At 38.9% G+C, this 72,089-nt stretch overlaps 1 protein-coding gene across 1 annotated transcript; it reads left to right on the forward strand.

The window, feature by feature from the left end:
* Positions 1–15,657: 15,657 nt before the first annotated feature.
* Positions 15,658–42,131, forward strand: ntsr1 (neurotensin receptor 1 (high affinity)). Its single transcript, XM_036532417.1, has 4 exons — positions 15,658–16,326; positions 33,939–34,140; positions 39,717–39,801; positions 41,882–42,131. The coding sequence occupies exons 1-4, from the start codon at positions 15,658–15,660 to the stop codon at positions 42,129–42,131; spliced, it is 1,206 nt and encodes a 401-aa protein (XP_036388310.1).
* Positions 42,132–72,089: the final 29,958 nt, after the last annotated feature.

Below are 72,089 nucleotides of genomic sequence, written 5' to 3' on the forward strand. Positions count from 1 at the left end.
CTATTTGAAAGCCATTACAAAGCTTTGAGCCCTTTGTTTAACAGAAGAAACATACCTACCAAAATGGATATGCTATGCTGTGTTGTACTTAGAAAGGAGAGATTGAAGGAGATGATCTGGTGATAGCCCAAGGGGCTGTAAGCCAAAGCCTTGGTTCAGGTTTGATTGATGGCAGTGACTTAGGTGGTGGATTAACTCCAGATGAATGCAGGCAGACCTCAGGGAAGCCATCAGGTTTGGACACAAATCCTCCTATATCCAAAGTCCTTTTGGTCCAATGGGTTATCCCACTAGGTGTCATTAAAACACACATGCGACCACACATAAGTACACAATTAGAAACTTTGTGGGTAAGTAAAGATATAGGTTTAAGACACAATAGAGGTAAGAAGTTTTGGCCACACAAGATACTTATACAGTACTGTGAAGGAGAGCCTTGACCACCTCCCCCTAGTGACTAATTGTTAGTTGTGTCAATCATTTGTTAATTGTGTGCACCTGAGAATTTGTTTGGAGAACCAGCCTATTGGCTAACAAGTCACACCTGAAGGAGTGTCAGCCAGCTTCTCTACAAGTACACTCATCAAGTACACTCATCTCCAGTTTCTTTGCCTGTTCAAACATGGATTGCCGTCACGTGCAAATTTAATCTCACATGGAGCTGTATTTTATCTACTCATCCAGTAGTTGTGTTTTATCTACTGTAATCGGACCTCTCAAAAGGACTCCCACATAGGCATAGTTGCAACTGACTTGAAACAAATTGCTTTTTAATTGATCTCTTTTTCATCTTCGTTCTTTTTTGTGTAAACCAGAATCCTTTTCTTCCAGGATAAGGAATGGCCAAATAGGCATGAGCACACGCACTATTGACAACTAAGAACAGAAGGGCCAATCAACTTTTTTTCTGGGAGAATGATCCAAATTAACAGACTGGAAGTGAGGCTCTGCAATAGAAGGAGCCTGGATGAAACAGGGAAGAGCCAAGGACACTTTCGAGACACCCACGTCTCTGCAGACTTTCAGCACTGAGTTAGGTGTACTGTGCTGGATGGAGGCTTGCACACAACAATGTGAAGGAGCTATCTCCTCTTGTCTGTTTGAGTAGCTAGATTACACCTGCAATGCAAGTTTAAGATAGCAGCTTATAATAAGAATCTGGGCTGTAAGGAGACCCAGTTGAAAGCGTACAGCAATGAGAGCAACAAAGGTAAACAAAAGATGTGCAATCTGCAATCTGCTGTACAAACCACATAATTCCCATAACCCTTTTGACCATATGCTCAATCTTTTAATTAATAAAAAAATAAACAATATGGCAATATGGGTAGATTCAGACCAGGAGGTGAAGAAGCTAAAGATGTCATGGTATCTGTGCTGCTGTCCAGACTGATTGGAAATTAATGTAAAATCCTGTATTAGCAAGTGGCTGTGTAAATAGACAGGTGCTGGATTTCCATTTGACTCCTTCACAGATACACACAACTGCACACAATTAGGCACAAGCTCACACAGCCTTGTCTCCACAGCCTTCACATTACTGTTATAGGTTGGAGTGCACTTTCATGCCCTTTCTAACAGGCAAGCTGACCATAACCTTTAGACTTGCCAGTGTTCAATACATTTCAATGTCAGCCCCTGATGGAGTGGGTCTTGCAAGGCCAATAAAAGAAACCTCCTGGTGTTCCAACAGGATGCGGATTTGAAAAATAAAATCCATAATGCATAAACCACAGTCTGGGTTAAAGCAATCGGTTTCAGGGTTAAAAAAGAGAAAAGTTCTGCTGGGGTCTACTGTTCAACGAATATGATCACTGGAAAATGTGCAGGTGCACCGATCATTTACATTTGAAAAAAAGAGCGCCACAATCAAAGTGTCTCTGGTTAAATGGTTCTATACCCTTTGAGAATGTTAAATGCCATGTGGGGACTTTGCAGCATTCACACAGAGGCTGGAAAAAAAATTATTTCCTGCTGAGACTGGGCAATATTAAGGCATTTGAAAGAGATGATCTGTTCTCCATAAGACACGTTTTCTAGGAGGACTGATTTATATTTTGTCTTTTATCCATGCTGTTCATAAAAGAATATGAACACACGTATACATAAACCAGGTGCACATATTAAATGACAGCTAAGAATTTGGTTTTAGCATGCCACATGAAAGCATTTACATGTCCCTCCTTACAGCAAACCACTCAAAAGAATTCAGCTTGGCAAAAACAAGGTTCAAAGAAAAACACAAAATTGCTCAAATTTCACATCCCTGTACAGTGAAAACCCTCTCTAACTGACTGTTCTCTAAAAATAATGCATATGGGTAATGCACACAGCCCTGATGAGTAATAAAGCTGAAATGGGGTTTGGAATTTATTGCAAACAAATACTAAGTACTATGAGAACTTTCTTCATTTATTTAATAATTTGCTTGAATATGTGGACAGCTCAGACACCACTCATTGATATTCCTTTCCGGAAATAACAAACAGCAGCAAAAGATGACTTCAGTGACAGCTTTTATTCAGCTTTGACAGACCAGACCCCCAGGTCCACCATGCAAAATGAGGCATTCAATAGTTAATCACCCAGTGAGAATGAATACAATGATTGACACTCTGATTGGTTCAGGAATTCTGTTCCCTTATTGTTTCCGTTGGATAACCATTATGCAACATGATCATCTGAGACCAGCCCATTGTTTACTTTTACATAACTTATTGACATAGAGGGCCCAGTCAGTCAGTCACTTGCCAGTCAGTGAGGTCTACATACCCACTGAGTGTTTGACAAGCAGACAAGTGTTGAATGAAAAATGAAGTCCAGAATGTTGTGTCTGTGTCCTTTCCTGTCTATTAGGTGGAAGTCTCACTGAGGTGCTGCACAACATGATTTTATACATTATGTTTTTAAATGAGAGGATAAATTATGTCTGCTCAATCTGGCAGCAAGGACAATGATGCCATCTCTACCTCTCCTATGACTGGATCAGCCCAGAAAATTGACATCAGACAGGGTGAAATGGCCAGTTGATCCTAGGTCAGCACATACAAGTAATGCTGGACAGCAGTGGTATTGCAAATGCAGATGTATGGAGACTGATTCAGACCAATAAGAGTAAATAGGGAAACTGAAAAAAATTAAATATGCAAGGGTGGCAATGTAACATAGTGGTAAAGAACAGGTCTTTAAACTGAAAGGTTGCTGGTTCATAAGCAAGTATTATGGCTAGATGGTATAGTATTTCATTTTACATTCACATTCAAATTTAAAATTCTTCTTCGGTCTTTTTCTCTTTTTATGTGCTATTGTATTTGCTTATCACATTACATATCAGTTAGCTCAACAGTATTCTTAAAAAGGTTGGAACAGACTACATCATACTTTAACTTACCACATTTATCACACCTCTGAAGCAGTTATAATTAGGATGCTCACTGCACTTCTGGAAAATAGGGAAATCACATTTGCATCTGAGCATCTGGTGTTTGTTGGATGTTGATTGTATTAAATTGATATACTTTCATATCATTTTTCTTGATATCTGTTGCAAAATTATAATGAGGGCAAAAAATTCTGCATACCTTTAATTAGGATAAAAACCTTTTGCGTAACTAATTACAATATGTATTTAAAAAAAGAGCAGGAGCTCAAAGCTCATTCATCCGTTAAAACATCTGTGTTTGGCAGAATAAATGTTAAATTTCAACATTTTCAAATCATAGGTCAGGGAGTTCCCTGTAAAATATATAATAACTATTAATATTAACAATTACATGTGAAAAGGTCACAATAAATAAAATGTAATTTCCAAATGGCACACAGCAATAAAGTGTGAGAAATTTAAACATGGATTAAATAAATGAATTCTAGGCATAATACAGTCAGAATCCATTAGTTTCCCACTAATAATAAGTATTCATGAGCACCTGCCTTCACCAGATCTCTCTCAGATGAGCAGGACAAGGAAGGAGCTGCCATTGTTAAGCATGCAGTCAGATTATCTGCCCCTTTGAATCAAATGCCTTTGGTAACTTTATAATTGAGAATTGAGCACGTCGCTTCCACCTAACCCGTCAAGTCCCAGACTCTACTTCCTGTAACCTCTGAGACTCACCTCTAATTCTATCAGACCATCATGAACACAAATAAGGCCACATTCTCTACCTGTGAAGATATCCACAAAACTGAAGGGGAACATGTTGGTTTCTGTTCCTCTGTTATTTGTGTTCAGTTTCTGGTTGGGAAGGCTACTTGCCAGTCAGCTTTCAGCTCCAGCTACTGAGGGAATAGCAACAATGTTGTTTTGGTTTTTCAGTGAAAAACATTAGTTTTGATATTATTGTGAACAGCTATAGTAGATGATAAATTGTATGAAAGTAGCTACTTAGCCAGAGAATGCAAATCTTACATGCTATTTATACAAAAATATGAAGTACTGGTGTCAAAGACAAAAAGTGATTGAAAGTAATGTAAACGGGAGAGGAAATAGGTTTCTGTGACATTTGACATGACAAACATGGAAGGTAGTGATTCTATACATGCACATTACATTTCCAGGAACATAATGAAAATTATCATTCAAAATTACTTTCCCTTATAGGATTGCCGTGCCCCTCCCTTTCTTCCTTTCATCAATTTTAAGTCATTCAACAAAATATACAGTTTTTCATCTAAAATATTACATTAAATCACTTCTGGACACTTCTTCATATCAGTCTCCAAATCTGTTATATTTTATTGATGAGGGACAACCTCCTCTTATTTTCTTCTCAGATGTCCAGGATGTGTCCCCAGGGATTATAGTGCACAAGTAATTTTATTGCTAGTTTATTGCAGTCAAACACTGAATGCATGCAAAAGGCATGCACAACAGTCAAAGTCTAAACCTCCACTGTACATGTGCAATACATCACATATACTGAACAAGGTGATGTTATGAATGGACAATGTATCAGTTAAAGCAGATCACAGATACACTGTCTATACTAAAGAAAGCAATTCCCTGTACTCGACCAGACAAATTACACACAGTTTGTTCTTTTGATCAATGCTGCACAGCTTCTACAAAGATCTCTGTTATCTAGATGGCTACCTGTAGTTGGCTAGTCCACTACATAAGCAAATATCCATAGGATAAAGATCAATTAATTCTATGCAGAATCTGAAATTCTGAACTGCTCCTTCTCAAAAAAGACAGATGCCAAACAAGGCTAACCCTTCTGCCTGTGTAGGTATATTATCCATGCCAAACTAGGCCACACCCTCTTGCAGAATTTTCCATAGCTGTTTGTTTGTTCAGAAAAATACAGAATGAATACCAGATACTCCCAATCTTCTAGCTCAAGTGTGTGTTTCTTTACTATGGGATAACCATGAGAGCACATTTATATGCCCACAGAAACACAAACATGCAAGTGCACGCACACACACACACATATACACACACACACACACACACACATACAAATACCAATCATCCAAGGAGAAGGCAGAATATTTGAGGACAACCGAGAATGATGCCTCACTTTCCCAAAAGCCTCTTCGTTTGGCAAATGTGCGATGTTGCGATTGCACACTAAAGCATACTTCACTATGATAAAAATGAAAATGTTCATCCACTGAATTTGTTTTGTCATATATTTTGAAAGAAAATATAATACAAGTGATGGATATCAAAGATTAAGCTTATTAAAAACATTAATTCTGGATCATCCACCCACTGGAATCCCAGTCCAAAGCTTTCAATCACCGTGGAACATCAGTGCTATCAAAAAGACTTGCAACATTGGGTACTGCAGCAACTAAATCATTAAAGTTGCATTGCTTTTTGTGCTTCTCCTCTTTTTTACAGCTTAATTATGGGTCATTAAAGTAGGCCAATGCTCCCTGCAGAACCTCTAATGGTATCAGCCCATAATGGGTGCCTGCTGCTGAAGGTGTTATATCTTTGACTAGTCATGAATTGGAAACAGACTATGCAGAACCTGAGTTGCATATTTTCCATCAAAGGCCTTGTGCACACATATATATATACACTGTATGTATGTGTGTATCCTACTCTCACAGGGCTGGTATCACCAATCTGTGTGTGTGTGTGTGTGTGTGTGTGTGTGCGCCTGAGAGAGAGAAACAGAGAGAGAAAGAGAGAGAGAGAGAGAGAGAGAGAGAGCTTGCATGTTGAGCTATACCGAGATAAGGGGCCATGTTTGATTGAATCTCTTCACTTTTAATTAGAAAAAATATTGACATTGCATCTACACTAAGATGTGCACAAGTATTAAGTTTTACATTATGATAAGAAATTTCTCTCAATAACCAGCATGTTTGAATACAAAATACAAACTGTACCTGAGGCCTAAAGAAAAATAGTCATTTTCCTCTCCAAATTTAATTTCATTCTGTTAGCTTTGGATTTATTTCAAATAAAATAAAAAATGACAAATATTAAACATATGTTCTTAAATTCCATCAGAATGATTCTCCCACACAAACTTTTGAAACATCAAAACATAGAATGTTTTGGATGTGATATACAGTGAATCAAGTCTTCCTTATCTGATACAGCATATATTACATATATACATATATATACTGTATATATATATATATATACACTATAGTTTATTACCATGGAAGGTTTATTAAATGAAAGATATTCACTAAAACTTTCCTCACCAACATCCCTATTACTATAACACTGTTGGTATGTCATAAAACGTGGACATATAACACACACGTTTCATATGTTTCCACTCACATGTCCTACCCCTACAAAAAGTCTTTATTTCTATAGAGCATAACAAATATGAATAACCCCACAACCCCACAACAGAAAAAGGCCAACACTTATTCATTAACTTAATCCATAGAACAAAAGCCAAACTGCTTATTCAGGTCAAAATAAAGTCTTCCAAACGGCAAGGCATCCACCTCACCCTGTGAGGCCTGCCAGGTTTCTCAGACAGGGATGAACAGGTAAAACATAATGACTGCTGATGTGCACTGGTTAGTGTGTAGGTAGTGAGCAATGGGAACATGGCAATGGTAGGGCACAGAAGAAGCCTACTAGGGCTGTTAGAGAGAGGCCTGCATGATGGAAGCTGAGATCCAGATGCAGGACCAGGTGAGGATGGTGTAATGTAAAATGCTTTGGTGAGTTGAAATGTATTTTTTGGGGTTTAGCCTTGGGACTCAACAGATTCTGGATTTTAAAGCTCACTGGGGAATAGGCCTATCTAGCAGGTGAATGTATCACCTGCTAGATAGTGACAGAAGTGTTTTGCTGACCTGATAATTGCAAAACATCAATGGTCAAAAGCGGACCACTTCATCTGAATGTATGAATGTATGAATGTATCACCTGCTAGATAGTGATGGAAGTGTCTCACTGACCTGGCAAAAACGGTCAAAAGTGGACCACTTCCTCCTTGCAGTCATGAGGACATGACTAGCATAATACATTAATTGTTCTATGGAACTGAAGCCTTGTGCCAAGACAGGCGGTTTTAGGCATCAGTGGACAGCACAGCAAAAAGGGTTCCCCAACATACGGAAAAGGTATAACAGATGGGTTAGACAGGATATTTTTCTATATCTGAGAGGCGGTGTGGCAGTCATCAGTCCATACAAAAGAAATTGGAGAAGATTCTTGTGTGTGAGGCAATAAAGTAGCTCTGCTATGTGGGCCAAACCATTGATAAAATGTCTGTAGTATAAGCAGGATCCAAGGAATGCTCTGATCTCAGTAGGGGACTTTGGTAGAGTGTCCCAAGAAAATAACAGAGGGTTCAGCTAAATGACATGTGGAAGGTTTGAGCATCAGTCTTGGTACTTCAAATCTGTCAAATATGTCTGAGATGATGGAGGTGTTGTTCAAAAGTTTCACTGTAAACAATAATATAGTCTAAATATATCAGACAAATATTCCAATGTAATCCTCTTAGAAATAACTCAAGCATTGTAAAGTGGAGTGGGGGGAGGCATTGCAGATGCCTAGGAACATAGTCCAGAAATGGCCAGATCCAGTTAAAATAGTGTTTTTTTTTTTTTGGCAGCTCGATGAAGAGGTATCTGTCAGTACCCAGAGGTAAAGTTAATAGTACTGAAGACCTGAGTGCCAGACAGCCTGTCCAAGGTGTGACAGGATGGGAAACAGGATGGGAGTCTGTGATTGTGACAGACGTAAGATACCCGTAGTCCATGCAGAAACAGGATGTTCCGTCTTATTTCTTAATCAGAATGACTCATGATGACCATGGAATATGGGATTCTTCAATGACCCCTTATTGGAGGAGTTTGTTAATGCCCACTTGCATAATTGCCTGCTATGCTGGTGAAGTATGATATGTCCATAATTTTACTGGCTTCCTTTCACCAGTATTGATGCAGTGTTCCACTTAAATGTCTGGTGACAATCATGAGAGTGGGTATTAAATATATTATCAAACTCAGGAGAAGGTCTTGTAATTGAAACTTTTGTTAGGCGGTTGGACATGTGTTGTCAATGTTAACATCAGGCTTACATCATTACATCATGAAGAGGTATTGGAGAGAACAGCCCTGACAATGACATAGTCCTGTTGGCAGCCAGTGATGGAGTGTAGCTGATCCAGGAAATGGAGTTTAGGAAGCTGCAATTGCTGTGTGGATGGATTAACAATCCATACAGCCACCAGACCATTCTAAACTATAGTGAGAGTCCTGGCGATTGCCAATCCAGAGGTATCAATCCACTGTGGCTCAAGAATACCCACATAGTCAGTACAATGGGATAATGACATCAATGCCTACCAGAGAGGAGGTCACTGTTATGTTCAGCATAGGTACACTGTCACTTGGGAGAGCTATATACTGCATTGTAGAGGAATGAGTCTGTGTATATAGCAGCGCACTGACCTTGGTGTAATCTATTTTCAGGTGAATTAAAAGAAGTCATGGTGAAGTCAAGCAGGGGAGGGTGAACCAGTTGGCAGCTGACATTTGGTCTACAAAGTGAGCTAATGGCTCTTTCCCTGCTATCGTGAATCATCACGTCCCTGACACTACCCAGGTGAATCAAAGCGCACCCTCCCTGAAGGTGAGACACACTGTTGCTCACGAGACTCATTTCTGCTATCTGTTTGATGCTTCACTGCCAAAGGCACAGCAGCGGTGGTGTCGGTCACCAGATGTAGTTTTTTGGTGGTGATCAAGGTGTCTGTCACGGCCACAGGTGGGAGAATACCTTGATTAGGGTGAGTAGTCTCCTTGATTATGGAATGATTTGTAACCTCAGTTTTAGTTGTAGCCATCCTCTTGTTGTGATAGAGGTGAGTATTGTGCCACTGCCTTGACTTCATGCTGAAAGTGGCAGAACTGTTCTGCTCAACGATCCATACTGTCTTCAGTTTGCCTGGATTGATTCGTCTCAGCCCCAGTCAGCAACGTCAGAGGGAACTAGAGAAACATGCTGTGCTGTAGCAGCAGTAACAATCAGAGACATAAGCAAGCTGGGAGCTGTGATGCTGAGGGCAGGAGGAGCATGTTCACGCTGCACTGCAATTTTCAGTGCCTCTTTCACAGTAGCAGCCACATGTTTATGCACTTTCAGTTGGAGCATAGAGTCTAATCCAACCACAAGGTAAATCTCCTGAAAAGTTCACTTTGCTTTGCTTCCCTACCATAAGTTTGGAAAGCCTCATCAACTAAACAGGAAAGCTAGGTAAGATTGGAAATTAGATCAAATTGGAATGTGGCTAAAAACTGTATGCATCTGAAAACAGCTCTGAGACTGCCCTTTGTTCATATTCCCCTTTGATTTCAGCAAGAAGGCTCTGTGAATACGCAAATGCAGGACCAGCAAGTCTAGCAGGTACCAGTTTAGCTTTACCACAGTCAGAAGTGTACACCAAGAGTTAGCTCGTACTGTTGAATACATGAGGGGAAGGACAACGACATCGAACCCTCCACTCAAAATGGAAGCTCATTCCTCTGTGCAGGCAGCGCATCTGTGGCTCCACTTTGTGCTGACTGATCACAGGACATTTTGAGATTAAATTTCCGCTATCATTTGTGTTAGATGGTCCAATATCCAAAGAGATTGTACACACAAGTACAAGTAAGAGACAAATATCCACAAGTGTGAGCTACTGACAAAGACAATGAAATGACAGTCGTTGACCAAAAAAGCAAACACTGCTGCTATGAGTATAACACTGTTGGTGTAAAATGTGGAAGGATGAGTTGTAGTCTTTGTTTGAATTCAAGAACTGTATTCTGAATCCATTACGTTATAGAACTTGTTAGTTGCTGGCAGCAGTTCATGTTACAACAACTAAACTGAACTTAACCTTTCACAAAAGGAATTAATTCTGTTTCAGCATATGTATATTAGTTTACATATGTCTCCACTCTCACATTACCCCTATTTTAATAACTTTAGTTTTGTTTTTTTTTTTTCTGGACATTGTCAACAATGTTTGTGTGCTTAATACTCAGCTTTGCAATACTGGAGAGTTTAAAACCCCTGGCCTCTCTTGGCACACAGCCTGCAATTATTTGACTGTGAGATAATGACACTGAGATGCATATCCTGTCCAAGAAACATAATCATTAAACTGGCGCAGTAGCGTATTGGCAAGCAGCAGGGCTCATAACCCAAAGTTTACTGGTGCATTTCACAGGTGAATTATCCTACCAAATATCCAGCTAAATAATTGGAAGGCATGTAAAAAATCATAAGCTATCTAAATTAGGGTAAGAGGATCTGATGAGCAAATGTAACGTAACAGTTTTATGACACAGAACTGGAGATAATCTCCAACTTCAAACCAGGCATGAGCAGGACAACCACTCCATCCCACTGCTTTATTCACTTGTATTTTAAATCAAAAGCATAGGATGTCCCAGCTAAATGGGCAGACTAGATGTAATCTCCCACTACCAGAGGGTGAGACCCTTTTCTCTTCACAAAGTTCACCATCATTCCATTACGGCTGATCTTGGCACAGTCAATTACTTTGAGCCACAGCTACTATTCCCCAAGTGTCTCCCTCAAGTGTCTCAAGTGTTGGCATAAGCACAGAACAGCTACTGGATGTGTTTTCAACTCAATGATGAATAGACTTCTTCCCCTCATGGAATTGGATAATACGAATTGTAGCTTCCCCCAGGGAGAAATCTAATTGTCCTAGTCAAATGGAATTGGAAAAGCTTGCACCAGAACCTGCCCTGTTGACAGAGATTCCCTTATTCCAGCAATAGGTGAGGGAAGCAGAACACATCATGACATGGTAAAGCTGACCAGATACTGATGAGACACGCACAGCATTACTGCTAGAGAACCCTGTTGGATGGATTTTTGAGCAGATGGCAGATATAGTGTGGGAGCGAATGTGGGCCCATGTGTAAATTGCCTGGTGTCAGCATTTCAGTGTATTCAGGTGCCTATATTACATTGCCTTTGTGATCATTCATGAACTGAGAATGCTTTCATGCACAAGTCACATGGTCCAGACACTGTTATTGGTCTCAATCTCTGAATCACCTCTGGTCTCCAGTTATGCAGTAGATTCATCCACTGGACAACTGATTAATTGATGATGTGAAAACAATTAGGTAGTGCTGCAGCTGAGAGTCCACTGCAACAACACTATGTAACATGGGCATAGGCAATATGGAAGAGTACTTCAGCTTTTCTATGTATTTACATTTACATTTATTTATTTAGCAGACGCTTTTATCCAAAGCGACTTACAAAAGTGCATACAGCAAGTATAGCGACAGTACGGGGACAGGATGTGCACAGTTCCACAATGAGACAGTTCTCAGCTGAGAGCAAGGTCTGTTTGAGGACACAGTACTATCAGATTTGTACAATTACAGCCTATAGGGCAACTAATACGATACACATATTTGACATTACTTCTCAATTACAGTAGCAGTCACACTTCTTTTCCAGCCTCACTTTGGTGTAGAAATAAATTTACATTCTTTTTCACGTTACCCAGGATACAGCCTTTTTGTAATGCAAATTAATAGCCTCAATGAAGACTGATGATGAATGAAATCCAGGTGAATGAATCTCTGTAGTTTTCCTCCGGACAATCAGACCATAGATATAGAATTACCAAATCAGAAATCTGATTCAAAGCAGTGATACAATGTATGCAAGTGGGGTAGCTGTATGAGACAGATTCATTTTTGAAATATAGTGCCCTCAGTATTCATTCATACAATTGATTAAACAGGAATAAAACATGTATGTAGAGTGCTTTTTTTTCTTAATTGTTTTTAAATTTATCCTTAACCTTAATAGCATTGGATAAAGCTAAATGCCATATTGTTTGTATTCCAGAAGACAAAGGGGTCACATTTATTCATACCTCTGTAGTTAATATTTTGTAAATCCCCCTCTGGTGTGGATTATACAGACAGTGTGCTTCATGTAGTGTTGAGCTTCTAATCTAGACCATTTGAGGGGGGATTTTTGATGATTCCTCTAAGCAGAATCGGTCTTGGTCCATCTTGGTCCATCACATATGACAGTGAGCATGAGTCTTCAGCCTCCACCTCCACCACATATAAGTGTATATAACCATATATACCTGCATATAACAATTCCATATAAGATAAAATACTGTCTGGGATCTATATAACTATGGTTCAGATGAAAAACCAATTGGTGAGAAAAAAAGGGACTCAGCAAGGATTATCATTTGCAATGCTTCTAATACCCATCATTTTCAGAGTTTCAGAGTTTAAGGAACAAAGATGTTATCCAGAGGCAGTTCAGAAAATCCTTTGTGGGAGCAAAAATATTGCTGCCATTTTCTCCCTCTCCTTTACTCCTTCATTTTACACTTAGAGTTCTACATTCCACAGGCGTTTTTCAGACCAGATAAATGGCAGTGCACTAAAAGTCGTCTTCTAGCTCTATCTGCAGACTGTATGAACCTGAAGCCAGAGCAGAGCTGGACCAATAAAACTAAGAATCAGAGTCAAATAATTGGAGAGGGTAATGCAAGGGATGGAAGGGATACAACCTTTAAGACTGCAGGGGGAAAGCAATTATATTGGTTATATGTCAAGTCAATTTTCAGTGAACAATTAAATGTGCCTGATGTTAGATGGAAGGCTTGCTTAGCTGCAGATAAGGGGGTTCCATTATCTTGGAAGTTACTGCATAAAAATCCTTTCCCAAAACAAACTGATTACCTCCACTGGAGGATCTTACATGATATGTTGTAAACAACACAATGGTGATGTTTTAATCCAGCTGTCCATTGAAAGATCAAACTTCCCGTCTGTGAATTGCTGTTTTTCAGGGATTGGCCTGGGTTACTGTCACTGCTTAATGTTTAGATAGTGGGAAAGCAAGGTTGTGTGCATGTTTTTGCAAAAATGTTCTTGGTTTGGGGATTAATTATATAAAAGAAAATAAAGCCTCTTAATTTAACATCTGCTAATTAATTACTTTTTTAGAGGAGCTAAACTTGTCATTCTGAAGACCCAGAAAGCTGAGCTAGGAAAGTGGGTAACTGGTGTACAGTATGAAGTACATGAGGGAGATTAAGTTGTGGTTAGGTGTTAATAAACAGTATGTTCATTTTTATTATTAGTTTATTATGGAGGGATTCTTCTCTATTTTAATACGTAGACTATGTAGATAGTACTCCCATGCTCTTTATATTAATTAAAGTTTCAAACAAGATATGAAACTTTCTTTCTCTCATTCTCTCTCTCTCTCTCTTTCTCTTATATTCAAGATGTTCCTACACCTTATGACAGAAATTATTTGACACCAGGGCTGGGTGACTGTGCAAATAAAATGTCCCAGTTTACAGAGATGTGTGATCCCTCTGTCTGTCTCTCAGCTCCTTCACACCACTGTCCGAGTGTTTTAGGGATGAGACGGCCATCTGCAGCATCGGTTGTGTGTGCGCTTATCCCCATAAGGATTTATAGCAATCCCGGGAATGGGGTACAGGTGTATTGGAGTTTTGATTATTCTGGTCTGAAACCTGGAAAGAAAGGCGAGGGAAAAATTCTTGCTGTATGCAGAGGGTGAGATGGATCTGTGGTGAGATGGGTCTGTGGACGTGTACATCAAATAAATGTGAAAACCATGACTCCATTCTACTCTAGCAACTAAAATACAGCTTGTCTTAGTCACATAGCTACAGGCATCCCATTGTTACCAAAGGCCACTGAAATGCATTGGTTTTCTTATTTGTTCGATATGAAGATGCTGCTTAAACTTGAGAGGGTCTATCATACAGGGATCTATTTTTGAAACATTTCTATGCTTGGTAACATTACAGGACAATGGGAGCTTTTCTTTGTTACATATATTTTTATATGTCTATTTCCTCAACTACATGGCACATTCAGTCTATGCAAGGTCTTAACTCGCCAAGTCGTACGTTCCCCTGTTCCGGTTGCTTCTGCCCATGAAGCAGATGCACGGTAGGAATCCTGTCTCACGTCCAACAGTAAAAGCAATTCTTTCCTCTGTCTCAGCGCGCACTTCTGACACCCCACCTTCCCTCTCTGCAGCGATCAGTTTTAAAATCACGTTTATAAAAGTTGACAGTAAATAGTTGGGAAATTGTTTTGCAATATTCCCGTTTAGTACCTTTAGCTTTTAGCCTTGGGCAACGATATAAAGGCTTTAGCCGTTCCTCAACCAATATGAATATATTAAAACTGTTTAATAAAGTGCGATCTCAAATGGAGTAAATAATACAGAAAAATCTATCGTATGTAAATAAACCATTCTGCTTTGTTTTAAACTATTAGATCTATAATCGATAATAGATAGTAGATCTATAATCTATTGGTCTTTAATTTTATTTACATATTTTCGCTGACTAGGGAGGATGGGAGCAGTCACTACGCACAGAAAGGAAAAGAAAAGCATACACATTTACACAAACACCACCGGCTATTAACTATACCAATAAAGCACAGATATTACCTGTCTTCTCTCTGTCTAATGCTGTCTCAGACACACAAACATACTCACATACACTCAAACACATCTTCATATTCATACATATTCTCTGGTTTTTCGTCTTCTCCCTTTTTGTCTTCCTCTCACCCTGACAAATACGCTCAAATAATGGCATTCACTCAAACGGCACGGAAATATTGTCATATCCTAATTCACAAGAAAACTGAACTCAGATTCAAACATGCAACAGCGGTCATGGCTGCTGAGTTGCTGTTTTTGTTTCAATATAATGTAAAGATACCGAAATTGTCAACGGCGGTCGATTTAAAAATACATGTACCGTTGTTATAAAAATATTGTTTATACACCAAAATGAGAAATCGCACCTGCGTGAACTATTCTGCCTGTCCACACAGGAAAATACCAATTGCTTGTAATAAAAAAAAAATGGAGCGGCGACATAGCTCAAGGATAGGAGTCCAACACGCCTCCTATGTGTCGGATACAAAAGCCGTGCAACTATTCTGCCCAAAACATAATGCGAGAGCTGATGGACGGGAAAGCCTCCTCTACCTCTCCGCATTGCTCTTGACCACATTTTTACACACAGCCACACTTCTCCCCAAAGATTTGCTGAGCTTCTGCGACACATTTACGCGAATGTTTCTTTTTCCTCTAATTTCAATTCACGTGTTTCATTTATTGTACGGTTGACTTGTAATAACATGGATGATAATTCCACGCTCACTAGGCGCAACTTTTTTGACTTTCGCGCTTTAACGCAAACACTCCAGGTGCCTGGAAACCGTTCTCAGCAGTTTTATAAAAATGCTACGGAGCCCGAGCTGGAGGATACCTTGGACGTGAATACAGATATCTACTCCAAAGTCCTGGTCACCGTGATATATATTGCGCTATTTGTGATCGGCTGTTTGGGGAACTCTATTACACTCTACACTTTACTGATGAAGAAATCCCTCCAAAATTTGCAGAGCACCGTTCACTATCACCTCGCCAGTCTCGCCGTGTCCGACCTCCTAATCCTTGTTCTCTGCATGCCCATCGAGTTGTACAACTTTATCTGGGTCCACCACCCGTGGGCATTCGGAGAAGCAGTATGTAAAGGGTACTACTTCCTAAGGGACGGTTGCTCCTATGCCACAGTGCTCAACATCGCAAGCCTCAGCGTGGAGCGCTACATGGCTATCTGCCACCCGTTTAAGGCAAAGAGCATCATGTCCCGCAGCCGCACCAAGAAGCTCATCTCTGGTATGTGGGTGGCGTCGTTCCTCCTGGCCACGCCGATGCTCTTTACCATGGGTCAGCTCTACGTCGGAAGTGAGAAGATTTGTACCACTGTTGTGTCCCTCGTCACGTCCAAGACCGTGTTGCAGGTGGGTGCAGGAGTGGCCAATTTTGGAGTTATCCTGAATATTATTATTATTTTATTATTTTATTATTATTATTATTATTGGAACTGGCGTTTCTTAATTCGTTTTTAAAAGGCAGCGATTTTTGCATAATATTATACGTATTTCATACACTCAAGCAGGTAGAATCTGAGCGTAGTTTTGTGTGGACGCTAAGAAGGTTAAGAGGTCTTTTAAAGCAATGACTGCCAATTGTGCTTTCGTCGAAAAACCCCAATTCAGCAAATCCATGGCATAACGAGGTCAGATACTGCAATTATCACGTATTCATGCACTGGTGTATTCACAGTCATTTCTTGTTGATTAATTTTAGCACCTGCACAGTTCCATTTCCGTCAAGCGTGACGTTTAGAGGTGAACATTACTCCGCAGGCAGTCCTGGAAGGCACTGACTTAATGTAGTGCTTAATGATACCCCAAACGCCGGTACAAACGCATGGTGTTCCTTAAGTGCTTGTATGAGAGGAACTGATTGCAGCTCTCGGAATCCATTGTATGTGCAGTCCTTACTGCAAGTAAATAGACATGCTCTGAGATCAATTGCACTGCACATAGAAAAGAAAAAAACCTAATGTGTATGTATGTACTTTGTGTGTGTGTGTATGGGGGGGGGGGGGGGGGGGGGGGGGGGGGGGGTAATGTGGGTATCGATTTAAACAGTAAACACAAAGCAGTGAATGGACGCATTTATTGTTACAGTTTGAGAATGACATTAAATTGCTGTTATTTTAGAAATGACCAGCAAGATCTGCAGAGGTAAGGTTTTTTAACCCGTTACACTCACAGGTTACAAGCCTGTTCTACAATCATGTAAACACTTGGACCTAGATTTAATCTAAGTATAGTCTGCTTTGACTTCAGTCCCTTTTATAAGATATAGCTTGCACAGAGTTCTGTAGAAGTAAGTCACAACCCCCCCCCCCCCGGCACCACCACCATCACCTTTAACAAATACGAGTCTTTTCAATTGAAAAAGCCAGGTTGTCAAGGTGATGTAAACCTGTGTGTCCCTATATAATGATGGAAGCCTTTATTTTCTCTCTTCCTTCAAAATAAGAATCTTTAAATGCTCTCCAAATTTATTTTCTTTATTTTATCACTTTTCTTTATCTTCTTTTTCCTCCATCCTCACTCATCTGTGCTCTCTGATTTTTGTCAGATAGATCTTTTTTTTTTTTAGTTCAAAATGTGTATGGATGCATATATGCACAAACAGAAACACATAAGCACATGCATGTGCATGCACACCCTTACATATTCTGATACATGTAAAAATGCATACGTACAGGTACTCACAAAAACCATGGATAACGTCTTTGTAACGAAAGAGTCAGAAGACCCAAGTGCAGAGCTCCAGTACTTTTAATAGTGTCCACAAATCCAAAACAGAAATCTTCAAGAATGGTCCAAACACAAGCCAGGGTCAAAGAACTTGGAGGGCAAACCGTAATACCAAACAACCAATCCAAACCACCAGACAATAAGCAGGGTCAAAACACAGGCAAACAGGTCAAAACAGGAAAAGAGCAAAGCACAACCACCAAGACACTGGTTCAGTATACAAGTGCAATACCACACAAAGAGGTGCCTGAATTGCAGTCCTTAAATCCCCGTGGTGATTGACTGAATTTGCTGCAGGTATGGTCAAAACTCAGGCGACTCAGAGCGTGGGCGTGGCTGAACAGGGAGTTGGCTGGAGGCGGGTCTGACAGTCTTATTAAATCCCCCATTTCAGGTCTACCCTATGCAGAGAATCAGTTATAGATTACACAGCTGTAGCTATTACTTTTTGTTCTGTTATTTTTATTCAGTTATATACAGTACCAGTAAAAGTTTTGGACACACATGATTAAGATAATGGGAAACATGCATTCAAAGACATTTTGATCTGAAGACTTATGCTTAAATGCTTGAAATTTGTTCCTTAGACAAATATAAATTGTGAAGTTGATGCTTATGTATGAATTTCTTTCCAAAAAATGTTTAATTAAAAAAATATTTTGGCTAATTTGAAGAATCTAAAATAGAACGTCGTTTTAGTTTGTTTATCATGTTTTGCTCCCTGCATAATTCCACTTGAGTTATTTCCTAGTTTTGATGTGTTCACTGTTATTCTAAAATATGGAAAACAGTAAAAATAAAGAAAAGTTTCTCGAAAATTTTGACTGGTACTGTATAAACGTGATTTTCACTTTGACACTGTTAATTTCAAGGCTGAGAAGTCTCAGAAGGTTTTCTTCCTCCCACACAGCGCTCCTCTAACTGAGCAAGTACAAGTGCTCAAAGAGTGAGGAGAAACAGAAAACAGCTTCATTAGGAGTGGAAGGGCCATGAGAAACAAAGCCGACTAACTCATATTGCCTTAAAAAAAGAAGAAAGGGAGGACGTTGACCCACCATTGAATCACTATAATCCCTTGGCTATACTCCTGATGGTTGCAAAGGAATGAAAACCTACTGCAGCCCATATAACTGAGGAAAGAGCGAAAGCAAGCCCTGTCCAATATAAGACCTGACTCACTCGTGGTGTGATTCTGAGTCTTGTAATGGGTAGGCTGAATCAAATCCTGTGTCGGGCACTGATGTTGTACCCTAACATGACATTCAAAACTGTTCAGAATATACATATACACATATAATGGGTATATAAATGGGTAATATGCAATATCTATGAGATGCAAAGCTCTACAATGTTCCCACTTTAAAGTAATTCACAAGTTGTGTCATAAGAAGCAGGTGGAGCGCACCAAGTTAGCATCAGATACACCCTCTTAATTGGTTGTGATATTGTTACTAATTTATGGCTGAAAAGAGGAGTAAAGCCCGTTCTGAATGCATCAAAGTCACCTTGATGGAGTGATGCCCAAGTTTCTACTGAGGCAGAGGCATGCTTTCATGTTATACACCACATATTGCTGCATGGTCTGTGAATTTTGGCCAGTGATTCACTAAATTAATCTTTCAATCAAACAGTCAATCATTTAAGCATTCAATCAATAAATCTGTAAAATTAGATTTAGTTTAGCATCATCCCATTGGGACTGTTCTGTGGGTGCTGTGCAACACGAAGAAGTTTTCTTACATTGCTATATATAGAAAATATACAATCACACTTTCAATTGATCTGTTTGAAAAGAAGGAAACTGTTCTAGTCAAGAGGTAGACATATTGACATGCCTTTAAAAAGAAGAAGCATTTTAACATGACCTTTAGGTTTCTCCTACATACTATGGGCTGGAGGGTATACAGATACTACCCTTTTCTGATCCAAATGAGGCTTACATTTGCTTGATGCACCTCTCATCAAATGGACTACCATCATTAACAATGTCCTTATCTGGACATTGACTGCGTTTCAGGATTATGCCTAGGGATTAGGGCACTCACCCATCTATCTTCACCAGTCATGGTACAGCACAAATTTTGAATTACTGAGGTTCATTTTAAAATTATTTCAGGAGTGGTAAGACTTCAAGGAGTAACCCTGCACAGCTGTTTGGCATCTTGCCATCTCACCAGCATAATGGGCACACTCTGTATTCAGAGCAACCATTTTCACAGACTGATGTTAGCATCTGCCTTGAATTACAAAGGCCACAGGCAGCTTTACTCCTTACCTCTGCAGCTCTCCATTAGGAAGTCCCACGTGTTGAGTTTGTGTGCAAGCATAGTGTCCCTAGAGCCCGGAAAAACAGACACTATCCGATAACAAGAACATCTGCTAGTGCAACACAGCCCAGTATGGGGCTCCACCCTTCGACCTGGTAGCGTCTCATCATGTGTTGCTTTGCATTTGTGTGGTTTCATCAGATTTCACCATTTTGGAAAGAGGGAACATCACCTCAGATGACAGATACTGCTACCTGCACTTAATCTATACTGTCTTCAGGTTAATACAGAGCCTCTGTAATCTTAGAGAAGAAGTATGCTGCACAATAGTGTGCCTGCAGCACAATACACAGCTCAGTGTGGACACACTGACTTATATGTATGCACATGATCATGCACAAACTCATGGTGCAGAATGGACTCCACACTGGTTCACTGTGGATCAGTGACAGTTCTGCACTGTTTGAGCAATGGTTCTGCACTGATCCAGTGATGGCTATGCACTGACTCAACAATGAGCTCAGATCTTACAAACTTCCAAGCAGTGTGTTTGGCTACTTTCCTCTGACTCAGCTTCAGACCAGACATTACATTTCTGGTTTTACTTTGAAACACAGTAAATAAGTGCCTTCTTGTTCACATCTCACATTTCTCTACAGCAGATGGTCTTGTTGAATCTTAATGTAAGAGTAGTAGCACTTCAGAGATGTGAATGGAACAAGTGTGGATTGATCATTAAGTTGGAGGACCAGGAAGGACAGACTGATTTATTTTGCATGTGATTCTTAAAGTTAACCCAAAGTTTTTTTTTCTCTTTTAATGTTTTTCCCATTTTTTGCAACCCTGTTTTGAAATGGGCAATTGTACCCTAGGCTTATATCACAACAACCTCCATACTCACATAGGACTGCTGCAGCAAGACAAATGAAATCCTCCAATACACTCTCACTCAACCAATAACTTATTTTGCACTACCAGTCACACAGCACACCACAGTGAAGTGATCACTCATTGCCATTCTACTAACATGCAAACGCCTGTTAAATAGCAGGGTGCCTGAGAGCAGTGAGATGAGGAAACCCTGGTAGATCGATCCACCCCTATACCAGGCAGAATGAATCTGTCACTGCATGATCCTGCTCATTGTCAGCAAATGACTCAGGCAGCTTTGAAGCCAGGTCATCAGGCTCAGCCTGCACTCAAAGTCAACCGTTTGCTGACTGAATCACTTGGGACCCCCACAAGAATATTTCATTAAACGTATAGTTGTTGTTAACAAAATGAGAATAGTAAAAAAAAAAAAAAAAGTAATCCAAGCAAAGCAACCTGAGTTGTTTTCCGTTTGTTTCTTGTATTCTTGTAAATAAATCCTTTGAGACAGCTGGAGTGTGATCTATTTCTGGTGATTCTTACTGTGGTAGAAGTAAAAACGATGATTTGCAAGATCAAGAACTTGCATTTTTTTCCTGTTTCAGGAAGCAGTAAAAGCCTACCAAGTTACCAGTTGACTGTTGATATTCACAATGATCCTAAGACACACAAAATTCAGAATTCAATATCAACTTCAGTAATATACCACACAATTATTGGCCAAATTTGGGCCATGCTGAGTGTTGTTATTTCTTCTTTGTAATGTTCCTATTGCATTACATAACAAATCCCCCAGTACCCCAAATAACACTTCTTACAGTCTGCCTCTACTTACATTCAGCCAATAGCAATAACTGTTCATTGTTTATCTGATTCAGGATCAGTTGCTAAAGGCAGAATGTGTCTCTCCACCATCAAACGATTCCTGCCAATTATCTTGATCTGAGGTCTTTCCTTAATGTTCTGCTAGCAGAGGCACATACTGACCTCCCTAGACATCCAAAGTACAAACCACCAAACCGACTGGCAATTAATTACAAAAACAAAGATAAATACTTGCAGCAGTTTGTACAGGGAAGCAAAAGCTAGTATAAGAAATTAAGACAGAAGACTGTGGAGCTCACATTTATGTATAATTCTTGAAAAGTGGACCCCTATAATTTTTTTCTTTTTTTTTTAATGAATTCCTAATATTTACATCTGTCTGCATTATGGTATCCTCCCTTCATTTGGAATTCAGAACTTTGTCTGGCATCACTGTGAAGATCCGGTGTATTTATGTAAGTGTATTCATGCACTCAGGAGAAACCCCATAATTTGGGCCTTTCAGGGGTTGAGCTGGGCATTTGGCTTTGGAGAGCAGATGCCCATTATCATGTGTTAAAACATGCTAATCACAGGGCTCTAGCAGAATGCCACCACTGGGTCACAAGGTCAGGCCAGGACGGCCTCATGCCTAAACACCCGGGAGAGCATAGGAGGGCCCTCTTTTGGTTTGCAGGTGGTGACGGCTGTTCATCTCCTCTGTTGCTCTCATCTCAGCCTCCTGCCTTGCCTGCTCCTGATGGCAAGGCAAGTGGCTCATTATCTAGTCTGTGCTATGGCCCCAGGGTGAGGCAGCTGCAGGCTTAATGTGGTCAATCACAGGCATCCTGCAGGGATTCTCCTGAGCGGAATGAGACAATTGCATCTCGGTCTTTCTCTTCTTGTCTTCTTCCTCTCATGTTTCATCTCTCTCACGTCGGGTCATGTGTTCACGGTCTTATGGCCTGATTATAATAGCTCTAAAAGATGTAGGGCTTGTAGTTACAAGGGGGCTCTATTAACTGCAACCGTCAAATTATGGCACGCAGGAGTTCACAGCAGCTGCTCTTTTTCTGAATTCCCTTGTCAACACAGTCATGTAGCATTTCCCCCTTACTAGTCTTTATCTCTGTATAAGGCTGCCATTCATTCCATCATACAGTATATGTACATTACCTCTGTACACATGTATAATTCTGTAAACAACCACTACCGTACAGATACCTATGTATGTACGCTAGTGTGGGATGTTAATACACCTATTGTTTTAGCTATTCAATAATTCATTTTTGTATTTTGTGTACCACTGTCTTCCCCTGAATCTGGTTGATGTTTTTACTGTACACTGTTGCCACAATTGCACTGCCTCAAGGTGCTAAGGCAAGCATACCCTCAAAGGTAATGTGAATGACTCCTTATATTCCAGTTCATGGTCACACCATTGTCACACCTTCAACTCATCAAGCACCGTTTCCCAGCTCAGGTCCCGAACATCAGGTTTTTTTTTCCATTGATAAAATACCACATTGCTGTGGCCATACCTCTTTGTATGTGCACCTGATCATTGTGCACTATTTTAGACTCTCGCATTTATATCATTAAAATCTTTTAGAATTTCCTGACTTTTGTACATTTGTAACAATTTTTTAAACATTTTTTAAGTATTTAAAGCTGGATTGGAATAACAGTCCTGCAGTGGAATCCCCTCTTCCCCCCTGTATGAAATGCTTGGGTTTCAAGCTGGTTGCTTTCATATCAAAGATTTTGAGATGAGCTTCAGTTGGCAAGGTGTCAGCCATCAAATTGAGCCATCCACGTTTAACGCAGCCCAGAAATATTTGAGTGTCGCTGGACCTGCCACAGCTCAGCAGGCCTTAGCATGCAATAAGTGGGTATTTGCTCTATAAGTGGGTTGCTTTTAGGATGACAGGGAAGTCTGGGAAGTAAGTAAGTCTGTTCACTTTCAATGCTAGCATCACTTTAGTAAACACTGTAAATTTAAACAACAAAGAGACAGAGCTAAGGAGATCAAAGCAGTAATTCATACCTTCATGGAGTCTTTGGGGGAAGTATTGATCTGCTCCTGTCTAAATTTGATGAAGATACAAAGAAATAGCTCTCTGAAGACTTTCTTTTTTTGCTTAGACTTCTGTTGCCTGGGTAAAAACAGGACCAAATTTGTTTCATATCAAACTTGTCCTTTGACCTCTTCTGCTGTAGTGTTTGGGGAATAGTTTTTTCATCTTTAATTAAGTTTTGTCTGTATGTGGTAGTACAGGTATTGAGATGTGCAAAATTCAGACTACATCTTGGTGCCCTGAACTCTGACCCATCCCCCCTCTAAATCTGTAGTAAAAGCTTAGTGGGGAAACCTGATGGAAGTTTACAGATTGAAGGCAGCAGCAAAAGGTCAGTGTTGAACACTTCGGCAATACAAGCTTGTGGCGAGATTTAGCTGGAAATTTGTGGTATTAGTATATGGTTCTGTCTGATGACAGTACTTTGTGACAATGCTTTTCACAGTGGCACTACATTCTGAGGATGGAGCTAATAATTCAGTATCAATACTTGCCTAACTGTGTGGAATGCATGTATTGTAAGTTGCTCTGTAAAAGAGTGTCTGCCAAATGAATAAATGTAAATGAAAAAAGATGTTGAAGAATGTGCCAAAGGTTAATGGTGTGTGCAAACAATGCCCCGTTAGCATTTTTATCTGTATGTGGATATGTCTGTATTTCAGCCAGTCAGCCAGTGCCCTCTACTGTTCAGCTAGTTAAGCCTCATTCCTACTGAAGTATGAATGGAGGGAGAAGCAAACACCATAGAAATAAAATTCCTGCAAGATGAAAGACCATATTTTCCCAACAACATTCTAAAGTAAAGCTCTGGATGAGCGTATGGGCAGAAGGCAGTCTTGAAAAGGTGAAATGTCTACTTCCTGGAATGACAGGGAGAAGATGGAGAGGTCTGGTTTTGAAGCTCTCTAAAAGCATTTCCCTTCCACATCACAGGTATTTTCAAAGACGAACAGTGAGAGAGAATGGGATGGCAGTGTGAAAGGAGAGGAAAAAAGCAACCATAAATTTCCCCTGCAAAACATTGAAGATTTACAAGAATATTTAAAGTTAACATCTTTACAGTGCATTTTCAGTAATAAGGTTTCAGATGCTAACTGTTCAGTGTTGTAATATACCCTTTGGGTAATATTTATTGTAATGTATCTTTGGTCTTCTCTCTGTTTTACATTCCATTTCCAGTGTTCAGTTATTTTTCTTTTGCTAAAACAAATGAATATCTTGTCCACCCAAATTAAGGCAAAGTGGTTGACTCAAAATCTCCCAAATACAACCCATTAAAATATTAATTTTTCAAAATCTTTAATTATTTCAAAACTTTTTTGGTCTTGCAAAGTAAATTTCCACAAGCAAGTGTACAGCAAGGAGGAAGGATATAAAGGGAGGATGTCAAGGAGAGAGGAGAACCAAGAGAGACAGGGAAAAAATTGGCTTACAGTAACCATAGCAACCGCATCCAGACCTGTTGCCCAGACTTGTATGTGCAGAAGGGCTGAAGTGCGTTCATACAGACTAAGTGTCTGAAGAGGGCAAAAAGGAATGGCTGGGCTCAGGTTTTCATTGCACAGCCCAAAAGCAGTGAATTATGGATGACACTGTGTGAAGAGTAAAGACTATCAGCCAGGTTCCCTAAAGGATTGTGCAGTTAAAAAATGACATTAAGGGCTTTCAAAAACATGAGTGGAATTTGTTAACCTGTTGGCATGGCCAAACTTGCTATTACAGTAAGAACTGATATATTACTTCATCTGACACCTTTGCCATAAATGTGTATTGTATCTTTATTATTTACTATCGAGCTACCCTTAGAATACCCTGCAATGGTGTATAAGCCTATCATGTCAAGATTCATTAAGTGCATGTCACAGGAGCAACAAGAACACTGGTACAGAACAGTAAGGTACATAGCAAATGAAATCAGGTTTGTGAACCGTGAACATTGCAACAGTGACTGATCTAGCATACACAAAATTCCTTACACATTTCTTTAAGAATAGCATACATATATCTACATCATGCCAACATTCACATATAGTCCAGTAACGACTTGCAACAGTAATGTGAGAAACATGGCTGTATAATAGTGTTCACATGGTTCCAAATGGTTTGTAAGAACAATGGTAGCTTGCAAGATACTACCATACAGCAACAGACCTTGCTCTCAGCTGAGAACTGTCTCATTGTGGAACTGTACACATCCTGTCCCCGTACTGTCGCTGTACCTACTGTATGCACTTTTGTAAGTCGCTTTGGATAAAAGCGTCTGCTAAATAAATAAATGTAAATGTAATACTCATGCCTGCCATTGACCTGTAAGAGCTACATTAAACTATGTCTAATTTCATTGTAAGGTTCTGACAATTGTATGTGGCTCATTCCACCACTGGAGAGGCCAGTGATGAATTGAGGTGAGTGTAGGGTACAGATATAGCCACAGCGGTTAGGGACCGCCAGATGATCAAAGGTTTCAAGGCAGAGAGCTCTTGTAGAGGGTGTACAGTCTGCTTGAAGGTACAAAGGAGCCATGTCCTTAACTGCCCAGAAGGCTAGCTCCCAGCGAAGTTAGGCAAGAAGAGGCAAGATGTGGCTATGTTTAGGGAAAATGAACAGTAGTCCAGCAGCAGCATTCTGAATGAGCTGAAGTGGTTTAATGTTACAGGGATGTAAACAAAAAGAGTTGGAAAAGGTCATTGCAGGAGTATACAATAGGTAGGATTATAAACTGGGAGGAGAAGGTGGTGAGTAATAATATATTCTTCCTCTTCAAGGAAGAAGCTACAGGTGAGCCACTTACCACCACCTCCAAAGTGAAAAAAAAGACCTGTCCTCAAGAGTAACTTCATTTTTTACTGGCTTCAGACAAGAATTGCATTGAAAATATCTATAAATATTGCAAGGTCTCAGAGGGGTGAGGGTTTGAGTTTAATTGGCCGGTCCTGAGAAGAATCAGTTTAAGAAGATAATTTTTCATCTAGGAAGACATCACTGTTCAGTGTGTATTTGTGGGAATTAGCAAGATGTGCTAAAAACACCAATGCACATAAATAATGCATCATAGTGATTTAGTGTGAAAAGAGACTGGAAGCTGTTCAAGCACTATTTCCTGTTCCTCCTTCCTATTGTATGAGTCAAGATCGAGCCTGTCAAGGTGACTTCACAGTGACTATTAGTGACTATCACTGTTTCAGGCGAAAGTAAGCAAACCAGCTCAAGGCAATAGTATATATTCAGTCCACAGCAGGGGAAAGAGGAAGTTTCTGCAATGTGCTGTTTTGAACATGGATGGTGACAGGGGTGGGTGCTTTTCTTGTAGAGACTGAATAAACAAGAATATAAAAATGACACATTATAGTGAGCATTGTCCATGGTAGATGACAGATATTTCTTTGACATTAATGTCAGTTATTTCACCTGTATTTATGTCACTGTGCTGATCTTCCTCAAATTTGCCTTGGATAACCAATTAACCATGTAATGCTACAAAAACTAATAATCGTACAATCGTCTGGTGTTAGATAGTTTTGACCAAAAATTGTGTGAAATAATATACTTCGGTCCAATTGTGCACATCTTATTATCTGATTATCTTTTATTGATTCCCTTAGCTTCTATTTCCATGTATTATATGGGGCTTTAATGGGGTAAAATGTGTTTGTTCTATGAATTTTACCTTATGAAGTTAACATATGATTTTTTTTTTCTAGGAGTGTGTGTGTGAAAATTGCTGCAACACTAGGGTGTTTCATTAGATTTATTGTTAAATGAATTGTTTTGTGCATAGCATGTCTCAGAGAACGAGCCATTAAGTTTGCATTCACTATGTCCAGGTATTGAGGTATGAGATATTTTTAGTGTTGCACAATTTAATTTAGTAAATTTGGCTCCTTTTGTCCTGTCGTTCTGTTAATATCAGAAATGGTTGTTATTATACCCTGAGCAGCAGATTTAAAATGAAGAAATGCCAGGTGCTGAGTGCAAAAATTATTTGAGGTGGTCTCCACCTGTGACAAATGTAAGACCAACTCAATAAACTTGTTATGCAAATCACATAATTACACAACCAATCAAAATGATTACTGCTGGTTACAAAGATAAAACCAACCTGAAGGAACATGTCTATGTAGGTCTTGCAGTTCTCCTTGTTTTGAAATCATGAATGAAATATTTAGATTTTTTGTTACCAGTCTTTCTTTTGTTTACAGAATAATAGTATCAGTAATTCTAGATTTGAACTGTGATTTTCTTAAACATAAAATATTTGAATGGTGCTGGTGAACTAGTAAATTATTACCATAACATTTAGGAAAAGAGCAACTTATTTACAGAATAGACTAAAGAATCGGCTCATCCAGCAACCCATGGTTACCAGGCAGCCAGGATTCTTCACAGTCCATGATTCCATCCTCAGCTGTCTCTAAATATAAAGATGTGGTGAACTGATTAGAGGTACTTAGCCACAGCATTGTGATTAACTGTTGTGCAACATGTACAACCTGCACATGATTGAATGTTTCTGGTTTATGACAACAAAGTTCAGTGAGAAAGTAATGGAATGCGTGAAGTAGATCAGCATCAACAGTATGATGGAAAGGATAGCAGTGTAAAAAAAAAAAAAAACTTCACTCCATTGAATATCTTGGCTTCCATCACATATGACTGTAATGTTGCATGTTGGACAGCACTATACTGACAAAGACCTGAGAAACGTCAGACATCAAAGCAGCTGTGATATAGCAGGGGTTTTTTTCCATTTCCAGAAGCAATGTGATTGTCGAATAACTTAATTGCTTATTATGCACCTCTCATTCAACATTAATAGGAAATAATTCTTGTGTGAAAAATTCTCATGCATCGTCTCCGATACAGCATTTTTGCGCACAATGTCTCCTTCTGTTGGCAATTACAGCTTGCTGTGATTAAGGAGAGAATTCACCATTTAACACAGATTTTGAATACGCCACCGTATCTTCACCAAATTAAGCTTTCTAAAAATGTTCATGCTATGTATTGCTTGTGATTGGAACAGGCTTTTGTGATTAAGATGGTGGTATACTTAATGATGTGTCTCCTACAAAATCTAATTTCCTTAGACATGCATACGTATGTTAAATGTGGCATATGCATAAACGCCAAAAGCACATATTGTTGCTATCCTCACTAAAACGTTCCTCATTTTGAATTTACAGTTGGTTAGTAATTCTGATGTAATGTTTTAGTTCTCCAGCCCTTTTATGGTCACAACTGACAGTTTTTTTGTGGTCTACCTGAGTGTTATGCCCTTAGATGTAAGATAATTGTATAACTAGAGTGGAAAATATGTCTAAATTATAAACAAACTGTTATGAAACAAAATGTACATTCTCTCAGGTAAGTTTACAATATGGCAAAGAATGTAAAAATTCCGATTTGATCAAAGTTGTCAAAGTCTCTCTCTGCAATTTTACTTCAATACTTCAACACACTCTGAAAATGTTTTTTTTTTTTTTTTTTTTTTTTTTTAAAAAAACACTTTGAAATACCAGTCATTACAATAGCTGTGTTCTCAGACACATCAGAATATCAGCTTTGGATATTTTATGCCAGAAACCGAAAGGCAGTGAAGTGTATATGCGTGAAGTAAGTCAGTACGTAAGTAAGTGACAATTTCCTGTGAATTAAATGATAAACACAGCTGTGTACCACATTTTAAAAAGTCATTTTAGTCATTTCCAAGTGGACAGACTAATAAGAAGTAATGGCCTGCCAGCCCCCATGCATTGCAGAGTAATGATCAAACTCATTTTTTAGGACTTCATAACAATAAATATTTCATCAGTGGCCATGCCTTGTCATGCAATACACTGGTAAAGTTTTGTATTTTACAGGCGAATTATGCAACATCATCTTTTTCATCAAAATTAGCAAATGTCATACACACAATAGGGACAACAGAGGTACAAATATACTTGTCTATAAGAGGAGCCCTTCAGAGAATGTGCTTGATTAAGATTTAATCAGAGCCTGTCATCAGACATATTATTTAACTGTTAAGCCTTTGTATCTCTGACTTATATATGGCTCAGGCCTGGCGCCAGGAGAAAATACAGAGGGGTGCAATAGCAATCCATGGGAGCGTACAAAACATCAAAACGTAATAGACATCAGGATATAAGGAGACAACTGGGGCTGCACTGAGGTCTGTTTGGGAGTGCGGTGCACCCCTAAGCACCCCATAGGACCAGCCCTGATCTGGCTGGTGATTTATACATGCTGTTGAGCTATCAACTATTCCTTTTCTGTAAGCTTTTCCATAGATAATACGAATGGTAAAATTGCGATTGCGGTGACCTGTTTATCCCTGAAAAACATTCAAGATTTAAGTTCATTCACGACTCCCCATTCAGCGACACAATGCATGTGGTATGTAGTGATAAATAATGAAATGAGTGTGAAACAGAGTGAAAATCTCGTCATTAATACTGATGTGAGCTGTACTCTGGGGTTTTAGTGGATTGTCCATTCCATATTCAGTGGGTCTAACAGTAATTGCAGTTACACAAAGATCATTCTTAAATGTTACCTTGCCTGGTTGTGAGACAGAAAGAGAACCTAATAGACCTCATTAAGAGTTGTTCATAATTGAAGGCCACGAAAAAATTACCAGCTCATTTAGCACAATTGCTAAGTGAATGAAGGCAGGAAAAAAGGAGAAAAGACTGTGATATTAGTAGATGAACTGGCTGGATGAAGGGTTATAAAGAATTTTGAGTTAATTAGCTAAAAAATGAAATTACATTTAAAGAGACACTGGGGACTGAGTTTAGGTGTTTAAAAATGAATAGGCTTTTACAGAGACTGAGAGCAGCGGAACTGCTTGCTACAACTTATTTCCGAACAAAGCCTTTATAGTACCACAACATATTAATTTAGGTTCATATTTTTTCTCCCTTTTGGCATTGTTAAGCTGGGGTGCCACATGAGTAAGGTGCTGTAAATTAACATTGATAGGAACATTCCTTCATGACCTATAATTCACAGGAAGGGGGCCTTGATACATAGAGCAGGTGCAAGCAATCAAACCTAGGCATCAGATCATAGCTGGCCTGTACTCAAAAGAGATTTATGAAGGGAGAGATAGAGAGAGAGATTGAGACAAGAGACACAGTAAAAGAAATGGAGAGTACAAAAGGTTGACATAAGACAGAATGCATATCATGTTAAAGAAATATTGGAGTGTACTAGTGAAAAATCTGAAAGGACCCAGTAAATATCCAGCAGTATTAATGGGTTACATGATAGTTAGGTGTGAAATAAAAGCTTTCAGTCTTCCAGTCAGGAATGTGCACAGGCACTGCAAATAAGAGCAATTAATCATTAACGGAATGCATCAACTGTCTGCCAAATGTGGGGTGTAGATGAAACCCAGAAACTGAAAGCAACTGTCAAGGAGTGTATTGGTCTAGGTGACATAGTCACGTACCGTACCCGTTATCATCCACTGGATGTAATTTCAGTATAATTGAAATGCTTCGAGTAGGTACTACACTAATGATATCTACCGCTGTCTAACTGCTCAGATGTTGTCTGCTGTAATTAAATAATGGCTTGGAGTTGGAGTTAGGTGTATGAAGCAATTGCCATTGAGACAGCCTGTATATAAATAACAAAATTTTACATGTGGCACAGCTTTTTCTTAGGTTGAACTGGGGCTCTCAAAGTCCAGGACTAAACACCATTGATTTTAGTTGTTCTTTAAAGTTGAAACACTTGCTGGCAAATGCTACCCATCATTAGCATGGTGGCTTCAAATACAGTGCATCTCTCTACCAAATGTCTGTTTATTTCTCTTTTCCCTGGCATCTGCAGGACAAGAAATCAAGATAATGTTAGTAACACCATTGTCACAGGTCCCTGGGTGCTTTTCTGTTAATATTCTAGTCAGCCATATCGTAGTGCTGGAACAATGAATGTGAGATGGAAATTGTGTTTTCAGATTAAAACAAGCAGGGGTGAAATGATTCAATACTCAGAAGAAGGAAATTAATTGGAATCCCTGAATGTCACTTTCATTTCTTAAATGCTGTGCATAATAGTATTTAGTGGCCACAGCAGCTCCCAAGGAAAAATACTTTTTGTTTGTACTTAGTGATGACTTTGAACGTGTCGTCCTTGTTTTAATTAAATGATGCTCATTTTCCCAGATTGTACCTTCCATTTCCAGTTTTTTTAAGATTTCATAACCTTATCAAATGGGGAGCTGTGCAGGGTTTTTTAATAACTGGTCAGGGTGCACCTATACCTGAGCTAATGTGTCAATTTTGGAAAAGTACAAAGAGATGCTGGCCCTAAATTCTAGTTCTAGATCAGCTTTAGATTTCTCTTCCTAAAGTGGCATGGCTTAAGGTTAGATTTGGGTGAACTGATCCTGGATCAGCTGTTGAGGGTGGAAGGTACAGAGATGCAGTTGCTAGCAATGGCTGTGTTGCTGTCGTCCAGATGGTGGCCATTTGATGGTGTGGTGGCTGCTCGCTGCAGCATTTTGAAATTCATTCAATTAAGTTTAAGTGCAAATATAAGGAGCACATTTTTTAAGCTTATTTAATTGTCAGTCTTGTCATTTTAAAAGCTTTCCCAAAATACATTAGCAAAGTACTTGCAGGGTTGCTTTAATATTGAAGAATCTGCACAGCAAGACATTTAGTGTTACGAAACAATCAGTGCAAGCTTTTAGATGTTTTTTTTTTTTCTTTTTTGTCATTGCAATCATAATGTCAACCAAAAATGCAGTTAATTAATCTGTTAATGAAGTTCATTGCTGTTTTCAGTTAGAATGATGGCTGCTAGAAATGGCCACGGCAATGATATAATACTTTGGGGGTGTAATGCAAAATGACTGTTGCAAGTGAGACAGACTGATCCAAATGAATAACCATTCATTCAGTCACCAGAATAAAAGTGAAAGGACTGAAACTGATTAAGATGGAGACTGCAAAACGTTCAGTCTCTGGCATGCATGCCGATATGATCCATCACAAATTCAATCAGTCTCAGAGGCTGCTACAGTCTGGGCTAATCATCAGTCTCCCACTGCTGCTCGCTGTTGTCAAGCTTTGTGTGCCATAAAGCGAGTGGATATGGAATTTGTTTTAAAGAAAAACAAAATGAAACTGGGCTCAAGTGAAAGAATATTTTTTCATAAAATAGATGAAAAAGTGAACTGTCTGACTAACTTTGAGTTTACTTTATATAAGCTCTGTGTGTGCGTGTGTGTGTGTGTATGTTTGTGTGTGGCATAGGAACTCAGATGTACATCATGGTTGAGTCTGCCTAGAGTACACTTTGGTCACAGATAGATAGGTGTTCTCTTATTTAGCGCAACATGTCTAGTGAAAACGGTGCACTGAACTGAGATAACGTCTGCACAAAGGGACGGTAATGAGAAGTATTAGGTGATACACCCCTGAGTAATTACGATTCAAAGTTTGTTTGATTGACAGACCAATTGCCCTAAAGGCATAGCTCCACACATTTTGAGCTGCCTGTGTTTATTTGCCTATTAATTGGCTGCCTTGACTGTCCTCCAAACAACACGTGTGACAGTTCTGAAGATCCAGAAACTTTTTAAGCTGTTGTCTGGGAATATAAAGCCTATATTTGATTTTGTCTATGCATGCATCAGCAGGCTCTTATAACTGTGTTTTCTAAATTAGATGTATTAGCAGTATTAACTACATGCACCTGCAAATATAGCCATCATCACTCACTCACTGTGCAATTAGCTACAGGGAAAATATTTCAGTTTGGGCAAAATGTTTTCATTTGGGGATTCCAAAATGAAATTAACTAAGAATCTTCATTTTGTGATTAGTGATTAGTTGGGAAATTAAGCCTCAAGTGTATAACTAGCAAAGCTCTGGCATGAGGCCTACAGTGTGTTAGGCTTAGAGATCTGAGACATGGCTGATAAGTGAGGCTACTACTTACCAGTCCATACACAGTTAATTCATTTCATTTACTCAAGGTAGAAATGAATACTTCTTGTTGTTTTCAAACTAAAACGGTAGAAATGTACCAAAAGTTCTCTTCTTTCTAGTAAAATCTAGGTCTGACAATCTGTCTCACAGTAGATGGTCAGGTGATTTCTGTGACAACACAACCTGCTATCTTTTCTCTCTCCTCTCCGGACCTTTCCCCTTGACCTATGCCCTCCACCCACAATGTCCTCCCTACTCAACCCCAGGTGAATGCGTTCCTGTCCTTCGTGGTTCCCATGGCAGCCATCTCAGCGCTGAACGGCGTCATCGCCAGCCAGCTGCTGCGCATGTTCCAGCAGGCTGCGCAGGACAGCCGTGTCTGCATCGTCGCGGGAAACCCCACCATGCTGAGCGTTGCCGTGGAGCCTAACCGGACGCAGTCACTGCGGCATGGAGTCATGGTCCTGCGTGAGTACAGCGTAGCTCTGAGACACATGCAAGTGCAGGCAGACACACGCAAACACACACACATAGTGATAAGTGACAGACGTACACATGCACATAAGCATACAAAACATACACAACTAAAATTTTTCCTTCATTCTTGGTAAAAAGTCTTTCATCTTACGAAAGTGTGGTGTATATGTGGGCATATTGCTCTGAAATTGTTGTACAAAGTTTATTATCACCGTGGGATTTAATATGAGCAGAATTTAATATGTAGCTAGCTAGTTAGCTAGCTAACTGAATGCTCTGTAAATTTTAGATTTCAGTTAATTGTGTACATTGGATACCTAGCTATACATTTAGCCAAGGTTTTTTTATCATGTCACCCACTGAATGTTAGGCAATTATAGTTACAGATATAACTATATATATGCTTTGGAAACTGTCGGTATTATAAAGGCCTTGATTGCTGGATAGGGACTGTACCACCCATAACCCTGCTAAATCCGAATCATATTATCATATTATTCACCTCAACTTAGATGCAACAGTGATCAAAGCATCAGTGTGTTAAAGGTCAGGTCTGTGAGTCTTGAGATGGACCTTATGCTTAGGTGGCCTGCTGCTGTGATGAGACACAACATAACAATTGTAAGGAAGAAAACACAGCTACAGATTACTATCCCTCAAAGACTGTTTAGCTGCAATATATTCGTGGCTGTGGTGCCATGTGACCTAGACAAAGACAAGGCAAAATGTTCCTCATTCTCAATATTTTTGTTGTTTTTCTAGATAACAAGAATGTCAATTATCTGAATAATCCTTTCGTGCTGACATATAATTCTTATCTGCAGGTGCATGGAATGAAAGAAAATATAAAATACAAAATAGGTTAGAATTTTAACTTCTCCAGGATGTACTTTCTGAAAGAAATCCATTACAGTACCAGATTTCCTTATTATCTCAACACATGTCAAAAAACTTATGAGCTTGAAAATGTCCTGTATATTTGCTACCAGTCCAGAGATCTACAGTCTCACCTGTGGTCACAAAATTGGGGTTAGTATTCTTTGCCTGTAGGAGAGACAGAAGAGATATGAGACTTGAGTGGGTCTTCTAGGACTACATCAATATGCTAGATGCATATGTGTGCTTTCTGAAATGAGCCCATGGAAAACTAGTCTTAACTTCTTGGGTAGTGCTTTTGCAAACTTTGCCATTAACTTTCCCCATCAAGAAATATCTCTGCCTGAAAGGTCTGTAGCTGAAATGTGATGATAATGCAAAGAGGTATGGGTAAACCATTTCTGTGAAGACAGTATCTAGGCTGGAAGACAGCATCAATGGCACCAGCTCTGCATTTTAACTCTTGGTAACTATGCATTGGGAAACACTTTACCTCAACCCTCCAGTTGCAGATGTTTTCCAACCAAGTCAGCAAGAGAAAACGTGCTATTTAGGATGCAGTCTGACTACGCTATCGTCCCTATAACAGAATCTGGAGAGAGCTGATAAAACAGCCCATGCTTTTGCCAATATGCAGGTGGGGCAGTGGTCAGCTGCATCTTCAATTGCCTTTATCTCTTTGATGCATACACAGCTAGGATGGTTAAGTTAAACTATAATGCACCTTTAGCAGGAGAGTGTTTCAGCTAAGAGGACTCTGAGTCTTATTGTGTTGAACCGTGACCAACATGCTTTGTACACAGGAGACCTTAAAGAGGTTGTAATGCTGCTTCTCTATTCACAGGAATTATCTTTAACCCTAACGCGCAGCACTGTGGTTTCTTTATCACCATATGGGATGCAAAACCAAGTGTGTGTCATTAAATGGGAATTAAGGATAATAATACAACCTTAAGGCATGGTAAATTTCATACATAAGCTGCTGTTGGTAATGGGCTTAATTTTAAGCAATGATAATTGGTGACTGTTTAAACTGTGTCATAACCCATGGCTATTTATGAAAGAAAGCACGTGGGATACTCAGACAATTAAAAACATAAATGATGTAATGACCTGGAGTGAATTCTACAACTATCTACAATTCCAGTCGATGGCACAAACATTCACAAACAGTGAATGTTATTAATTCACTTCCACAACTATATTAGGAGCTCTGATCAAGTGACATACCCTGTGCATGTGTGGGAGTGTGACAGGAAATAGCCATTGAACTGAACATTTCTTCCTGGCCCTGATATTTCCCATCATAAATGGACACACTGCTGCAGTCCAGATGGGGAAGGATATCAGCTCCATTTCTATTCTGATTTCGTTTCACCATGGCAATGAAAGCCATGATGTGCCATGCGGGTGGCAGTGAGAACGGAGACCCACTGTCATGAATGGAATCCTTTCCCTCCAGGCTTTCTGAATCTCCAGTCTTTCCCACAGAACCAGAACACACACGGGAGTTAGGCTGATAAGCCCTATCCTTTCCAAGTGCGATAAGCAATAGAACAGGAGCCAATTGTGGGCTCTCTCCTCTGTCAGCCAGTTTCAATCCAAAGGGTTCTGACTGAGGGACAAGAGGGAAAAGGCATTTCTGCCGCAGAGACTCCAGGGAAGCTTGTAAGCATCCACATCATATCACACCTCTGTCAGAGATAATGCATGCCTGTGGCTCGGACAAAAAAAAGAACCCTGACGTTAATTGTGATTTGTAGAGATAATATTTGTGAACGCAATGAATTTGTTATTAAATGTTCTTATTTTAACTTTGAAGCATACAAAAAGCCACCAGAAACAAGGCCAGTGTGAGGATGGAAGTCAATCTGAAAGATGTCATAGTTTTCTGGGCAAACACGTACAGAATAATGCAGGGAACACCATATTATCTCATGAGGATACACATTTTTTCAATCTCACACAAATTACAGGCTGCATCATATGTCATACATAATGTAGTAGGGATGCACCGATCCGACTTTTTCAGTCCCAATACCAATACCAATACCGACACCTGGGTTTTTGGTATTGGTCGATACTGAGTACCCTGTAGTGTAACATAATTGCAATTGGCCCCAATGCAAATATTTTTTTTAAAAATATTTTCACAACATGTAAAAAAATACACACACATCTTCGAAGAAAAATCTTATTGCACAGAAAAATATGGGATATGATAGGAAAATTGTTCAGCCTATAAAATCATTAAAATCCATTAAAATCAGATGAATATGCATTACATCATTAAAATTAGATGAATATGCATGGACTGAACCCAAACTTTCAGAATGTTAAGAACATTCAGTCTGACTTAGAGTGCAGTCCAGTGCTTTTCACAGGGTAAACATTCTGGAAGTACTGTTTTGTTATATATGCAAGCACATAACTATGAAATATGAGTTTTTTTTTTCCTTTAGGGACAAGAAGTGTTGCTTTTGATTTTATTAATAAAAGATTCTGGAACCTTCTTCTGGCTGAAGCTATAGAAGTAAGGAAGTAAAGAATTCAAGCCATCCTTTCACATAAATAGCTTCAGGGAAAATCATTCCTCATGAAAAACAGGAAACATGTCCTCCGAAAGTGTGTTTCTAAATATAGAAGGCTTCTAATGGGAGGGAGCATGGAGGAGACTGAGGCCGAAAAAATTAAATACTTGACTCCAAAACACAGGCAGGTGATCTAGTGGCATGTTCTCTCATCTGTCTGAGGCTGACCAGGTTGCATTGTTGCCATGGATCTCAGGTGTAGGCATCATCCATCAGCTAGGATGATATTTGATTTCCTGCCCTTTGCAACAGACTGTCAATGAGAAGGAGAAAAAGAGCAGCTCATACTCTCGCCCACAGCCCCTTCTAAGCATCTCAAGCCAAAGAAGTTTCCCCTTCCCTGCTATTACTCTTCAGCCTCAAGGAAAAAAGTGCTGCATAGGACTTGAACTGAACCAACACTACAAATTGCTTTCAGAAGAATCTTCTGGAGAAGCATGTGTTGCTCTCAGGCAACAGCAGTCAAGTGATTCTGTCTCGACTTCCACCAGCACTGTGTGAGTGCTGTTGCTGCATGCATCTGCTACATACAGTGCTACACTTCCAAGTAACTCATCTGTGTAAGGCAAGTCCTGCAGTAGTCAGAACACTCACAGACTGTTATCATTTGTTGATCACAACAGTTATTATCAGTTATTGGAGTGTCCAGCCCAAAACTGATCAGTTCAGAAGTAGATGCCAGTGGAGAGGAGGAGGGAGATTTTTTTCCTTAAATATCTCCTTAAAAACCATGTCAAACTAATGCTATTTTAGGATATGATTCCATGCTACTGTAGTTTTTTTTTTTTTAGCTCTAGCCAGGATATAATCTAGTCTGGGGTATATCTTGGCTGATATGATCTGATTTAAAATTTATAATACTGGGATCCTCTGATTTAGATTGTTGGAGTGAATGTACATTTTTATTGTCTGCTTATTAGCCATCAAGATTTCTTTTTGGGTTGAGAGTGGAGAGTGTGCATGAGTGCTGCTAGTCCACATACTTTACAAATGCAGTGCATTTTTCAACAGTAATCAAGCATCAATAAGAGGACTTTGAACAGAAGTAATTTCATTTTCTGTATCACATACATTACAGTGATTAATAAGGAACACTCAATCAAATCCATCTAGGAAGGAAAAACAACAAGCTACTTACAGACATCTTGACTTGGTGTGATCAACTCTTCGGAGATGGGGGAAGGGGTCCTAAGGACACCTCACATTAACGCATCATTAACATTGCCTTTGGCAACGCATTTCAGGCCGACAGTTGCAACACCAAAATTCCCATGTCACTAACAAGAGGTGACCATGCCCTGAAGGGTGCTTTGAAAGAGCACTGTCTAAAAGACACTGATTAACAACATGCAACATCAAGATTTAGAAGACATGCTTTCCGTAAAGCCTTTGTGAAAGCATTCAATCAATATATGCTGTACCCTATGTAGAAAAATCTGTGTTTAATGACAGACAATAAAATTATTTCCGGAATTATTTATGTTGATATTTAATGGAATAGAGGCACTCATAAAATGAGTAAATATGCCTACAATTCCCAGTCAGGGATTTCTAATACACGGTTCAGTTGCCTGCTTTCCCTCTCCTTAGATTGTCATTTATAAATTATTTATATCATTACCAGGGGCGTTTCTAGCTATTGAAAACATCAGGGGTTAAGACAAGTTTGGGGCTTTTTTTTTTGAAGGGAGATCGGCATTGGTAGGCTGGGGAGGTTATATCTACCTTTATAATAAATAAATATCACACTGCAAGTCAAGTTCCACTCTGTTACACAGTCTGTCTGTGGTTTTGCTATAAACACCTCCTTTTTCAGGGCGAAAATATTCTGGTCTAGGCTTAAAATATGATGAGACCTAACGACGCCACTGGTCACTACTCTGAAGCAGACTGAGCATGCATTTACTTCTTTTAGTTCTGCGTCTGGTCTTATAACACTATTTGTCTTATCCCCCCCACCCCCTTACACACCTTCCCATCTGCCCTCCAATGCTCCTGTCCACTTTCCCCTTCCTTGTTTTCCTCTCTCTTTTCTCTCCCTACCTCTATCCCTCTCACTTTTCCTCTCCCTCCATCTTGATTATCCCTTTTGCCTGGCAGGTGCTGTGGTCTTTGCCTTTGTGGTGTGCTGGTTACCTTATCACGCCAGGCGACTCATGTACTGCTACGTCACCACGTGGACAGAGTAAGTAATGGAACTTAAGCAACCTTTTTTATGCTTATGCTGCCTTGTTTTGTATGAAACTTGATGTGCTGCTTTTCCTGGCCAGGTCTCTCTTGTAAAAGAGATTTTAATCTCAATGGGATGAACCTGGTGAAATAAAGGTTAAACAAATAAAAATAAAAAACCTATCAGGTCACATGGAACTTGTAAAGTAATGTCATGAAAATTGTGTTGTATTCAAAAATACAAAATCACAGCAGGAGCTTCCTGTGTTAATCTCATAGTATAGACAATGTATAGACAATGTATAACCATTCTTAAGCTCCCTGATAACTTTGTAAATGGCTGGCTTTGAGGTCCAAGGCCAGGGTAGGTCTGGTGAAATTTTCTGCTTAGCTTCATTGTCTGTCTTATGGTAAACCTCTTTGTCCAGGCAGACCACACACTAGACACAAACGTTGCTTATGTACCGCAAGGAAGTGATGAAGATGTCAGCCCTCAGAGTGAGTCGATATGGGTTTGATGAAGGGCAGTCCTCTACTGGGCCCTCCCCACATGCCTTAGTCAGGGCCATCAGTCAGAGGCATGTGTCATGGCGAGGCATGCATTTAAACAGACACATACATAATTCAATTAAGATTTGCAACCATCTATCAGTGTCAGCACAGTGCAGATATGCAGATCTGTCTAAATGTCTTGCAAAATGATTGAATGCAGTCTTATTGCTTCTTTTATCATGTGCTTTAATGAAGTAGCCTAGTTGAAGCCATTAGTTTTGTGGTATAATGTGTGTTAAATACACAATTCAACGAACTGTGTCTAAAACACTGGGATTTTGATGCATTTATAATATCTCCATGTTAAAAAATGAATGCATTTTGCCACAATAGTGTTTTTGTCATGAGGAAATTATTGATTTCAAAGACAAACCACACATTTGCATGCTCACATGACTAAAAATGTCTACAATATAGGACCTGCAACAGACACACACAACCGAATATATGTTTTTAAATGGGTCTTTCAGTTGTGGATGACAGTTATTCCATATATATGTATATATATATATATATATATATATATGGTGGTAAGTTTAAATTATCAATAAAATGACTGGCTTTGATGGGCTGATAGGACTCTTCTCATCATTAAATATTCTGCTTTTTGTATATTCTAAACTTGGCTCTGATGCCCCTGAGTAGTCAGACCTGCAGTTGCACACATTCCCCTCTCTCAGCCAGGTACAGATGGTACTTAACAGGGTCCATTTTAGCCCAGGAAGAGGTGATGCCCCCTCATGCCATCTCCACTATTGGGCCAGTTATGGGAGATCCTATTTGCCAGGATCTTCAACCATCCATCACAGACATATTTCCAGGATATAGAGCCACTTTGAATCTGGCTCGATCCAATTGAGGATGGTGAATGTTTTCTGTATGGTGTGATGAACAGGTTTTGTGCCATGATGCAGCAGTTGGGTTGCCTCTGATGGCATACCTGATTGTCTCCAGGCTTGTGAGAAGTGTGCTGCACCTGTGCCTAGCAAAAACTGCCAAAGTGCTGGTGTGGGACTCAAACGTGGTGCTCACAGTGATCTCAGGGCCTGGGTCCTGAGTGCACAAGTGTCTGCTATGGATTCAGCTATGGTTCTATTAGATAAAGGCTTCTCCTCGTCATCCATGTTGCATCAGAATTGCAAGAGACAGAGTGGGGATTGATCTGCCCTAATTAGGGAAGGGACCGTACCAGATCATTACCGTGACTTCTTCAACATTATGCCACATTTATATCAATAGGGAAGAGAGGAAAAGTGTTCTGAGGTTTACTGGAGCAGCCCTCAGCAAATAGAGCCATGATTACATCTGTAACCTTCATTTTAATTTTCCACATCAGTACTTCTGGATTGTTGTTGATTCAGTTAAGGTAAAGTACTTGTTGTACAGATGTGTCGGAATAAAAAAAAAAACTTCACTGGTAAACCCATGACTGTACCAATCAAGTCTTAACCACACTGCTGCTAGGACAGTGAGAAAAAAAAACAAACAGACATCTGTGCCAGTATGAGGGGAAGTGACCTCTGCCCCTATCTCCCTCCCTGCAGTAGCCTGTACGACTTCTACCACTACTTCTACATGGTGACCAACGTGCTGTTCTACGTCAGCTCTGCCATCAACCCTGTCCTCTACAACCTGGTCTCAGCCAACTACCGGCAGGTATTTTTCTCAACGCTCCGCTACTTCTTCCTGCCCTGCCGCCGCAAAAAGCCAAAGCGCGTCCTGACCAGGCACTGCAACAGCATCTCCAGTAACCACACTTTCTCCACCAACATCATCAAGGAGACAGTTTACTAACCCGCTGATTGTTGGCTGGCTCATCCGCCCTCAGCAGAAAGAAAGGGCAGCTACAAAGAAAAAACGGCAGCCACGCCCAAAACATTCCACGTCAGAATGCAAGATGAAGTTTTTATTGGTGTAGTGGGAGTGTGTGTGTGTGTGTGTGTGTGTGTGTGTCTGAGTGTTTGGGTGTGCGGTGCATAGACTGAGTACTAACACACGTCACTTTACTTTTACAGACAAAAGTACCGTTCCACTTTCATGATGAAAGCACAGATTGTCATGAAATGATATATAAACTTTTATAAATGTGTAAAGTACAGTGAGATACATACACATGTTCTACATAATGTGTAGTTATTTACACTTAGTTCACATTTTTCCACAGCTCATTAAAGACAGCAAGCATGTACACAGACATGCAATTAACTAATTGTAACAACAAGAATGTAATGCATAAAACCCCATAAGAGTCAGAGCATCAGGACAAAAGTTGATATCACATAGAAGAGATAAACAATGCTGGCTAAATGAGCTGCAGGTACAATGCAAAAGTAAATCTGGAGTCTTTCTGAGTGTGAGTCACCTTTGAATTAACTTAATATGGTGTATAGTAGGATAAAATCACCACAGGTTTCTCAATAGAATTGATTTTTTTCCCCTGAAATTCTGCAATGTCTTCTTCAACAGGCTCCCATTTTATCATAGGGAGAAAAAATGGGGAAAGGTCAGTCAAGAGAAAAAGAATGTAGTGCAAGGAGGCTGTTATTACCCATGATGCTGTTTACATAGCCATCTTGACCAGGACAAAACCAGGAAACCAGTCCTTTCTTATTGAGGCAACAGGGTCTTTCTCAAGTGGATGCAAAATAAACAGAGCCTGCTTCATAAAACCCACTGTGACCAAAGTGATGCTCAAAAAAAGGATGACAATAAAGCCTACAAAATTCCAGAAACTGTACATCGACTGGAACACAAAAAGAAGTGACGGGCGAAAATGGGCATAAGAACGCAGATGTTCTCAGGCCATAAATAACCAACGCTCGAAAGACAGTAAATAATGAACTCTGTTAAAAAGAGTGCCCACTCATGGCATCCTCTCCCTATCAGAAGGACAGGAAGAAGCAGAGCGATGAGAGCTCTCAGCTTCAATGTACGCCTGTTCTCATCTCCCCCATAGAAGGAAGCTATGCGTGTGCCGCATTAATCATTAGGGGACAAACTGAGCTCAGAAGGAGGGGTTTGTGTGTGTGTGTGTGTGTGTGTGTGTGTGTGTGTGTGTGTGTGTGTGTGTGTGAAAGTGTGCATGTATGAATGATGGCCACCTCTTGGATTTTAAATGTGCCATTTGGTAAGAGTCTGGGTCATGTATCTTGTCAGCTGTCAAGTTTTGATAGGGTTTTGAGTTTAACTGTCGGTGAAATGTATTTACATTTGGTTAAGCGCTGATGTTAATCTAAAAATAAGATAGTTGTCTGTGGAAATACAGAAAAATCTGGAATAACATTAATGGCTCAGGCTAAATAATGTGAAAACCATAAAAATTTCACTTTTACTATTGTGCCATTGTCTTAAGTCAATCTGCCAAACTACTAAACTCTTCTCTAAAAAATGGAGAAAAAGTATTGAAAGTGTTGTTTTTTTTTCAGTTTTGGTTTTAAGTTATTGTGTGCCACAAAATAAATGGTACAGATGATTGCTGCTGGAATTCAAACTTTAGACTGAACATAAAGTCCTGTTATTTTAAATGAATGCATTCAGTTATTGAAAATACAAAATAAGATACATACTGTGCACTCCACCAAGAATCACAAAGGCTGACAAAGGCTTGATTCTAAAAAGCAGAATTATAAATGAATAGGTACAATGGACTTTGTTTTAAACTTCTCTTAGATTTTTCCCTTATATAACTGAAAAATACACTTCACAAAATTTGGAACAAAATTGTTGGAATGTACAAATGTTCACACCATGTGAACTGTGGCACTGTGTGGGCTGCAAAGCCATGGTGCAATCAAGGTCCTCAGCTAAAATATTTCCGATATAATATCATAACATTAACTATTGATTAGTGTCTCTGTGGTAGCTGCTGCTGTGTAGGCCTGCCATGGTTCAGTCATTAAGTGATCACCAATGTGTCTGGTGTGGTGGGCACCAGCTTAGTCAATTATAGGTGCCTTGTCAGTTCGTATTAGTTTTGTCCTTATTGGTTTCTCATCATGCTTACTGTCTTTTAAAATCTTACACAGTGTACACTGTGGCAAATGCGCTTTCTCAGATGCATCTCTTTAATTGGTCTTTAGGAGAATATCATAAAAAAGACTGTCAGTGTTAGTTTTTTTCTTTCATGTCAGCTGTCATAAAGCTGCTTAGTTAAATTCCAAAACTCTTTCTCAAAATATTGGATTTGCTAGGTGCCATGGTAATTAAAGTTGATATACAAGATTCACTGTAGTCAAATGCCAAACTGCTTTTTACCTTATTCTGTTCCATTGCACTCAGTGGAATATCTGTACGATGTGAATAAGACCCAGATTATTCTTACAAGATACTACCTAATTCTTTCAGGAAAGGTATTTTAAACAATTGTTGTTGATTATTATGTGTGGATAATTCCTTTATCAATCATCTTTATGCATGGAGTCCACTCTGTGAAAATGTATTTCTATATGAATCACTTATTTTCTGCACTTTGCCTTGAACCAAATACACAGGTAAACTGTGTGAGACTCCACCTAAATATATAGACTTGCCAGGGTTAACTTTTATCAGTTGATATAAATAAATGCACACAAAAGTAAATATAAATTTAACTTCAACAGACCAACAACAACAGTGAATCAATAAAAATGTAAATATAACTAGAATAACTATTGTGAAGTTATGCTTAGATGTGTTCTTTTGGTGTTTATTAAGAAGTGGTATCAGAAAATTTAGGCCAGCCCATATACAGGTAGTTATTAGAGTCCTGGTTAACATGAGACACCAGGAAGAAACATAGTTGCAAAGACAGGATGAAGAGTTAATTTTACATAAACCAAAAATGACCATAAATGCATAAGTGTCTTCTCAGAGAATGTGTTCAGGAGGTATGTAATGTACAGATGTAGTATACATTAATATAGTTATAATTTTCCTGAACAGCACTGATAAATGTGACAGCCACCATAGTGATGTTTCCATTGTTACTGGCCTATCAAAGTGAAGATACCCTGGGTTAGTTATGTGGAAGACAGTGTCTGCTGTCATAAATGAATGCCTATTAACATTAGCTTGTTTAATGAAAGTCTGTAATTTTTGTACCAGTTCCCATCAATTAGGCCCTAAAATATCACAATGTTTGAAAATCACTGTCAACAAATGGACAATAGGCAGTAGTAATGGATAATAGTGAGATAGAGGTTTCGACAAGTATGATTAAAATGACTGTGTGCTCACATTAAGTGAGTGCTCTGTATTTACATAGAACAAGAACTCTGTAAAATATGATTAGCTCATTACATACAACTTTTTTCATTAAAATTGTTCCATACGTGATTAGGATATGAAACAATTTCCTTACCAATTTCAAATTTTAATTATTTATTCTGGCTTGCTTGTATCAATTTTCCTGAGAATAAAGGCTATAAAGATTTATCTGCATCAACAACATATGCTGAAAAATATATAGTCCCATGTTCCAGTCAAAAAATTAAACTGAATGTATCATTGTTGTACAGATATAGCTAACATACTTCAGTAAAATGTCAGGTGACTCTGCTGTACTGCATTTAGGGTCTGCCAACATACATACATCCAGGGGCTGCAGCAGTTGATATACATTATCTAGAGTTGTCTGTAGCACACATTGTACATTTTACACTTTTAGGCAATGTCATTACTTTAGAAGGATTTCTCTTAAAGCTTATACTGTTACATTTAATCCAAGGCTTTATTTCCACTGACCCACATTAATTTTAGCCAGAAACCCATTTCCACAGAAAATTGATATTGGTCAGCTAACCCCAGATATGATACTAGTTTTGCCCACAGCCCTGCTAACCAAGCAGGACAAGACATAGTTATCCTGTGTGCAAAAAAAATCAATAAAGTATTTTTCAATTCTTTCTCATTATCTTGTTCACAACTGATCAGTTGTTTGCTCCCTAAATAGTTTTTTTCCTCTGATGTTTCACAGTAGATATGCATGTAATTAATCTGCATAAATAATTAAAATAATCACTGGTTATAGTATCTTTTTATTGCTTTTTCACTCAATTAGTGTACTTCCATATAGGGGAGTATAGGCAGTCATAGAAAAAACACTCACAGTTAACACCATCAGTTAAAATGCAAAGCAGCTTAGTGAGTTGCATAGACACAGCAAGCATACAGCTAAGGTAGATCAGAGGAAACCAGGCTTAAAGCCAGCATAGGTTAAACTTTATATTAAGTACGTTTAGTGACTGTAATTACGCTGTTGTCATTGATACAACTGCACTCACATCCCAGGGATTTCCTATTGTTGTTTTTGTTGGTTTTATTTCTGTTGTAGAATGTAATGTAATAATTTTGGAACATTATCTCAACTACTGTGATTGTACAAGTAGCTTTTGTTGCCTGTGTTGTCCTACAGTGCACATAGTACACTCGTAAATATAGTGCAATTGCTCAGATAGTAGGGCTGCTTCATGGAAACATTTTTTCCTCCAGTAATCTGTTTTCCTGTTGCTTGCCTGTAACACTGGTGATGTGTTTGTATCATTTAAGGTGGTCCTGTCATGATGCTCTGTTTATGTAACTTGCTGCTAAAAACTGAGCTAAACGGTTTTTGTAAACATATGACAATGAATAAATCATAATATTAATCTCTAATATTAATGTTTTTTCTTCAGACTGGTGATTCTGACAATGTGATGTACAGTGTTGTTGAACTCTCATAACCAGTACATGCTCTAACAAACGTGCATACACAAAAACACACATACAGCCGCATTGTGGCGTGTGACCTTTAACAAACAGCCCATGGCAAGATTAGCACCTGGCTCTTTAGTAATTGGCTGTCAACCACATGGGTCATGTGACTTTTACCAGTGCCTAACGAGTATGCTGGGGTTGTTGGCTGTCAGAGGTGACACCTGCATCAGTCGCACCAGCATGTTACGCTAAACTCAAAGAGCTTGTAGTCCTGCCAGGATGAGTACAAAAGGTTTTGACAGTAGTGCTAATGGAAGGAGAAGCCCAGAGAAAAAGATTGATGAGTATAGGTCTGTGATGGACTTAAGCATCCTTTTTGCACCATTGCAAAAGCATTTCCATACAAGTTTTGCGCTTACTGTCAGCCCCCTCACTTTCCTTGAACTTTTGATCAAGTGAAACCTACATGTGCCCAGTCTCATTCAGAATGATAAATTTCATTCCTGACAGCTTACATAAAGTAACATTTATCATAAACTGACCGCTTTACCGCATCGGGGCATCCAGTTCCTGAAGGCATAACACTGTTTAACTCTTGTGCAGGGCTTGCTAGCTATGCAGACAAACAATAACAAGGTCTATTATAGTGTTTATCAATCAAACCACTTATCTGTCCTCTGCCTTTACAGCTCTAATGCTATTATTCATGACTCGAGAAAAAAATTGCATACACTGCTGAACCTGTCATCATCTTCCTGCATGGCAGGTCATATACTGTACCTGCAACCATCATTTATGCTAAGCTTATCTTGTGTTACTTACTGAAGCAACTAACACTTAAAATAATTCAGGAATAAAAGTTGTGCCTCTAACTGCCTTGATTTGTTTAGCTATGAGCTTGTTTTGTTTGGCTAAGTGCCTGGATGCCTCTCCACGTGGCACTAAAAATGAAGGCACTTTCTACAGATCAAAAATGCTTCTTTCTTTAGTCTTACAATAGATGTGAGTCTTACCAAAGAGATGCAGCTGTGAAATTAGGCATTCTATAGTCTATAGTGTCTTAGATTCTTAAAAAACATCATGAACATTTTTAAGAATGAAGGAAAATACATGTGGGACAGAAATACACCCGTATAGTCTACAAAGTGGCAAGCATCATAGAGACACTCAATAATGAGCATGAGTCACATTATTTTTCAGCTTAGTCAGAGACATTGACTGAACTATGGCACTGCAGACTTCACAGTGCTAACAATTTGCATGAAGCTTTCAAATAATGAATGCAAACCCAATGTTCTTTTTATTTCATGTAGAAATAAAAAGCTTGCATTAAAAACAATGTATTGAAATGTATTTTGTTCAGCGGTATTTATGAGTCATTTGGGATGTTCCTAAATTAAGGACGTTTTTAAATTAAATTTTAGGAAAAACATAGAAACTGCTTTCAGTAACCCACATGTCAGAAGAATCAAATTGCCCTGGATGGATGTTATGGGTGGTGTATAGTGTATCTTTGGACTTTAATGAAATCAGAGAAGGTTGGAGCACCAAAATCTAAAAAAAAAAAATCTAAAATCTGGGTAGACATGAATAAAATTTCTCCTGTGAGCTGAAGACATGCTCTTAGCATTTGCTTTTCTCACTGAGTGAACAGGGTTTCAAGTATGTCTCCCCTAACGTATGCCTAATCAATTTGGTCACTGCATGCCACATTAAACACTAAATGTACTGCTCCCCACTGTATACAACTCAAATGGATAATATCCTGAAAATAAACCATTTCAAAGGGGGAGAAAGAAACACAGACAGATGCTCAGTTCTGATTGGTTTCATGGCATAAAAAAGGTAGCAGCAGCTCACTGCGTGAGCAATTGTGCAGTCTGATGCAAGAGGGTGAATGTTTTTTACCCACTCTACAGATACCATAATCCTGGTCAATTTACAAGGTTTAAGGTTTCACATTTTCCACAATGTTTTGTAGTGATAGAAAACGTACAGATATTGGTTTCTGGTTTCTTTCCTTAGCACACACTTGCAGATGGTTATAAATGAGAGCACATAAATCGAAGAGCACAGTGTAGACTCTGATGATTGCTTTCTGTTTCCAAATGGAAGTAAAGCAATCCATAGTCCCCTGTCCCCGCCTTAGTTACTCATATTATGGGAAATCAAAATGCTTTCACAACTGAGCTCTGCTGGCTGATGTAGCAACAGAGACGAGACTCCACGCATTCAGCGCAAGCAATCCCTCACGGCTGCTCATTCAGCTCAAGTGCAAGATACAGTACATGGAAAATCTCTCTGAGACTGTACAAGCCATCCCTCTTCATGCTATCGTGGAATGATAGGCTAGAAGATAAAATCAGAGAGATAATAGCCACCCCAGCTTCTTCATTTAATCCCCATTTGCTGTACAGTGCCTAGAGCTTTTACAGGATCCACCGGGGAACAGTGGAATTACAACAAATGCAGCTACCTAGTTCATAGAACTTTGATGCATGTTAGATTCACACAACAAGTGTTTAAAATAGATATAAATTAAGTCTGTTAATCATGTGGAAAGATCACTTGCATGCCCACATGTGAAACTGTACTTGTTCCATGTGACCTGTAACAAAGCTATTACTTTTTTTTTTCAAACAGCTCATGTGGACATGGATTACATTTAAGTGTGTTTCCTCATGTCTTCTGCCATGAGGCCAGAGGTCAATTTGCTTCACTAATACTGATAACTAAAAGCAATGCTACCTCCAATTCCTTTTCCCTAAAAAAAAACAGTGGGTTCTCTATTTATATTACACTCCCAGCATGGTCTGAAATTGAAGACATTTGAAAGGTCTGCACATGAACTGTTGACTAGAACATTGTGGCATGTGCCGCAGGCCAATACCCCGCAGCTCAGCCCAAATGTACCCAGTGCAGCCATGCAGAAAATACTCTTTACTCATGTTGGGAATGGGAACAGTGTGGCAGGGGATTAGATAAGGAGAGATATGAACCACAAACCAACATCATATCTGTTTGCCCTCAAGGCAAACATAGGGGTGCCTAGTTTTAATTTTGTAATAATTTACTGTGTTAAAAAGGTTTCCAAGAGTTTTAACCTCCACCTCCACATGGGGCAATGTGTGGACAACATGTCTGTGGGCTGTTATTTACAACTGACGCTACAAGTAGAATGTGTGAGGGTTTTTTTTTCTTGAAGTGATTTAGCAGCAGCTGTGAGAGAAGGGCTGTCACTTCGCAAAACGACACATCAGTGAGATTCCCCTTAGGAGCAGAGCACCGGAAAGGTGACACAGGAACTAATCTGTCAACATGAATCGATGACCAGTCCCTTGATGGCACAGCAATTCAATGGTTCCATTCATCCAGCCAGATCTGTTCCAAACTGACAATTTTAACACACTCAAAAAATACAAAGTCAACTGATTAATCCTCTGGTACTACCTCACATAACTCACTATTAACCTTTGCCAATAAAATCCACCAATCCACCAATCAAAAATCTTTCCACCAGTTAAAATATGTAACTCTTTCTGTCCTTTTTTGTTCTGGATAATTGTTGCCTTGGCATTCAGTTATATTGCATTAGTATGATACTTGTGATTGCAAGTACTTCAGTGTGACTTGATTGTATGAATTATTATACAGTACCTTACTAAAACATCTTTTGTTGAGATTTGAGCCAATATCTATAAAGATTCTGAGTGTATTTTAAGGAATGGTCTCAAACCAGAAATTTGTACTTAGGAGTGGGTGCAAGCCGAGACAATCTCTCCTGTGTAAAACTGAGGGCAGGATTTACTTATCTAATGGGTGCAAAACAGAAAATGTGAGTCGCATGCCAACTCAGTGAACTTATGCTCAACAACCAAATCATTGCCACTAGTTAGGTGAAGCTGGTATCTTCTCAGTGACCACATGGTTACAATTTGCAACACAAACTCCAAAACACAATGGCCAGCTCATTATTTGGCAAAAGTCAGAAGGACACATGAAAAACACTTTCAGAGGGTGAAGAGAAAAACCTATCACAACATGTACAGTAGATATGCAATATGACAACAGAATATGAAACAGAGGTGTTAGATTTTTGAATAGGCTAACCTGTGTACACAGAAGTGGTCAGGAGGTATATTGCTGAATTGGAAACTTGATGAAGCATCTGAAGGATAAGAAAATATGTAATTACTGAAGAAGAGGCTATTTCATTGTTTTACAGAATTTATTGTGTAAATGATTTGATGCCAGTATCATGTCACCATCACTGCATTGCATGGAATGCACACTTGAAAAAGTAAAGCCAATTAAAATCACTTCTAAAGTATTTATCATTAGAATTCCTAATGTTTGTCATGTGACTCACTGCCCCAGTGGCTTTAGTTGTCATTACTATCTAATTACAACCCTGTTGAGACTCTGACCTCCCCCTTTCTGCAGTGGTGCAAACACACAGGGCATCTGCAAAAGCTTTGTCAGAGCTACTTCACATGATGCCAACTTTAGTGCCCCATTTCAAAGATTAAGGTCTTGGTGTTGGGGGGCGGTGGGTGTAGCCGGCTTCTGAAGATCACTTCTGAGGAGAAACATGAAAGAATTCTCAGTATCCAAGTGAGGAGAAGAGAAGACAAGGGATGAGAAGAGACGAAATTCTACCCTCCATCTGACTACTGTGCCATAGCATTTGATTTCCTATGATCGCTCTATGATGCACTTTGCAAAGCACCCTATGATAATGCTATTGAAAAGGAAAAAATAAAAATGTGTTTGGTGGAAAGGTGGAAATTGCGTCCTTCTAAATGAGAAAGCTATATTGGAGCCATCACAAATTTGTATGAATTTGTGGGAAGGGGAAAAAATATGTACTCTAAGTTCACAATCAGTATGGACTGCAGTAACCTTCTACTGTAGACACATGCATATTTCTCATGATCCGAGGACAGAGGGACATCAAAATAAGGTTTGAATATGTTATTATATGTGTCTTCATTGCATGCTTTTCTTGCACACACACTATATTTACATTTTACATTTTACATCACTATATGTCATGGCAACATTTGACTGTGCAAGAATTTGGAACAATATTGGTCATAGTCTGTATAAGTGTCATTGGTGTCACTTCATTTTGCAGCCATCGTGTGTATGGTGAGGATAATGAATATGGTAAAGATAGTGTTCCTAAAGCCATTTCTTTGGTTCTGTCACTGTCATTAACTAATAATTGGCGAGGTCATATGCCATGGTGGCTACATTGTATAGGGAAAATACATGTCAATTTTGTTTAAAGTTATTTTCCCAGTTCTGTTAATTGTATGACCAAATTTTGCATTTTTCAAGATGTATTGGAGAGAGGTGGGGTTCCACAACAGGATGACACCTTATGCAGGTGAATTACAACTACCTGTAAGATTTATGAGTTAATCAGATTTTCTATATGAACAAATTAGGTAACATACCCAAATTACATTTTAAATATACTCTGATGTGCTTCAATTTCTCTTAAATTGTCACTTGTGCAGATTTTACTCTGACACTATTCCTTCCAGTTTATGCACATGAGGTCATCATGAGACAAACTCATAATGACTAAAACACATGTGTTGATAGCCCTTCTGTATAAACTAATTCTTAATATGTGGCTCGGAGCTTGGAAGCCTATAAAACCAGAAGCACATTATTAACCACTAGTCCCCATTAAAAATGCACTAGTCCCATTAGAAATGTGGAGAGATGTGCCTCTTTCTTCTGTGCAACCTTAGTGAATGCGAATGTGTTTTCCTTTTCCCTGTTGCAAATTAATTTTGATTTGTTCATAAACGTTGCATAAAGTACAAAATACTAAAAAACCTCTTTGTGCTTGAAAGTGGTCACCTGGAGGTTTGTGGCATTAATGGGTTTTTTGTTTTGTTTTTAATTTTTGTTCTTGTATTATTTTATTTCTTTTGGGCTTCCATTTAATTTTTCTTTGTCTTTGTAGCCTTTTCTTAATCAATGAATGGAAATTTGTGTTGAGCTGTATTGTTATTTTGTCTAAATAAAGGAGCCTTGACAGTCTCTCTCTTTCCTTCTCCCTCTCTGTCTGAACATTTTCATTAAGTATCCATGTAATTACCTCTACTCAATCAATAAATTCCCCTCACACACACACACACACATGCGCGCGCGCACGCGCGCACGCACACACACACACACACACACACACACACACACACACAAAGTGCATGAGACACTTCCCATTACCCTTGCAAGTGGCAGTAAAATTATTGAAGTAGGATGAAACATGATGATGCTCGGGCCTGCAACTATCATTATTCTTTTTCTAAGACAAATTTGGCAAATCAGATTAAAGTCCTTAAAAACTACATTTAAGTGAGAGAAGGATTATACTCTCCCTACTCCTTTTCCAAGCAGCCATTATTCAGTGATGAAATTTTAATTTTAAAGTAGTCTTGCTGTGTAAATGTCACTTTAAAATATCTAAGCTCACTTTGTTAATGTCAACCCCACACTACCCTACCCCCCATTTCTGCCCATCACAATTTCAATTTTTCATGGCTGTGGTGACTCAAGCTCTGCTAGACTTCACTACAGCAAAACTACAATTACAGGTCATTAATCCAGGTCACTTTTCCACACAGTGATTGCTGATAGACACTCATGGTAGGACTTTGTTTCCTAAATATTTTCACCCTCCTCCATTGCTCAGTCCATCTTACAGTATGCTAATCCTGGGAAGCTACTTCTTCTACTGTTCATGTGACATCATACTGTAGAAACAGGTATATGACATCTAAAGCTATTTATCTGAAGACGTGTGTTTGTAATTGTACTCTTCTGTCCATTGTTTTTTGCAAGTGTAAATGGTCTTTTCATTCTCATCTCAATTCAGAACAGAAAAAGAAGTGTTCTTGCTATTTGGAGGATAATCAGAGGACAAAACATAATACAAAAAACTGCAGTGTAAAAAAAAACACAGACGCACTATGAGTTCAGCTGTTGTCAAACACAGCATACTTCCATGTTAATCAACATGAGTAGGATCATGAAACAACATGTAGGATATGTTCTTGAAAAGAGAGGAATGAAGTTGTATTCACAGATAGGAGACATATTTGAAACTGAATTGTTCAGGCAGTCTGAACCTTTTCCAGATTCTTTGAGGTTTAATATTTAGATTTAAAGGGACACTAGTCTCCCACAGGACTATTAGCCTAATCTGTCACTATAAATACCATACACTAAACATCAGGCACCACCTCTAAAGTATTTGTTTGGAATGAACCTACAACCCTCTGGTGTCGGAATGACACTCCAGCCATAAGGCCACTAAACCACACACGGCCAATCAATACTATTCTATATGTCGAACGTGCTCCTGCATGTCCCTGGGGTCTTGGTTCCTTGACATTGATGGTGAATTGGTATGATGAAACACACACTGAGGAGTGAAGTGCTGAATGCTAAGAGGGCTATAACTGTACTGTATGGGGCTGTATGTTTCTCAAAACCGACACGGTTGTTCTGGAGTTTAATTGATTATGGCATGGGCACATCTCATCTACTAATGGAGTCTTCTTCCATTGCTGGTGGAAAAGCATTTTCTGCTTATTGTTGTAGTCGTTCCATGGCGAGGATTGCCAAAGTGCTGAAGTCAGGTCTGTGCTATAGAGCCCATTTTCATTAATCTTTGTGGAAATGCAGCATGTTACTGACACAGCACAATGGTGTCCATTCAATTCCCTCTTACATCTAAAGAACTCAAAAGGCACAACCAGGAGAGGTGCACAAACTAGCAAAATATGATCCATGCCTCTATAAATACAGGTGAATTGAAACTAGATCCTTCCATGCAGATGCAGAGGGACATACATAGGTAATTTTTACATTACCCATTTATACAACCGGATATTTATTGAGGCAAATTTGAGTTAAGTGTCTTGCTAAAGTGTACAACAGCAGTGCTGCAAATGAGCTGCAAATTCTGGGATGCAAGCCCTGTTCCTTATCACTATACCACACTGTGTCCCCAGGTGAACAACAATTGAGCCTTAACGTAAGGTTAATTAAAAGCCCACAGACTAATTCTTACCTTGGTAAGCACTGACGTATATACACATTTTCAAAAATTAAAGTGGATGGCCAACCCTAAGGTGTGTTATCATCCTATTGTGGCGTCCATCATTTTTACTCCACCTATAGGTAAAGGGAGAACATCAAAGGGTACAGAAATGTTGAATATAATATTTTATATTAAGAAGCCTCAGTATGTGCAGGACAAGTACAATGTTTCCTCTATCCTTTCAAGTAACTTGGTCCTTGAATTACCATTTTAGCACCTGAACACCGTGTGCTTTCTCCAGTGTATGCTCCCCTTGTGTGCTAAGTAGGCAATGGAGAGGTTCCAATGACTGATTACTTGAAAAGTAATAGACTGTTGAAGTGCCACTTTCTAAAAGGGAGACCTCTGTTCTAGCTTGAAAATTGCACCAGGAGAGGCAAAATACTACAGGGTACAGTCAGATGAGAAGGGGTTTAGTTTTCTGTCTTTATTGCCTACAGTTTTATCAGGTAATTTGAGACCTTGAAAAATTAATATTGATTAATGACTGTCAGTGAGAACCCAGATCCAAACTCCTCACCCTTAAATCACATACTAGACAATAACCAATACCCAGTTACTACCATGTTTTAACCAATAACTGTCTTCTCTCTGGCAGGTGAAAATATACTCAGCACACAGGATGTCTGTCATTTTATTTAATCTTGGTCCTCTGAATTCACCCTGTGCTCTGATATTTGATAGATACTCAGTGCCCATGTCATTGTGAAGGGCACAATATCAAATAAAATATAATTGACAGATTGATTGATGTTCAGTCTTCAAATATGGCAATTGGGGCTTTGCTCAAATGTTTGTGACAGACAGAACTGTCACCAGTTTTATTGTCTTTATGGAATACTGCACTGTCTTGAGCCCAAATAAATGCCATTGGCTATGTTTCCACTTAGATGATAAGGGAGGCTCTTGAGAGACAACAGAGGGGTGAAAGTTACAAAATGGGCATTAAAAATAGGGATTAAAAATGAATTACTCTATGATCTTTTGCACTGTATGAAATTGTGCATTATATATATATATATATATATATATATATATATATATATATATATATATATATATATATATATATATATATATGAATTTAAAAAGCATAAAATGTGAACAAATATAAAAAAGGACACACCTGATTAATTTCAAGCAGAAAAATGTAAAATTGTTTATTTTGCTGTGCCCTATTATGTATGCATGCTGTTGGTTCACACTTGACTGTTATGATAAGATTCTTGTAACTGTGTACTTGCAACTGGAGTGTACTTTAAGATGCTTATATTGTATTTCTAGAGTAAAAACTGTGGCACTAAATAGCAATGTTGCTCAAAGTATTGTAAAAAGGAGACTACCTGCTAAATACTTAATGCAACATATGATATTCTGATCAGTTACAAATGAAAAGTATAAGTAGTCACAACAAAAACTTAAATGTGCCTGCCTGAAACAGCTCTTACAATGGGGCAAGCCTGGCCATTCAATGACATGACTAAAACATGTTTGCTACACAGCCTTTTATGAAAAATGGTATCGGGGATTCCAAGTGTTTAAGTTGGCTGAGGTGCTCCTTCAGAGGGCAGACTGTTTCCTACAGCTCAGACCTAGGTTCAGATCCAAGTTTTGTCATTCACTGAGAATGACCAGGAGTCCATAGCAGTGGAACACACCAATAAAGTTGGCTTTGTTCCACCAGGGTAGGGTGGGTTTTACTGGCACTGCTCTGAGCACCCTGCATCCTGGTGATTTGTGGAGCTTGTGGTATGAAAAAATGTTTGCAATGTATGTTTATCGGGGGATTGCATTCACTAAACCTCAGCACTGGGTGCATAAGATGTCATGTTAAGATAAGCCTGACGGTGAAGACAGAGTGAAGCAAAGAAATGGAACTGACTTTATCCTCACTGACAGGCCAGACATAGTGATGTAATCACACTTAATGAAGTAAATGTTGGAAGTGACCACAGAACGGTGAGATGTCAGGTATGATTAGATCTCGGGACAGAAAAGGATACGTTAGTGAAAAAGCTGAACTTATAGTTTCTGAAATAAATATTCACAACACGTAAGTGGCGAACTTGAGAACTCTGAACTACCAAAAAACACCTCTGTCACATCTAAAACACAGCATCTTTCCCCCACTCCATCTCCACCCTTTTTCCCTGTTTATGATGTCCAAATGGGGGGTTAACGACCTCAGACTCAGGGGCAGGTACGGTCCCTTCATCGGACTCATCCAAAGATAAGTACCCCTACACCCACATCAAACGACAGAACACGGTAAAGAGTGGAGAGGTTTGGGTTCGATATAAGGAGCAGAGCAGAGAACATCATGCTTCAAAGGTGAACACAAACAACATCCCATGCATAGCAGTGAGCAGCCTGTCAGGGCAAGGAAGTGGAGGATATACTAGCTGCAGGTTTACTTTCACTGGTAAAAAGAACAAACGGACGCTGCCGTGTATCATCTAAAATAGGACAGAAGACAAAGAGACAAGCAGAGGAACTGTCTGAAAGCCCAGAGTGAGAGGATATGGCAGGCAGAAGAAAAATTAAGAGAAAAGGTTTATAACTTCCACAGGCTAGGATGGAACAGATTTGCAGATTGTAATTGGGACTTTGTAAACTTGTTGATGTGTAAATAACATTCCCCAGCATCTAACAGATACACTTAAAACATAAAACTAGCCTATTTATTCACTGCTCCTATGTTTTCATAAGTGGACATGGTATGCCATTTCAAACTATGATTCTCTTGTCAGATTCAAAGACAAACGTATTGATTAGACTGCATCTTGCCCTTGGATTTCTCCTGTCCTCTGAATCAGTGTCAGACACACAGAACTCACAAAGGTAGCACAAAATGTGTCGGTCGTAGCAGCAAGAACTGGTCTATCATGTGTACTTTACCTTATAAAGCATTATAATTAAAATTATATAAAATATAAAACATTGTCCATGTGAGGCCACCTTTTGTTCTATATCCTTCATTACATGAGTATTTCATTTAAGTAGCTGGAATTTTACCTTTTTTAAAGATTTTAACATTTTATTTGCTTCATGCCAGTTTTAACATTACACAGAGAGGAAACATTTTCACACTAACTGTACATTAAAAAGATGCTCATCTGACATTGTTACAAATAAGGGCATATTTTGTAGGTGTTGTCAGTGATAAAAAGCCAAAATGAGCATTGGTGTGGCTCATTTGCTCTCATTCACGTACTAGTTGCATGGTATCATTCAAGGAGATGAGAACACTAAATAAATTCATTTATAAAACAAAAATAATATCCTTTGGGGTTTGTCTGTTTCCATATTTTGAATTTTCATATTTTTCATTTGGATGCTTTAATTTTCATTCCTATCCTTGAGGTTTATCAGTTTAATTTGCAGACTTCTGAATTTCTGAATAGCAAGCTGGGCATTGATTACTAATGGGGGGGTGGTGGTGGTGGTGGGTGGTGGTGGGTGGGGTGGGGTGGGGGGGGGGCACAGTGTGTGATATTCTTGGTCTCATGCTCATTCTTATTGGCTTTTGTGATTTACTATAGGAGCAAAAATGGCAAGGTCTCTAATTGGAAAACTTTCTCGTTTAATTTGCATTGGAAATAACATCGTCCATCATCACTGACCAATGAGCAGCCAGACAGGAAAGCACTTAGAATGTGTTAAGTGATCGCGTGTTGTTTATACCCACCCCCATAAGAGCTGTATGAGGCGGAGGGTTGTCTGGCGGATATGCTGGTAACTTACAAAAGGAGCACACTGAGTTCTTGGCTGAATGGAGTTTGTGCAGATGCAACCGATCATAGTAAGTGGATACAACAGGCATAGCAGCAGTGTGGAGTGGTGGTTTGAGCAGCCTGCTCAACATCTCAGAGTTGTAAGCTTGAATATCAGAAGCAGCAGCTGAACCTCACATTATGGCTCAAAATCTCTCTCACTAAATTGGTGGGATGTGCAGAATGTATAAGATTGGAAACATTACATTTACATTTTATCTTTTAGCAGATGCTCTTGTCCAGACTTTGAAAGTCCTACCCTCGGGATATCCTCAGGGCTCCTACAAAGCAAATACTGAAGGCAGATGTCAACAACCAGTGAGAAAAACAATTGAACCATAGTGATTTTCATGACAATAAGAATTTATATGGATTTTGTAACCATATTCGCACGTAAGTGCCGGATATTGTGCTTCACAGATTGGTGTAACTTTGCAGTAAATCCAGAATGAACCCTTTCACCAAGTGGCTATCCATTTTATAGTAAACTACAATAAAGCTATGATAAATTTAAAATGTAATTCAGAAGATATGAATTTCCATACAATTAAAGTATGAAGGTTGCATATATGATATATATTATTTTAGCAGTACTTTTATTTTGCTTGGAGTCTGATGAAGGGATTGCACCTAGCCACGGGCCAAGGTTGTTGACCCCCCATTTGGACATCATAAAAAGGGACAAGAGGGAGAGATGGAATGGAGGAGGGATGCCATAAACAGCAGATAAACAGAAAATGGTAAGTGAGATTTTTATAGTCATGGATGGGAAAAGTTTGTCTAAATTTGGTTGACTGTGTATGGATTATTGGCAAATTCTCCTCCTGAATCATTGTTTGGAACTTCAATAAATCTATTGTTACCTGAGTGATAAATCACAAAAGAAGTCGTATTGAAATCGTATTGTGTTATTACAGAGATTTGTGAGAGTAGGGTGTGTTAAATTACCTGTTTTGATCTTTTTGGACTGCTCACTGAAAGCAGTGCACAGTGATTAGTGTGAGCAACCATAAAACAGCAATGAGTAAAAATGAGAGTAGTAGTTTTAAGGAAACCATCTCACTACCTCCATACCGCTACTGCTAACTAAAATTAATCACCCTGTGGCTAAGTAGCCAGCAATTGCTAACTTGGCTAACATACAATATGTTATTTATTGCTGCAGATAATTTTAGGCTTGGTAATCATCAATAGTGATATTTTCTCCCCAACCTGCTATCACCTGCATGTTTTAAATTATTATCTCGGTCCCACCTATGTCAGTAAAAGAAAACTTGTTTTCACAGTTTAGGAAAAGAAAAGAGTACCCACTTTGTTTTGCTCTGAGCCCAGAAACTTTCCTGTCATTGCAATACAAATTAAACTGATATTCAGTGACATTATATTGAGAATATTTCTTAGCAATTAGCTGCATTATGAGACAGCAGACCAATATTGCATGCAAGTAGTTATTTATTCAGTCACCGATGAATTTTAGTCATAACTATCCATTTACTGTAGTTATAATAATTATATTATTTTCCAAAGGATTCTGTTATTATTTTTATTATTTTAAATTAATATTATTTTAAATTTAACTCAACTCCAAGCTCTTTATAACATATAGAGTCATTGCACCCACATGTTGTAAAAAACATATCAGTTTGTTATTTTATTTCCCTCACAGAGCTGCTAAAATGAGCCACATTTCATGTAGACTATGTCATAACAAGGATGGTGCCCTAAGTAGAAACTTGCATGGCACTTGAAAGAGCCAATGCCCAGTACCAAGCCACTTCAACCTGTGTGATTAATCATGTTTTATGTAAAAAACAATAATATTTGTTAATAATAAACAATAATATCTGAGGAATGCTTTGGGGATACAATTAAGCATGCAAGGTCTACTTTTAAATTTTTATTTTTAAAAATCACTTGAAAAGTGAATCACTTGACAAATACATTTAAGGCCCTGAGCTTGGAACACAGGTGTGTGTGTATGTGTGTGTTTGTGTGTGTGAGGTGGGGGTTGGTTATAGCTATTGTGAGTCGGACTATGTCCGTCTCTCAGACTCACAGCCAGTGTCAATGCATCCTCCAAATGTCTCTATTTATAGTACAAAAACCTCCAAAGGTAAATGTAGGTTTTAAAATAACTTGGTACATGAATAAGAACTGAACAGCCTACGTCAATCCTGTTCTAGTCACAATTCAGAAAAAGACAAACAACGGAATCATTTATTTCTCAGGAGTTATTTGGGGACAAGGTTTTCAAGTGTCTGTCTAAGCTTCAGATAGAATTAGAGCAGAAACCAGCTATCCACAAAAATCCAACATTTGATGAAGGTAGTCTCTATCTATCACATGAAAGTTCATGTTTCTTTTAGAGAAATATTTAAAGGCCTGCACTGATATTGAAGGATGACCACTCAGATAATTATCGTGCACATTTTGTAAATCGGCCTTGTGGACCTCAGACTCAATCTTATTTCTCTGTTTCATCTAGTTACAGCAGGTGTCTTGAGAGGCTAGGTCACACACTCTTTCAAATTTGCACAGACATGCAAACATTACTCATATTGCACACAGAAACATACACACATGCTTTAAAACATACACAGGTACACAAATCCAAAACATACACAGATATATTCCAACCACCCTCCTCTCCCCCAGAGTTTTGCTACATCAGCCATCTCTTATCAGTGGCTTTATCTCTGAGTCACAGTATGTCCCTCTCCCCCTCTGAGTACATCAGGAAAGCAGGCTGACATCCAGTCCAATTAAAACACCAGTGTGAAGACTGCATGCGTCTCCTTTTTGGACTGTCTCCAGGAGAACAAAACTGAGCACTACCTTGGAGAGGCAGGACAACTGCAGAGGCTTTTAGGGATTTAAGTTTCCATCAGAATAAAACATTTCTAGCCCCAAGATTAAAAAAGATAATAGTGAAGTTGGCATCAAACATCAAAATTACACCGCTGTAACTGTGCTCAGAGCAGACTTTATAAACTTTACTGCTACTCTGTTTACCAGAGTTCAGTCTTATGTAAATTATGTAGCACATAACAAGACAGCAACATAATATGTCCAACGACACTATCACCAGACTCTGGGACAGAGGTCCTGAACAGACTCTGGACAAGAGTACCTGCTAAAAGGCAAAATGTAAATGTAATGTTTTCGAGCAGAGGCTTAAGGCGCTTCACGTTTAATTGTAAACTGTTTTGGATTTTTCATCTCAACATCCTCAAAGGACATTAAGGGGGGAGCCACCAAAAGGCTAGTACATTGTGTTGAATCTGAGGTGTCAAATATAGGAGTGTGACCAGTTCTAGGGGATGACTTTAATACTGTACCAAATAGTACAGAAATTAGAAAAGGTAACATTCTGAATTAAAAAACCAAGCACAACCGAGTCTTTTGATGTTTTCTTAATGAATGGGAACTAATCTTCCTTAACTGCACCATAATGCATTTAGTGTGAAATTAGCTTAAAATCTGGAAGAGTTCCAATCTACCTAAATGAATGGTTCTGTTTCTTAATTTTACAACTGGAATCAGAGTCATTCTTTTTTATTTTTCCCTCTTAATGGGGGAGCACTCATTAATATGTCTTCTGGAGAAACTGTTGCAGGTATATCCTTAATACTCCATGGATTCATTCATTCACTTCTTGTAGGAAATTCCAACCCCAGTCATGTCAGCAAAGATTTATTTTTATTGCACCTTGGTATTTTTTCCCAAAAGCTATTCACAAGGTGCAACTCACTTCCTCCTCAAATATGAATCACAAAATAATCAACTACCACATGAAATCACAGTTTCCTGTGAGTAAGCCTTTTCAGACTTAGACTACATGTGATCCTCTTCCAAATAGCAGAAGAGGTCTTTGACATGTGACTGCACATAGCATAAATCATTGTGACACTCAAGTGTGCTAACACCAAGTTTTACAAACACAGGGGGAATCTACACACAGCTTGACAACAAACTCATTCCATTTCACTCCGTGATGACAATCTGACATTTTCTCTCACATTTCAAACTCATAGTCTGTGTTGCTGTGCTTTGACACCAGTCTCCATACAGGAAAAAGGAAAAAGAAAGAGGGGTCCACCACACAACGGCACAGTAAAGGTTTTTATCTGAATGGCCCCTTCAATGTCCAAAAGTCTCAGAAATTCCAGGCTCCATGCATTTCTGCTTTTATCCTGAGTGCCAGCAAGAGGAAGCAAGGCGGGAATTCATTGATGCAATTCAAATTCAAATAGTAGCTGGACTAAAGCATTCTGTGTGAAAGAATCATGGAAGCAGATACGGCTGTTTCATCTACACATAAACAACTTGCAAATTAGGGCTGCATGTGATGTCTTTAATGTTGAAAAAAGAGCTTTGTGATTCAGACATTTTCACAGAGATTTTTAAAGGATTTCAGTTATACTTCATACAGAGGTGTCCACTGCTTTAAGATGCAGTCTCCACACTTGGAATTAAGCAGTACATCTTGTGCCTTTGCCACATGATAAAACATCACTCCTCCATATCAATATTATCTGAACATTGAGACATAAGATTAAAGGGAGAGCAGTGCTTGGCCGAACAAAGGGATCCCAGAGGTAATTATTTATCTCTTTAAATGAGCAGAAAGTCTAATCAACAGTTCTTGTAGAAACACATGGGTAGGTAATGCAAAATGTTTTAATTTGTCTTGTCTTGTCTGAGGTGATCAAAGGGAAGATTCAATTCCAGTTTAAATGATTCCAACTTTAGCTCAGACTAAAAAACTCCATGTTTTCTACAGTTAATGTTTCATGCCTATCCCTCTCCTCATGTTGTAAATATCATTGTACTTTTATTATTAATGATATCAATAGCGCGCATAGTACCAGTTTTCACAGTGTTGATAATAACACATTGGAAGGACAGAAGTGTGGCAATGAAGCAGCTGTTGAGGAAGAGATAAAATTACTTTCCCAGCACATCCGGGGCCCATTCAGCACAAAGCAATCCTGCCAGAATGGGTCATCTGACAGTGACATTAGACTACAGCCACTGGATGTGTTCAAGTCAGGCTGACAGCTTGACCTGTCTGTGAGTATGGATTGGAGACAAATCTGTGAATCCCCTCTGTCTGACAGAGTGCTCTTAAGGCCAAAAATGAGTTTCTTTCTCTTTATGACAGCTCCTTCACAGCCAAGGATAGTTTATCGAGTGGAGGTGTAAGGAGACTGGTGGACGGATTGTTCGAGACAGTTGGGACTCGGAGATGTAAACAAAGGAGGAATGAAAATGACAGGAACGAACCGGAAGGCTGCTTCGTGTTGCTCCATCTGACAAGGTGACAGGGGAGGTGAGCGTGGTGACAGAGTTAGGGACAGCGACTACGCCATCACAAAGCTCCAGAATGTCACTTGCCATTCGGAATTCTAGCCGAGAACATGTACACACATACACTAAGCCCTACATGCATTTGGGTGACAACAGGCATTTACACTAATTCAAAGAGAAAAAAACAGAAACCAGAAAACACTCTAGATTCTTCCCTTTCTGTGAAACACCAGTTTCATCAAGGGTTTCCACTTGTTCTTGGCTCTTCACCTCTGACATTTCACCTGCAGGTGTTTTTATCTTCCCTGGTCATGGGGCAGAAGGTGATAGTTTCAGAGCTCATGCCACTTTTTATTGCCTGAGCAAATAAGTGAGTGAGGAATTCATAAGTGACTACATGTATGTGAATATGTCAATTACACATAATTCAAGTAAAATTTAAAAGTAACAAGTATTTATGTATGCATGTTTCATATGAGTTTGAGAGATTATGGTCAGTATATATGCTGTTATATACCTATATGTGTGCAATTTACACTTCAAATTATATTTAACACATTCACATCATTCTCACAGACATGCACACACACACACACACACACACACACACACACAGTGAGCACAGTGTGTATGTGTGTACTTAAGATGAATTAATGATAACATCCCATATGGCACCTGAGACATAAAACATACACATATATGCTCCCCTTTTCTTTGACCTTTCTCTCTCTCTCTGTCTTGCTCTAAGGCTTTAATTTAGCTGAAATATCTCAGTCTTAACTGTGAAAGAGTATCTTATAGATTGCCTGTAGCGAAGGGCGAGAGCAGGTACCCTGTTGACCTGGGTTCAAGGCCGGGTGGGGTGACTGCTCTCACCTTTGCTACATTGCCCCTGAATTCTACTCTGTCAACCTTCCGGTGTCTATGCATTTCAGGGCCTGAACGTTAGTGTAATTATTAATGGCGTAATCCTTGAAATGGATTGTGCGGATCTAAAGAGGACTGCAGAAAGAGGAAATGGGGCTAATCATATTCTATCTTTTGCCATAATGTCAGCAAGAGAGAGAGAGTGCTGGCCGCCTGACATTATGACAATGGAGCAGCAGGAAAGTACATTTTAGAATTATTCAATTCCAGACAAAAGGTTGCCCTGACATCCCTTTGAGCCTCCACTATAAACTCAATGCCTACCGTCTGCGAGGAGAAATGGGAGCAGGCAGGCGCCACACAGTCACTCTGTAAAAATACACACAGGGGTTTGTTCTGTGTTCCAATGAATCAGTCAATGATGAATGAGGAAGACGTAATACATAAATAAGTACAACACACAGCATCTACTGAGAGTGGATATCCCTCAGCATACAACAGAAAAGCCAACTGGGATGAGGAAAAACTTATAGGATGCATGAGTTTGAAAGCAGTTGGCTACCTCCCAAAAATCTCAACAACACTTGTATCAGCCAGCATTGATTTTGTGTGGCAGATAACCAATTAGTATGCTCAGCTATTTAAAATTCTTACAGGGATGAAATTAAATAATATTTTCTCATTCATTTGTATTTCCTATACATTTTCGATACATTTGATTAAAAATAACTGACCTGGCTAGTTAAAAAACAACAAAAATGTAATTTATATTCCATATGGTATAGGTACAGTATATACAGAAACTTTGAATGAAACTAAAAAAGCTTAACATTTATTTTTTAAAAAACATTTTCATTTTGCCAGGTTCATGGAGAGTAACTCATTTAGCTGCACAAGGCTAAAAAAAATCACATAAAAGCATTTTTATTTATGCATCGCTGTGTCTTCAGTTTGAAGGAAATATTATTTTAAAAAATCTACCACAGTGTGTGAGCCTCATGACCTCCTCAGAAGTGACTTACTGCAGACCCCACAGAGGTCACACATTTCATCAACAGCAGCGGGAGCATCTTCCATTCCCCAGAACCTGTCTGCGCTGAAGATATAAGTACATGATTAACATTAGTACCTCGGTCAAGGACAAAGTTCAGTTCTTTTGGCTTTGGGGATGAAATGTGCCATAGTGGTAAGCGAACAGTACTTATAAGCAGAAGGTTGCAGGTTCAGATCTTGCGCAGGGTGCTGCCGTTCTCTGAAGCAAACAGGTAAGTGATGTGAAATGATAGCTAAATGCAACCATAGTGCTTGTATCAGGATCACTACTGTTCCTGAAAAAATAATAACAATTTCAGTGGTCTGGTAAATTATATTCACTTCGACTCAAACCCCTGCCAAGTCAATGGCTGGATATAAAACTAGCTTGGAGATGCTACATCATTCATAGACACATACCAGCACAAGCCAGAAAGGAAATGAAGACAGGAATGGGTCACCTCAACACAAACAAAAGGACTCTCCTTTTGTTGAGAGAAAGACAGATGAGAGCGAGCTGCACGGGGCTTGTGTAGCAACAGTAGAACTGGGCCAGGAGTCAACATTGAAACTATGCTAAACAAATGCAATCCCATTTCACATGCTGGTAATCAACCAACCTACAAAACAACAAGTATACCAGCCAGGGTGCTGTGTTCAGGGAGATGCACATCCTTGATCCTTGATAATGTGCCATTCCCGCTTATATTCAACATCATTAACAATAATTCATTTTTTAAATCATTGAATTTAAGGCAGAAATTAATTGAACTGCATAGTTAAGGGGTTCAGTGACAATAAATTCAGACGCATCTCTGGCAGGGGTGCGCAGACTTAAGAGCATTTGCCAATTCTTTCTGTTCCATCATCAATTTTGTTATTATAATTCTATTTCAAGCAACACTAGGCTGTGCATTAGAATGGGCAGAATCTATCTTGTTATGTTGAAAATGAATGCCAAATTAAAGTCAGCATAACTTTAAAGGTTTATTCAAAGCCGTAAACCTTCTGGGCTAATACAATGCAGCCATCACTTTGATTCTTCTTTCTCTGCTCTCCTAAACAAAGCCTCTCTGATCAGAGCTAGGCAAATAAGTAAGTCAGTGACCACCTGCTACCTTGCTCTCAGCAAAGGTGGGCGTTCTTTTCGCAACATGCATTGGATCTGGTCAATCACACAATCTCAGTGGAAATCTTGAGGGTAGAACAGAAAAACTAGTACATTTTAATTCTGAGCTAAAAATCAGCACTAATATTCCTAGTATAAATGCAGTGCTCTGATGAACTTGGCACCTTATAATTACACAGTGCTATTAAATACACATTATATTTTTGTGCTATGATTTAATTATGTTAAATTGTATCATTATGAAAATATTTTTATGATAGGCAGTACTAAGCTTATAGTTTGTTAAATATTCATGTCATAAGATAAAAGTAGATTTCAAAAAGAAAGTAATTAGAAATGTGGTATGTGCAGAAAGAGCCAGGGGCAGAAAATAAATATTTTTCTCTATATATATTGAAATCAATGGCACAATATGAATAATCTCCACAATCCTTATCTGCCTACTGAACTGGGATCTTCCCCTAAAATCAGTTTGAATCTTTCGATTTTCAGTCCTGGTTCCTTTGTTCTTTTTCATAGTACTTGTAGCTGTCTAACCTTCAACTGCAAAGAACAGTGTTTATGCCTTCTACTTCTTTCACTAAAATATCAAATGATAAAACAAACAGTGAAATGCATAGAAATGCCAAGTTCAACACGAGCAGTCGTCGAATGACAGCAGCACACTAGGTTTCGATACATCACATCCTACAGCCATGCAATGGTGAGTGCTGTAGGATTGCTTTGATTGCCTCTTTTTTACAACGAGGCGATGATCAGAGACAGGGGAGAAAGAACGCTGTGATGAGAGAAGAAAAAAGAGGCAGTAAAACCTGAGACGGATGAACTTCTATGGGGCTTAAGCAATTGACATCAAAAGACTGAGAAAAAAAAACGACAAGAGAAAAGAGAAGAGAAAGTGAGTGATTAACATGGCTCTCTGGGATTTTGAACATATTACTGCCACCATGACACACAGAGACATTTTATTCTCATCTGTCTGTCCATTCTCAGCACGGCAGTGTCAATGTGACTTCTCACGTGCTTTATTTATTTATTTACTCCCTGGCCATTTAATTTGCACTTCAATACTGCTAGCTTCAGTTCTTACAAAACACATTTGTGGCTCAAGCCTTCAAGGGTCCAACACCAGCACAGCAGCGGAAGAGAAAATGCAAGGTGTGTTTCAGTTAAAGCCGACGTGAATTCACGTCTCAGTGAATATTTGCATTTTGCTTTGCCTAAATTCCATTTGGGTTTCTTTGAAGCAAGGACGGGCCAGTCTTGAGGTATATGAATGGTTCGAGCCTTTTTTGAGCTTGCCGTGCAAATGCTACATTTGTCATGGGAATAAAACCTTGATGTCTACATCCTGGTGATTGTAATCTGGATCACGTCCGAAAGTTCAATACTGCATCCGATGATATAAATGATGGTGTATGCCGCTGCCTTTGCAGTTGCATTGGTATGCTTGTTTCTCCCAATAAGATGGCCTATTTCTTATTCATTTCAGTGATTTATCTTTTAGCAGCTGAAAACAAAAAGCTCTCCTTTAATAGATGTATTGTACCATATGGTAGAAATATATTGAATTATGAGCAAATAGAAATGGCCATGAGCACTTCATTTATTGTCTGGATTGATATTTTTCAAGCTCTCTGCAGAGGCCTGCAAACAAATGAATTTTCAGACGTGGCAGGAAAATTGATCCAAAATATTTGAAAAAATAGGAAATGACACGATAGTAGCACCTCACCATTCCTCTTAGCTCCCATAAACGGGATATGGCATCACTCCTCCTAATCTCAATATAAATGTGTACTGCCAGAGGCAGGAATTTATTGAGTTTTATAAAAAGTTCTCTGCTCATAAAAGCATTCATGGGAATCATCTCCCTCTATTTGCATCTCATAAACATACTCATACGTCACCACAGTTGCTTTCCGTTGCAGCAGTTGAACACATATTTTTGTTTACCTGTATGTTAGTCATGTGACAGAGGTGTCTTCTTTTCTAATTAAAATTCCAATAGGAACCTTTCTACTACAATCCCAGTGATGATGCAATTGCAGATTTTTTACCTTGGCCTGAAGCAATGCACATGGTATATGATCAAATTTTAGTTCAGAGCATCAGACTTTCAGCTCAAAGAACAAATGATTGCCCCATGAATCAAGCATTGATGCAAAGAATACAAAGAAAATACAAGAAGAGCCGAGTCCTGGATTGAGCTAAACTGAGACTTACTTAAAAAATGTAAATTATCATTAGTAAAACAACCTGTTGTGAAGCATGAAACCTACCACTCTACCGGCTACCACTGCAGCTACTTTGTTACACTAAAAGACAATTTGAAAATTATTATTGGCTCTATTGGTTATTGGTTTTCTTTGTCTACTTTTTTCCTTTGTCTACTTTTTTCAGGCAGTAATTTTTATGAGAACTCTGGTACATGTTATCTGGGGATGGTTGGCAAGGAGCTCTCTCTGCCTTCCTCTGAGGTCAAAGCAGTGACCTGTTTGCATTCCAAGAGGATGATTGCAGTGCTAGTTAGATGCCTTATCATTGGTCTACTTTTTTAATATCCACAAGTGCACAACTTATCTGTTGAATAATACAATAAACCTTTGTGTAATGATTTAGGTAAAAGTGATATGTAAGTTGGATACAGTACATAGCAGTACATATGGTGGCAATTACTTCAATGATTCACAAGGACATGTAATTTAGGTGTTTGAAGACAACTCAACATGGACACTACAATATATTTAAGATTTTAGGAAGTACACCAGGGGGGCTTTTGCACCTTTGCTGGTTGACCCTTGAATAAAGATATAATTATTAAATTGATTTTGTATTTAGCATTGAATACTTCCATCCCACAGTGTTTATTAAGAGCAGACAATAGTTTATAGTCATTATGTCAGGTTAGAGAAGCCATAGCAATCAGAAAATCAATACATATGAAATACATCCAAATTGTGAAGGCTGTGTTCAGTGTGGTATAACAGTGCTTTAATTTGGCTTAGAGTCTGACTAAGGGATAGCACCTGGCCAAAGGCTGAGGCTGTTGACTCCGATTTGGAAATCATAAACAGGGAAAAGAAAGGGGGAAATGGGGTGTTGGATGCCATGAAGAACTGGAAGGGAGGTGGTAAGTGGGATGTTTATAGTCATGGATGGGAGGTTTGTCCAGGTTTTGTTAATTGCACAGAATACAGAATTCCATGAATTAATTAAACTGTGATATGTATTTTTGTGTATTTCTTCCCAGGGGAGCTCTATGCTGAGGATGCCTCTCACTAGGGGATGATACAGATCTACAGTTCTAATGGAAAACCAAGTAGCTCCAAGCCAATGAACCAACAGAGGCAATGTCACCTTCAAAATAAAAGCGCCCTTCAGTCTAAGTCCATGTACTTATCTCCACACTTTGTTGTCAGTATTATTAAAGGTATTGGGTGACTATGCTTATTAAATAGCTGCCAATTACTGCAGTCATTTCCATTATGGAGGAGATGGGTTTTAATACAGCATCATTCTGGACCAGAAACACCTAGGGATTGCTGGCAACATCTGAATATGGGAAATGTAAGATCTGAAATACTCCTAGCTGTACAACACACATCATGCATGAAATTGAATGCATGGAGTGGATTTGAAATATTCTGAGGCATAAGGGCATTCTCCAAATGGGTAGTCTATAATAAGTGATCTATGAGATCTCTTTACCAGTTATGAACACAACCATACTTTTCCATGGAATATTAGCAATACAGATTTGTCACATTTAAAAGTACAAGTTAAACATCCGTACCAAGCCATATAGCATTGCAGAAACATTAACCTCTTCAGAAGTGGCACCCAGAAAAAATAAGGCAAAAGATAAGGCAGGGCCAGGGCTAGTTCCACTTTTCACTTTTAATTGAATACTCACTGTAACCCCTGTTCATTGTCAGTCTCTCTCATACAAACTGGAATAAATTCCACATCCCAAATTGATATTGACCACTCTCCTCAGGAAATCGATTAACTCAATTTGGAGAGGAAGCATGAAGAATAGCCTTTTGTGGAACATAGTCAATGATAAATGAGAGGCTTTCCATAATCCCAGAAAAGAATATGAAACTACTGTTGGGAAGGAGAAAGGATTTTTTTGTCACAGCATCTCCAAAAATAAAAGGTAGAAACCAGAAACCGACATGCATCCTCCTTTAAAGAGTATCTTTTGTATTTTTGATTGAGCAAGATTTATATTGACAGCTTTATACAAAAGCCACATCCTGTGTACACCTCTTAGTCACTTTTGTAAGTACCATTTTTTTGTCAAAAAGATCCTTCTGGTTCTTCCTTATTTTGCTTTTCAGTATGGGGAGTTTAGCCCAACTCATGCATTTCGTTCTTAGTATTGACTTTCTCACTCTTGTTGCTGCTGCAAATTGGGATCCATAAAAATGAATCTCAAGTGTACAGGTCATGGTATGAGCCACTGCTTGTGCAGGTGGTATTGCATCTCTGTATTTATTTCCCCGTTAATATGAAGAGAATACAGGTCATATAAACAAAAATATTAATGAAATACTGTGACATAATTTATTAAACCGATTCAAAAAGAGGTAACAGGTTCTCTCAGTATGTTATGTAAGCAGTCAGAGAATATTGTAAATCAATTTTCTATGACTAAATGCAGTATACACGCCAAACAGAAGACCTCTACAATGACAAATGTAAAATTTCAAGTGCATAATGCATAAAACCTGGTTGTTGTTCAACTCCCAAGTCTGCAAAATGAGAAGCAATGACAACACTCTCTCAGAATGGACTCTCTCATGGACACATGGTATTACAGTAATGAGGTATTATGG

Source organism: Megalops cyprinoides, chromosome 7, assembly GCF_013368585.1.
Source record: "Megalops cyprinoides isolate fMegCyp1 chromosome 7, fMegCyp1.pri, whole genome shotgun sequence".
Classification (NCBI taxonomy): domain Eukaryota; kingdom Metazoa; phylum Chordata; class Actinopteri; order Elopiformes; family Megalopidae; genus Megalops; species Megalops cyprinoides.

Excerpts from the sequence above, each read along its gene's own strand:
- ntsr1 (XM_036532417.1), top strand. The coding sequence starts at position 15,658 with ATGGATGATAATTCCACGCTCACTAGGCGCAACTTTTTTGACTTTCGC. Across the intron at positions 16,327-33,938 it reads CGTCCAAGACCGTGTTGCAG|GTGAATGCGTTCCTGTCCTT; the intron begins GTGGGTGCAGGA and ends ACTCAACCCCAG. Across the intron at positions 39,802-41,881 it reads TACGTCACCACGTGGACAGA|TAGCCTGTACGACTTCTACC; the intron begins GTAAGTAATGGA and ends CCCTCCCTGCAG.